General features: G+C 35.7%; 1 protein-coding gene and 2 long non-coding RNA genes across 3 annotated transcripts; 2 read left to right on the top strand and 1 right to left on the bottom strand.

Annotated features, from left to right (window-relative positions):
• Positions 1 to 1179: 1179 nt before the first annotated feature.
• LOC133198586 (probable G-protein coupled receptor 19) lies at positions 1180 to 2458 on the top strand. Its single transcript, XM_061334670.1, has one exon. It carries the CDS (start codon positions 1210 to 1212, stop codon positions 2311 to 2313), a length of 1104 nt encoding a protein of 367 aa, XP_061190654.1. The 5' UTR covers positions 1180 to 1209; the 3' UTR covers positions 2314 to 2458.
• Positions 2459 to 7274: 4816 nt separating this feature from the next.
• LOC133198697 (uncharacterized) lies at positions 7275 to 9232 on the top strand. Its single transcript, XR_009722568.1, has 3 exons — positions 7275 to 7458; positions 8015 to 8100; positions 9150 to 9232. It is a non-coding gene; the product is annotated as an uncharacterized LOC133198697 (long non-coding RNA).
• Positions 9233 to 14247: 5015 nt separating this feature from the next.
• On the bottom strand, positions 14248 to 18019 carry LOC133198773 (uncharacterized). The gene is made up of 3 exons (XR_009722595.1): positions 17713 to 18019; positions 15821 to 15938; positions 14248 to 14794 (listed from the first exon to the last, which is right to left on the bottom strand). It is a non-coding gene; the product is annotated as an uncharacterized LOC133198773 (long non-coding RNA).
• Positions 18020 to 72089: the final 54070 nt, after the last annotated feature.

Raw genomic sequence — 72089 nt, forward strand, 5'->3', positions numbered from 1 at the left:
AGAGAATGTATTGAATTAATTCTACCGTGTTTTTGTCTACAGGGTGTGCATGTTTCACGCCGAGGTGCCTCATTAAATCGCCTTTTCGCAAGGGCATACACTTAATAGATCTTGACCATTTTTTGAATACACATAATGGACATATTCCTTAACTTGAAAAGTGCTGCTGCTTTCTTGAAATCGATAGCATAACTTAATAAATGCATAAAATACTTGGTAAAGGTCATACATATTTCGACATTAGCTAGATAACTTGAAATTTAAACTAATAAAATGCGAATTCTATTTAAAGCAGCAGCACTTTCCATAAACTACAAGTTATGTAGAAACAATCTATTACTTTAATTTTTAATTTTAACTAGGGTATGCCCTTGCGATATTGAAATTTGTTTGTGACCTACATACAATACACATTACATGCATTTATCACGTGACTATCAAATAACGTGACCAAACCAAATTCAGTACACAGCGGGGTATACAATGTTATTTCAAAGAATGTTAAAGTCATAAGATAATATAGTACCTTTACATAATTAAATTAATTTTAAAAAGGTATGTATTTATGTACGTTTATATTGTGTTGATTTCTTCGAAGTACGCCTTAACAATGCTGCGGGGGCCTCGGTTTTTAAGGTCTCATCCGAAGGACCCACAGCTTTCACTTCAAAGTGCCAAGCGCTTGTCCAAGGAACATTTTTAACGACTTAGGTCAGTCGCGGCCATGATTCGAACACACGACCTTCCGATCACAAATTGAATTATGTATGTATAAAGACTTTCTAAGATTTGCTTCAGTGATTAATACTGTTTACAGAATATCATACATATTGCCATTTGTTTCTACAGCCACAAGAGGGAGTTTGATTTTCTCCTAGAAATTCTAATATTAATACCACCACATGTATTCGTTAGAAAACTTTATCTTCAAGGGTCATGGCCAGGAAAAACTTCAATATAAATCCCAGCGTCATATCAATCTTTGTTTAATTGATGGACATGCATATTTTCAAAAAAAAAAACAACAAACATACAAACAAACAAACAAACGAACAAAAATAGTTCAAGTATTATCACTGAAAAATGAACCTATAAAAAGTACTTAGAAACCTTTGCCATTTGAAGAATAGGCAAGACGTAACAACTTCAAAAAAGAGTATATTTTTATTTGCAGATAAAAAGGAATTTCTGATTTCATGAAGTCGAAAAATGAATACCACGTCGGAGTTGAGGTTGGACAACAACATGGGGTCAGTAAATGTAAAAGTCGAAGTCTTCGGATTCATTATCTTAGCAATTTTAAATATTATTTGCAATATCTTAGTCTGCGTTGTGATTCGACGAAGTCGCCGAGTCCAGTCAACAACGAACTATTTTGTTGCCTCGCTTTCAATTTCAGACATTTTGTTTACAATTCTTGTAATGCCTTTCGTTATCGGGCGAGCCCTAGCAGGAAGCTGGGTTTTCTCCAACACCATATGTCGGATTGTTCGCTTTGTGCAATTCACAATTCCTGGACTTATTATTTATCTTCTGCTATCTATCTGCTTAGATAGGTTTTACACCATTATTTACCCGCTTAGCTTTAAAATCAGAAGAGGCACTGCTAAGCGGATGATTCTAGCAAGCTGGATTGCGGTATCGATTCACTGTATTATTTGTTTATACGTTTTTCAAGAGCAACTATATGGCCAAGATATTGTTTGTAGGTTTTACGTGAATATCACGAACGTAAATCTGTTATTTGTTTTATATATTATTTCAATAATTCTTCTACAATATATATTTCCCATGATAATCATTTGTGTTCTGTACTCGAAAGTATTTTCTCATATATGGAAAACAAATGGTTGTTGCACCTTCCAAAGGACAAGTAACATTGTGTCTCGGACAAAGGTAAATATGGTAAAACTTCTCATGTTCATCACAATGATCACATTCCTGTCTTTTTCTCCAATGTACATCACAAACACTATATTTTGCTTTTTAAAAGTTCTACACCAGGACAGTTTTATTTTCCGCATTTGCACCTGGCTAGTTTTTCTTACGGGAATAATCAAACCATTGCTCTATTTTGTTCACAATGCCAACTTTAGAAGAGGATGCCGGGAAGTGTTGTGCTTCTCGGGATCGCGGTGCTACAGAAGCAACACATACGCCATTACTATTGCTCCGTCTTTTGGGAAGAAAAATTTCGTGGGTGTTATGCCACCAGACAATGGGAGGTCCTCGCCGATCCGTGCCTTTGATCGTTCAACACATTGTGATGCGAACCCTTGGGTGAACAATAATACGGTGACTTCATATGTATAGAAAGGATATATGAAGTGTATATCATACTGCACTGTAGTGATCGCTTTTAGGTGCTGATTTGTCTATTTGTAGATTCCAACTTTTTGTTCTTAATGATTATGTTTGCATTTGTTACATGTTTCCGACAAATAAATTGGAAAAAAGACTGTCTTTTGGTAATAATAAACGCATACAATTTAGCAAAAACTTTATTCTTTTTTAATTGAAAAAAAGTAATTCATTCAAAATAAATTAAGAATCAATTGTAATTATATATGTTACTGTAACAGCTTATAAAGTTTTTTTTTAATACCGTAAAATTTGTAATGACTGCAATGTTTAATAACCACAGAAATGTAACTAACGGTGTTCTATCCATAAAAAACTTAAACTACTAAATGTCAACATTTGATATCATATACACGTAAGCATGTAATATTTTGAAAAAAAAATCAACCTATATAGGATTAAAAAAAAAGTCATCAAGAAAAACTCATATGCTTAAGGTTATCCTTATGTTTAAATGGCTGTTAAATGTAACTGGACATATACAGGTGTGCAGACCTGCCTACTCTCCTGATTAAACCCTTACTGCGTGGACCCTAAGGTCCACGCAGAAAATATATAAGCGGGATTAATCCGGATGCCATGGGCTTACGTCAGGCTACGCATGCGCAAAAATGCTAGAGAGTTCGCCTCTAAGACAACTTGCCCTTAGAACAATTCACCCTTTTCGAATTAGAATATACCAATCATTGGATTGATTGATTGTATGTTGTTTAACGTCCCTCTCGAGAATTTTTCACTCATATGGAGACGCCACCACTTGCCGGTGGAGAGCTGCAAATTTTGTCCTATACTCGGCACTTACGGCCTTTGAGCAGTGAGGGATCTTTTTCGTGCCAGCACCTACTGCGACACGGGACCTCGGTTTATACGGTCTCATCCGAAGGACCGGTCTCCACGTCCCACAGTGGGATTCGAACCCGCGACGTAAGGATCAACTCCTTACTTCGCGACTCTAGAGCAGACGCTCTAACCACTGCGCCACGCGGGCGACACCAATCATTGGAAAACCTCGTTCTAGAACTCTCCACTTCGTATTTATGTATTCTTTGGCGTAACCAAAATCTGAATTTCTCTTTTATACATATATCTTTATATACAAACTAAATTCTATAGTACAAGCATTTTAAATAAGTAGGATGAACTTATATAGATAGCATAACAGCTTGAACATGTTGAATTAAAAACAATTCAACTACTAAGTTTTAAAAGGTAGTCTTTACCATGTTTACCAGTTTTGTGCATCAAGGTTCGCAAAATAATTTGATAGACAGCAATCCAAATATAGCTTGATACAGGCCTGTAGCAACGTTTTTTCATGTGGAGGAGAGGGATAAACATCAAAAAAAAATTCTGTGTACTACAGATCTGTCACTGCTTGAAAAAACACCTTTACAAAACTTTACTTGCAAAGTAAATCTCATTAAAGGTGCTCCAAAAAGCAAGGTCATCTTTGTATTAACTTTACAAAAAGTAAAGATGAAAAGGTAACCTTTACTTACACGAAAAGGTAATTAAATTTAACCTTTCACCTTTAATGCTGCATTAAAGTTTATATATATATATATATATATATATATATATATATATATATATATATATATATATATATATAATGAAACTTTTTAAAATCCTTACTTGAATACTGGCTTCTGTTTAATACACTCGTACTTAAGATTTCAACAAATGGTTTTTGACTTTTAATAAATAGGTATCTGATGCGTCTATTGTGTTACCCCCCCCCCCCCCATTTTGTTAAAATCGATCTTACTAAAAATACACAAATTTTCAAGCGTTATATCAATTTCCAGTTGTATTTAGTATTAGAGATTGTCATCTACAAAATGTAAAAATTTATACTATTTTTGTATACTGTAGACGGACAATCAAAAATGTAAAAATGGTATCAGATATCAGAATATAGATATAATAAACTTTCAAATTTCCTATGACTTAACCTTTAAGTTATCTGATTTGCTGGTATCTGATAGATGGAGAGCTCTTTTTTATTTGCTTTTAGTTTAGATATATTGGAACCTTTTCTGTTATAATTTCTGCTTTATAAATATCTACCAAAAACAGTTACAAACATTACAAGATTACATCTTTTACTAGAACAGGCAATAAAATGACAAAGAATAAAATAAAAAAGGTTAAAATACAATACAATATTATTCATCCTTTGTGGTGCATGTACATGTGTCAAAACTTCGCAGTTTAAATGGAACTAAAAATGCCTTACTCAGTTATTACTCAAGATCACTGATGAGAAACTACGCAACATAAATATGGCAAAGTACTAGTATTTCCAATTTAAACTATTAAAGGCTATCTAATGAGTATTTATGTACAGGTTAATAATGTTGACATCTTGTAAGCATAATGGTGTAATTTACATATTCACAAAATAAAGAAACAAAATTGCTTAAACATCTATTAGAATATAGCTTCAGAGGTAGTTTTGCAAGATGCATAAGTAAATGCATGTGTCCAGCTTCACGCAGTGAGCCGGTTTGAGCTTGACTTTATACTTTGGATTAAATGTTATATGTGCATTGTGTCTGTGGTAGGAGATTATGTTTGCATTGTGTCCATCTTCACACGCCTTGGAAAATATGTAACTGGTTGTGGTAGATGCTTGAGTGCTTGCGTATGTGTCCAGCTTCACACATTTTCATGTATGTGCTCGACTTCACACGCCTTGGAAAATATGTAACTGGTGTTGTGGCACATGTTGTATGTTTGCATATGTGTCCAGCTTCACACATTTTCATGTATGTGCTCGACTTCACACGCCTTGGAAAATATGTAATTGGTTGTGGTGGATGCTTGTGTGTTTGCATATGTGTCCAGCTTCACACATTTTCATGTATGTGCTCGACTTCACACGCCTTGGAAAATATGTAATTGGTTGTGGTGGTTGCTTGTGTGTTTGCATATGTTTCCAGCTTCACACATTTTCATGTATGTGCTCGACTTCACACGCCTTGGAAAATATGTAACTGGTGTTGTGGTAGATGTTGTGTGTGCTCGACTTCACATGCCCTGGAAAATATGTAACATTGGTTGTGGTTAATGCTGGAGTGTATGCATATGTGTCTTGCTTCACACAGAGAGAAAAGTTTTGTGTGCTCTTTTCTACAAGATAATGATTATTTAAATATACTCCGAATACATCCTCTAAAGAAATGGATAATCATAATGAGTTACATACTAAGTTCCTCTGTGCACAATATACACAATTTTACTGAAATTAAACTTGTGCAAAAACTCTCTTGCTGAATAACTTTCATTATTATAAATGCTTGAATGTTCGTCTATAAATTTTCAGATATTTTCTAGTCAGTGTGTATATTCTTGATCACGATGGCATCCATATTTGATTCCCCTCTCTGTCATCTTTTCTTGGTCACCAGTTAATTCAACAGTAGGATGGATACTCAGATCTCTCGGGTGTTGGACAAAAGGAGTGCTAATAATAAACATAATCTTCGAAATTAGAGATAATAATATCCATTTCTTTTCCAGCTTTGCATAAATTAGTTATCTTTTTAAATTAAAGCACATCTGCAATATCCCTGAAAACTTGCCAAGATACTTAATATGTTTGTAGCATGCTTTAACTACTTTAATTTTATTTTTGGAATTTTAGAATAATAGAAAAGCAAGTTCATATATAAAAATGAAATGTAAAAGATCTTAATAATGAAGATTCATTTACACAATGTGATAACACATTGAAGTCAATTCCTCACCTGACTTGCTCGTAATTTATCTTCATAATGGAGTTGATTCTGTGATGATCACTTTCAATCATTTAAAAAAACTTCTTTATCTCAAACTATCTGAAGGTCATCCATCTTCCCAACTGCCACTCACCCAGAGTGTACCGAAACTTCTGACCTGTATAATATCCAAATTCAAGATTAAAATAAAAAAAAATCTCTTTACAATATTGGTCTCTTTAAAAAATGTGAGAAAATAATTTTAAATACTTTTCTAAAGATGGAATAATGTGGTGAGTACCTAACAATGTTTAAAAATATTTTGATCTCTGTACAGTGATAACATATGAAAAAGTCATGTCCCTTGTAATTGAAAAAAACTTCCATTCTTAAGGACATTACCCAACATAGAAATAATGTACATTTGTCTCTGGCACAACCAATCCACAAGAGACCTTTCCATACTTCGCACCATGCATTAGCTCTCCACTCTTTGTTTCTACAAAAGATAAATTATGAAAAGGTAATTTTTTGACTGTTAAATCAGATTAATTATTTTCCAACCAGTGATGAATAGAATATTTGATTTCCTTAATAATCAGGGACATATTATTCATGTTTATCTCAAATGAACAAAGTTTGATCCCCCCTCCCCCTATCTCCACTACAAAAGGAAATAAACTGACTCAGAAACTCTTAATTCAGTGAGGTAAAGGAAATAATGGCATCAGACAAGGAAAGATTATTAATCATTTTTTCAGTTGAGATGAGATTATATCTTTTAAACATTTTTGAGGTTAATATATTTTTAACACCCCCCCCCCCGCATCAAACAAAAAAAAGTCGCCCCTTTATTTAGCTGTCCTAAATCTATATAAAAAAAAAAATTAATGATTTTTTTCATTTTAATTTATTATATCTTGACACTATACACAGTGGTAGTAGATGCAATAAATTAAGAGGTGACCCCTCCCCCCCCCCCCCCCCCCCCAGATGTTACGTCTGAAATGTTAAACGACTGTTGTTCAATATCTTGAAAGACAGAAAACAGTTATACACAACAATTAAGCACATTTTCATTACCTTGCAGTCAGTGTCGAGTGACACACGTAAACAACATCCCGCAATTTCTTTGTTTATAGGGTCTGTAAGTCTCGTCACGTGACTCGCGAGATTTTTCGATAATATTAACTTCCGGGTACCTCACTCATGGAGATGTATTGGGTTACACATGTTTATGGTTTACACAAAGCGTACAAGGAAAGATTAAGCAGTTGTACAAAGCCGAAGGGTTCTCCGACGTACGATGGATGAATTGAGTGTCATAAAAGCTTGGATGCGAGCATCCAGGAGGAGAATTTCGATCGAAGTACAGGTAAACAAGTCGGAGAATGTCACCTGTTTCTTGTGTATTCTTGGGGAAAATCGAAGTGTCTTGTATCATACCTGGATGGAATAGTTTTGTAATCATCATTCCAATTAATTTATTAACAGATTTTTCTTGAATTCGAGAACAATGATGTTAATACCATCTGATAAAAGAGGAATAGTGTAAGTGCCCGATGGGTACGAACGTCATCTTGTGACTGCATCACCTTTGTTTCGGTAAATAATTTGTTCAGAATACCCTTCATTTATCGACAGAATTTTAGCTGTTGCGTGCCAGTGAGTCTAGTCTTAAGCATTCAATGTTTGAAAGAACATATTTCCCAAGGATAGATTTTCTTTATATATTCTGCCAATTCTCTCTGTATTTATCATTGAACAAAATTCACATGACTGCAACAATATGACCATATTCTTCAGTTTAGAGAGCATGTTATAGAGGAGATTTTGGTTAAAGTTTCAGTCTGTTAAGGTTTCGGTCTGTTTCAGTGTTTGAAATATTCTTTCATCTTACACAATTGTATACATTAAGATTCATTTTATAGCTAAAGTACAAGAGAACTGCAGCACCGAAGACTACATGTACATCGATTTGATTAATCTGTATCCTCAAAAGGCAAATCAAATACAGGTATGAAATAATGTAACAAAATAAGTTCTTGGACTTACGTTTACTCTGATAATACACATAAAGCATATATCAAAAATAGTAACGAATTATAGGTACGTCAGGTGACAACTCAATCAAGTATGGAATATTATTAATGCTGAGTTTCCAATTGTCAAAAGGGTATTCAATATATTCAATACAAGTTGTCAATCATTTATAAGTGATTTGTCCAGTGGTGCTTAACTTTTCTCCCACAGGTTTTTACACATTCACCCATCATTTATCTATACTGTATTCAAGCATTTCTGGACTTTTTTTGTTGGGAGATGTAAGATTTTTGAAGTCCTTTATGATTTGGACACTTTTTCTTGATCCAGTAGATGCTTTTTTTTCTTAATTAACATGACACTGACAAATATTGGACCCCCATAACTTGAATGAATTGTCATTTCTTGTGAGGGTGATGTAGTTGTAATTAGTATAGATCTATGCTGAGAAGAAAGAAATCTATGAAACCATGCAGTTTTGTGTACTTGTTTGTACTTGTTTTTTTTTATAACTTGTATTTTTTAAAATAAAAAAGCACAGTAGCATAGTGGTTTTCTACTGAGAAATCAAGGTTCATTACACAGTATTGGTGTAATGTTGTTACACCTGAATATGTTATAACCTGATGCATTTGGCTCGGGCAAAAGGGTACTTGTGCATCTAAGGTGTTGATCAATGAGGGTCTAATCAATATTCACAAATGTCACATATGCATATAACCAACATGTCAGCGATGTATATGATATATCTCTCAAGAAACATCAAAGTGTAAAAAAACAAAACTTTTTTTCTATGCATCTGAATCATTTATAACACTAAAATTGTATTTAAAAATTAGGCTAACAATAATGTCAAAGAACAATATAGTCTTTAACACATAAGTACAATTTTGCATTCATTCCTCTATTCACTCTATTGTATTAAATGAGGTTCATTTGCATATAAATGTTGTTTACATTGTTTTACTGTCTTTAATAACTTGTAATACTAAATTTTATAACTTGACAAATTCTTCTTTTTAGAAAATGCATATAATTTGGAAAAGAGACCACCAATCCACTGGGGGGTATCACATGAAAGCAATGGTATTACAGAATATTGTAAAGCTGGATGAGTCATAGTGAAACAGGTAGGCAAGTATTTTGTTCTTGGAATTCTTCGCCCCAGTTAAGTTTTATTTTTCTCATTCGGCCCTCATTACAAGTAGGTGAATTTAAAGCGGGGCAAATTCAAAGAAGGCAGCATATATCTTTTAAACACAAATGTGCTTCGTCAAATTTTAAAAGGGCAAAATTGTTTTCAAGAGTGAAAGAGTGAATATATTAAAAATTAAAATGGGGTGAAAATACCCAATAATACAGGTTATATGTATTTATGTATTAACACAGTATATTCTTTATAATGAAAATAATTTGTTCTGTAAAAGGACAAATTTTGTTCTGATTTGTATTTAATAAAAAAATAAATGCCAGATTTATAACATATTTTGCAGGCACCTAAATTACCATCAGTTGTGTGTCAAGCTGTGCAAAAATTCTATGTCATATTACAGAATCTTTTCTTAAATATAGGTATATGTCTGCTCATCTGGCAATCTTTGGACATCACTGGATGGTACTTCCAGCATGAAGACCAGCTAGTTGCCTCACCTGTCTTGACATTGTTAAAGGTAAGTGACCCTTTCAGAAAAGGATCTGACAATGCAAAGGCTTGCTCATCAATTAAAGATTTCTATTTACCAATAGCTAATTAATTTGAATTTCTGTAGCTTAAAAATTTAATGTTATGAATTAAAAAAAAATATTTTAATCAAAATTATTTTTATTTCAGTACTTTGAGACAGTGAAAAGACATTACTGCATCAGAGATCTATCCAGGTTATAAATCTGAGGAAAACAATAAAGCATCATTTGGAGCTACTTATATCACTGCCTTAACGAGTTGTCTGCAGATGGGGCATCCTTAAAAACTTCAGTCGCACTCGTCACTTAGAATAGAAAACTTCACAATTTTATAACTTTTGTATCAATCCTTTTGCACTTCATCTGACTTGGAATTTCAGTAGCCTTTACATGTAACATCCTTCAAGCATTTCATGAAGTACCAACTTGCAGGTGTAAAATGTTTGTCCCAAATGAAACAAAAAAAAAAAAATTCTCTGGCAGTTAGCAGTGTCCTGAGCAGTTGATTGATGTCACAGTTCCACCGGCATAGTATTTGTAGTTGAATGGTGCCATTTTTAAGAAAACTTTTCACAAAAACCTGGAAAACATCAGATGGAAAGGAGCATCTACAAGAAAAACAGTGAACACTTTCTTGAATATTAACAATGATATGTCATGCCCCATTTACATCCTTTATATAAACTAATTAACCAAATCATAGAGAATTATATACAAATTTGTCCTTTTGTGTATTTATAGTGTATTAAATTGATTTTACTAATTTATAAATATTTATGTTTTTCGCAGTCATAAATATTCACAAATATAAGTACATATAACATAAAAATATGACATGTTTATTAGGATAACATGAAATTGTTATTCCTCAAAAACCATCGCTGACCGAGGCAAACAATGGTTTTCAAGGGGTAACAATTTCACATTACCCAAATTAAACAAATAATATTTTTCTTGTTTTAGAATGCATTTGAAAGAAAACATCAAGGTAAAACGAACGTGCAAACATTCTGCACAGCCAACAATCTTTGTTACTATATATTTACATTTCCAATGTCTTTGTCCGAGATAAAATTTCAAATGGTAAAAATACTTTATTTCTACATCGATCTACTGGTTCATCCATAGGCATGGTGAAAAAAAATATCACGTGTGGAGCGGGACAAATAGAGACAGAAGCGGGGCTTGAAGCACGTGAATTTGCAGGATCAAGAGCATGTATATATAAGGAATAACTGTCATATTTTTTGGTTTCATGACGATGATCAATCGATTGGCTTGCATGATAATTTTATGCATAAACGCCCTCGGCGTTTATGCAAATTATCACGCAAGCCACTCGATTGATCACATCATGAAACCAAAAAATTAGACAGTTATTCCTTAAATATACTGTTACCCTTAGTCATGCATTTTCAACCATTGGGATGTAATGTTTGGCATGCAGTAGGGTAATAGTACTTGTTAACAAATGTTTTTAAACCAAATTTGACTATTTAACAGGAAAGTATATGAAAAATTTAACTAGCATTATGGTGCTGAGAGTAACCATGGTATGTGAGCTTGTGTGAACTTGATCCTGAATTATTATGTTTTGAATATTGTAAAAGAAATGTGCAGCCAAAACTTTGACCTGTACCTGATTTAGATGGAGCCTTCTTGGAAGTTGTCACACTGATTACGAGTATAATAACTGGGATCTGCTTCATTTGCAGATACATGGATAACACATTCACTCAAAGCACTGTCCCTTTTTCAGTACCTTGTGCAGCCCTGTAATATATAATGACATATGGAGAAAAATTCTATTTCAAGAAAAATATATCTGTCATAATTGTAGGAGTATTGGAAAGGGGGGAAGGGTGTCATGAAGCTTGGCAGTTAATATGTGTACATGAAAAAAATACCTTCTTTTTTGTAGAATAAAAAATGATTTTTTTTTTTAGTGTGTGTGACTATTTTTATTTCTGGATAGACCATGTAGACAGGTAGACTACAGAATGAGCTGTCCATTTTTATTCATTGTAGTAATAAAAAAATAGAATGTGTTCTCTACAAGGATCATGTGTTATCGACGTGGTAATCAACTTTGTATTCCCATGGTCGATGCATTCCCGATCTCATGCACACCTGTCCAATACTCCAAAATAGACCCTTGTAAGCTAAATCAATGCAATAAATTTCTGAAACCAATCTGTAGATAAGCTTACCTTTTGAATACAGACTATTTTAGCATTAAAACGATTTAATTTTCCCTTTATGCTTAAGTATGTTGGCTAATCTTGGTCCGCTCAGAATGGCTTGTGTTTACGTCATGTAATGAAAAAATAAAGCAATTAAACGCTATTTACCTGCATCTATCGATCCATTTTCTCCTCTTCTTTGCAACAATCGGGAATCAAAACAAACTACAAGTTTTATAATTCCACTGCGATGCTTACAACTTAAAGCGAAACAGTAATCCATTGTCTCCAAGAACGCTCAGGTACCCGGAAGTTTAAAAACGAAAGTGAAAGTAAACGAGACTTACAGGCCCTATTCTTGGCGGAATTTTGTGGCCTTGTAGACTGGTTCCCATACATTGCAAGTGCCCTGAATAAGTCATACGCTTATTGGTTTTGTTTATAAGAGGTAATATCAGTAATATGTCCCGTTCATTTGACAAACTTTACTTTAAAATACTGAAATATATATTATCATATTATACCGATGTTTTCCACCTCAGTATTGTGTAATCCTCTTCATTCAAGTCTTCTCGAATACAAAACGAACGATTTACTTTTAACAGTAACCCAAATTGTGTATTCGGTTGAATAGCCAATCATTTCAAATCAAGTTGAGCGGGTCTCATCGAATTTTCTGGTATTTTTGACGAAAATATGCAACCAGTGATCAGTTGATTTAATACCTTTTCATCTACCGGTAGATTTAAGGAGGTTATTGCTTGGAAAACTGCTCGAGCTCCCGGGCTGGCAATTGGCATGCACTGCAGTGCAGGTTTGTTTACGTTTTCCATCTGTTTTCAGCATACATTGTGGAACATTGAAACTGACGAAAGTCAGGAAAAACTACGCTAAATATGTATTTTAGATAAGTAACTTGATAAATTGGGGATAATGTTCCATTTTTTTCTGTAAAGGATCATGGGTTAAACAAGACCAAGAAAAAACAATTCTAGGTCACAGTTTTAGAATGTTTATCTGTTTACATTAAGGGTTTGGTTTTGTGTGCAGCCAAGTGAGACTCACTAAAAATAAAAACCTTAAAATCTCAAAAATTAAGCCTTGCTTACACTTGAAAACTGGTCCATGTCATCTTCATAATGAAAACAATCTCTGGGTATATGCAGCTTAATTGACACTTGCAGCAGTTTGCAGCTATGAAGTGCACAATACACCTGCAGGACTGCGCAGCCACAGGTTTTAGTAGTGCACCAAAAAATCCAAAAAAATATGAAATAGTTAAAACAATTAAGTGGCTACAACTATTTGTGAAGAACCTTTGATTTAAATGTAAACTCACTACAATAGGTACATTTCTTTAAATGCATACTTGTTAGTTAAACAAGAAAATGTTAGCCATGAAAGTAGTCCCAACCACATGGCAATGTGTTAAAAATAGAATTAAAGAGACTCACTTTTGATCTAAAAATAGCACTTTATATGAAAGCCCAGATGTATCTAAAATATTACTCTATGGTGTGTACAAAACACAGGGAAATTAATGTTAGAAAAATGATTTTCTCCTTAAAAAGTATGCCAAATAAGATGTTAAAAATCTGCAGGGATAATGGAAGTGGGCAATTTAAATAAGAGGCCTGGCCCACAACATTCACTTGAGTCACCTTGGTGTTCTTCAGATTTCTAAGACATTCTTATCCCCCTTAATTCTCATAAAAACAAATCTGAGCTAATACTGTGGCCCCACCCTGGGCCATAAGGCCATGTCTAATCCAAAACTGATTCCACAACAAGAGGATATTTCATTATCAATATGGCTAACATGGCTTATATGTTTTCTAAAGTTTTTTTTCACATTTATACATGCATTTACCAATTTATATGTAAAATCTGATCTCAGATTTATTTGAAGAAAAAAAATGAAAAAAAAATACAAATAGGGAATATTTTAATATTATTATAATAATAAGTCAGGCAAATGATTTTGACCAACTTGAATCTTCACTTCTTGAGGATGCTTGCATACATTATGAGTAAATCATTACCTTGATGTTCATTAAAGGACAATTTTTTCCTATCTATTCCCATGTCAAACTTTGATACTCCTATTTTAGGGTTTAATTTTTATGGATGACAGATGGACAGACACCAGAGACTCTTTGATCAGAAAAAGTTCAACAGAGCCTCTGCTCAGATGAGCTAAAATGTAAATGTCTTTGATTATTGTAAAAAAAGTCACCAAGAAGAACAAAAGAAAAGGATGATAAATGAACTTTTTTTTTTATTCTTAATCACTTCCAGGATATTATATTTCTTTTAACATGTTAACCAGTATATGCAAGTTTGACTATTTTTTTGTGAAACTTTCTTTAAAGATATAAGGTATAATTTTATAAATAAGCTTCAATTCTAACAATATAACTCTAATATAACTCTCTAAGATATTTGAGACCTGTGTTCTTAGCATGGGTTAGATAAAACACTAAAACACTAAACACAATAATATCCTGTATCAAGATCCCAAAATGTTCTTCATTGTAAACTCGTGGAAAGTTCAAATATGTATTTTTGTTTGGTCATCATATTTTCTTTTTCAATGATGTTTGGAAAGTTCAAAGCATTTGTTCATACAACCATGGAATCAAAAATATTAACTTTCTTTAGTCATATCATATGAAACTAAATCACAGTCTTCACATGTTGCTGATATTTTCTCCAACACTGCTTTCCAAAAGATTAACTGTTGAGACAAACCAAGATGGACCAAAACCTCTGTCATTTGAATGATCTCCTTAACTTTGAAATCTGTAAAATATTAAATATAAATAATTTATAATATACCACTAAAAAAACAATACTGTTGATCACTCTCAAAGAGGGAACTTGAATTGAAAGTTAAATCTTTACATCATGACTAAGTAAAAAGCATGCAAAGACAGACATGTAAATTTCAGGGTCAAAGGCTACACATCCCTCAGCAATGATGGTCACATTGTAAATGTTGGTTAACACTGATTGTTGGACTGAATATATCTTATTTTAATTTACAATTAGTGTAGATCAGAGTAGTTTAATCCATATAGAGATATATGAGTCTAATCTGTATACAAAGAGATCAACCATAAATAAGATCAATTAAGGTAAACCCAAGTGATGGTCATGTCATCTTGCCTTGGGAAGTAGATGAGACAAGCATATAAGATCATAATTAAATAAAGCAAACAAGTACAAAATCTGAAGGTTAAATGACAAGGTAAGGATTTGATGGCAGAATTTTAAAAACCTGATATGATGACATGTGTGTTAGTAAGCTACAAGAAGATGATCAGAAACAGTTCCTTCCAAAAGAGATTGAAGTTTTCAATTATTTAAAAATAACCTCTGATGTGACTTCTTTTTTCAGTCACTGTTTACCTAACATTTGTTTTTTTATCGTTAAAGTCAACTGCAATATAAACAATTACTTTTATTGGGTTATAATGTGACATCACACATAAGGTTTGATTATTCATGATAACGATACTTAATTCGCTCAAGCAGCCTCGGGTAGGAGAGAGCTGTAGGCGGACTCCAACCATGGCTTGAGACAATGTGATGGACACATACACCACATTCACACAGACAAAATCTTTCTTTTCATCCAACCGCATATATATTTCTCATCATAAAAATTGTACATTCTTTCATTCTGTACACATAGAATAACATCTGAATCCAATCATACAAAATGAAATGACTAGTCAGCTCACTGTGATTATAACACCTACCTTATACCCTTATACACATGTCTATTAAATTTACAGAATCATTCCATTGTGATAAAAAACTTACTTTACAGGGGAGGTTTTTGGGAGGGCTCCAACACAGGTATCACATGATTATGAAATGCAGAAATTGACAGTCCAGAGAAAATATCTGAACAGTGTTCTTTTTTGTGAAACAAGGCATTCTGTAAACATGGTAAACATAGTTATAATAAATTTTAGGAAAAAAGTTCAAAAACAATTCTTTTAAGTCTAGATATTAATATTAATCTTTGTTGAACATGTTGAAGGGTGTCAGTGTTTTAACTGAATGGTATTTATTTCCTGAAACTGTGTCCGTTAAAACTTTTGTTCTATGAGACATTATAAGAATAGAGTTTTGCTTCCATCTCTCAAAATTATGTGAATTTGAATTTGATTATTGTTTGTTATCTTCATATTTCATTTAAAGTCTCTTCCATTTTTTTCTTTAAGCATTTTAACCTCAATGTGTCAAACTATACCAGATTTCTTAATTTTTTTTATTGGTCCCATCAGGATAGAAATACAATGTAACAAGGTTTGCCTGTACCATTAAAATGCAGGTCCTCCAAAAAAAAAAATAATAATAACCTTTGAGATAAAGTGGTGGCTACATGTACATTCATTTTTTTTTCAATTTTATACAAAAAATCTTAGAGGTTTCTACAAGAATATTATGGTATTTATGGATCAATACCAAGGTTTACCCCCCACCCCACCCCCAGCACCTTATCTCTTCCTTACAAGTGCAACCAACAACCTAAGTCTAATTGAGCATATGAAAAACTTTCATAAAATGAACATTCAATTAAAAATAAACATGCTTGGTAGCATTTGATTCAGCATGCTCAATGGTAACTTAAGATCAGGTAAGACCCCCTTATTATACTCCCTTTTTGATGAAACCAATGCCGTTGCAGAAATTCAAGTTTTCAATCTTAACCATTTCAACTAGAGAATATTAATTATTAATACTTTATGCAATTTTCATCTTTAAAAAAACCTATTTTTCAATTTTGCTGCAGTCTCTTCATTTGATGAACATTGAACAATTTACATATCAAGCAATAAGCAAATTAAGTTGACATCCTTGAAAATTTTTATCGTTTAATTTACTTTTCCCCATGAGAACTACATATACTGCACTAATCTGCAAATCAGAAGGTCCAAGTCCAAAATGATGGTTTGTATACATAGTACAAACTTATGTGAAAATTATTTATATAAATAATCAATAATACTTGCATCTCTTTTACAAAAAGTAAAACAAAAAAGCAATAAAATTTGAATATCAAAATTTTGATTTACAAATAACACATCTGATTTACCATATATGTGTACTACGTAGAGCCACTTCACTTAGCCGTCATTGGACATTTAACTTGGTGTGTCTGAGGCTCAATGAAGGATCTTACACAAAAATCGCTCATTAATGAAAACAAAATTCAGTTCTTTACTCTACTCATAATATTTGAAACCCTGTTTTTGACTGAACTATATTTTTATACAATGACGAATACTTTTAGTATTTTGAAACATAGTAACATTTATTAGAGGAACCTTAAATATTGCCCGCTACCAAATTGTGGTCTGCAAGAAACACGTGGAAATTCTCAGATCCTTTGTATAACGTTTAACCTTTTTAAAATTGATGTGCATTAGATCGCAGGCGTTGTCATACTCAAAATGTATTACTGATACTAGGAGTTATATCGTATTTCTGAGATAAGGCTCATAAATCACAATAAACACAACAAATCGACTTACCAGCTCCTACTTTCACTTTAGCCGAATATCGCATGACAGACCTCAGAAATAAACTACGCTGAGTGATTATAGTTCTTAATTTTCGTGCAATATTTTTCAATATTATATGACATTGTCCTACATTTGTAGGATTAATGTGCTTATTTGATAAAAGGTAATTAACAGCCTTACCTGCAAAAGAAATAACAGACGTTAAATTCAGTCGGAACTGCTAAAACTGGGCGCGTATTAATTTATCTGTCCATTGTAAAATCGAAGACGGAGCATTCCCTGATATGACGTAAACATCGATGTTACTTTTATAATAAACAATATTAAACATTTAGATCGAAACATTCTAATAGCTGGAGATGTTTAACGAAATATCTCTCTAATTGCTTTGTGTAATCGAGGTACTAGAGACATCAGATTACAGAAATAGTCAGTTGGTTTCAATACCGGAATGGCAGCCCCCCGATTTCGCATGGCGGACATGCCTAGTTGATGAAAAACAGACAGTTATGGAAAAAGTACGCACAGTATTGCTAGGAACGAAACAAATGGTTGTACCCATGACGTTCAACTATCTGCACATATACAACAAATGTCATGTTATTGTTTTGTTAGACCTGTAGCTGTGCAGTCCTGCAAGTGTAATATGCACATTATTGCTGCATGACACTGCAAGTGACAATCAAACTGCATACATATCAAGACAGCTTTCCAATGGAAGGTGTCATAGGTCAGTTTTCAAGAGTAAGCAAGAAGTATTTATTAAAATATTGAGATTTTTATTTCGTACGAGTTTCACTTGGATGAACACAAAACCAAACCCTTAATGCTAGAAAAAAATAGAAGCCAGGGTAGGGGCAATGTTCTTAATAGAGGGCAAGTTAGGTTATATTTTAAAGATATTATTTTGTATTCTAAACCATGTCCATTTTTCAAAAACAGGTTCTAGTGAAATCAATTATGCAGTTTCTTGAAGGAAAAAAGTCATGGATGACAACAATGTATGATTTACCAGACCAAGGGATACCAATGTTTTTTGACGGTACTTGTACGTATTAGTTTTAAAAAAATCAATAAATGGTATCATTAAAATGTTACTTAAACAATTATTTACATTATCAATTGCTTGACTTGTTCGGGAGTCAGTATAATTATACATTTCTGTTTTCAAAAAAAGTGTTACTACTTTTTCCAGGCTCCACCTACTCAGCTTACTGTGAGAGAGTTAACACCTTATTGACAGATCTTTCAAGAAGAAGAAACACTTGAGAAGGGTTCAATAGTTTAATTTTATAGATGGCAAGTATTGCTTAGACCTAAAGTATTCTTTAATTGTGAAGAAAACAAACATAAGGGTGTTTGGCAACTCATAATTATTAACTGTGATTGCATTGTGTATTTTTAAAATCATTCTTTGGTATGCTTCAAACTCCAAAGTATTTATGAAAACATTGACTATATTTATCCAGATGTATGAAATGTTTATCAAAGTATGAATTCCATTTTAGCATGTTATCTTCAAAATGAGGGACCTGTCAACTTTTACAATTCCAAGATCAGGAAATAATTCATGAGCAGCAACATGCTACTTGGAGAAAGGTACATATATCCTAAACCATAACTAGAGTATCATACTATAGCTCGATAAGCAGCAACTATTGGTCCTTTTGTTACCTGATTACTAAGAAGGAAAATGGAGTTAATTATATGTGTTCAGTAATTATCCATAGATACTGATGCCAGTACTTTTTCACAAATTATCTTGCAAGTAAGACAAACATTTTCCAATTCTGCAAAAGTATCTTATCTACAGAAGGTCACAAGAAATCTTATACATGTATTACTCCTACATTAGTATATTTTGTAAATAATCCTTTCAAAAGAAATATTAGGTAATGATAAACAAAGAAATTACAGAGTTATTAAATTTTAATCTTAGGGGTAAGATAAAGGCTAGTGGCCCAGTCCATTTATATTATAAAATAAGTTAACAACAACATGTTCATCTGTTTGTATCTGTCTTATTTAATAAGATTAGCATCGTTTTTTTGGTAAAAATAAAGGCTGACATTAATGGTTCAAAATATTTTCTTTTTGAGGTTAAAGGTCATGTATGAAATTTTTATTTATTAATATGGTTGCATCTTGTTTCAATTTTCATTAGTCATGATACTGTGAATACTGATATCACAGTTTATTTGAATTTATAACACATATGCCTATGAAAATATTCATATTCATGTCACTCATAATATATATATATATTTTTCTTTGAAGGAAAACAATAGAAGACTGCCTGCATGAGAATAAAAGTTTTGGACTCTGAAAAGGAAGGTGTGACACAATATATATCTGGACAGTTGTTGATTTCCACAGAAATGCATGTTCAGTAACAAGAAAGCAGAGCACAGTTTCATGTCAATTCAAATCTTTAAATTCAAGGATGAACAATTGGTTCTTTATACGAAACAAAATGACATGTTTGAAAAGGATTTTGGTGAAATGTACTCTGTCCTGGATACTTATTTATGTGTATTGGATTTGCAGGATAGACTATGAACAACAGATACTGTCAAGAAATTTGATGTTTTTGATTATATGTTTGTATAAAAATGTTTGGTATAGTAATAAAGAAAGTTTAAGTCAATCTGTTGTTACTTTGTATATTAAGTATGATGTCCAGACTTCTTTTGCAGTTTCAATTTGGAAGGAAAAGCTTATTTATTATATGCACAAGCTTTATTCAGAAGAATGGAAAAAGTAATTATTAACTTTTGTGGCTATTAAAGATGGTATTTAATTAAATTTAAGATTTGTAATTATCAGCTTTAATGAACCCCAAATACTGTGTTTAATGTTTGTAAATATTAACTTTACTTTTTTGTAAAGTCAAGAAAAAGTGGGACATTACATCATATTTAAGTGCATGTAAAGTTAATGTAAAGGTTACCTTTTCCAACTTTGACTTTTTTCAGAAAAGCCAATTAAAGGCATTGTAAATAATAAATTTACATTATCTTTACTTGTTTTGTAAAGCCAAATTTTCATGCAGTGTGTGCTGCACGAGTACCATGCATCTATCTTTCCAATGATAGAATATCTTCCGTATAAAACTAGTACAGATGTCAAGTCCCAGCCGTTATGGTTTGCATGTATCGAAATAGCCCGATTTTTTTAATGATAAAACTATAGGTCAATCGGGGATAAAATTTAACAATTTTGCTATGAAAGTGCTATCACTCAAAGTAAGCAGATCATTGCAGTAGAAAATGTTAACGAAAGGTTAACCTGTGCCACCTTTCAGAGTAACCAATGAACTCTTCGATTGGATGCATTGACGGTCGTTGTAACAAGAATAGATATGGGTTACCCCATATCCAAGATATTCGACTTTTAATTTACTCGAATTTCACTAGAAAAAAACTGCACATGTTATGAAACTGATGTATAGTTCTTCATGTCCGTAGCAGATACCATTACCAGTCTAAGCGTCACTAGCAAACAGTGCACACACCTGTGCTTGCAAGACCAAATAGCCTAGGTCTACACACGTGCGATGAGATTGTCAATCGCATCTTCTCCGACCTTTCTGGCGAGCTCGGAAAAACACGTTGTTTTTCCGAAAAGTTACGATTGCAGGCTTTATATATATTAAACATTCCGTTATTTGAAAAGAGACAGAGAGAAAAACCCACAAAATCGATCTTTTTTGTGTTTTTAAATTGATCGAGTTAATCGATAACCTAGCATCGTTTTAGATAACCCTCTAGTGCTCGAGTACAAGGTCGGATCCAGTGGGGGGGGGGGGGGGGAGGGGTCTAGGTCACACCGAAGATACATTCAAGCCCGTAGCAGCGGTTTTCAAAAGGGGCAGCCTCCAAAAAGAGCTGACAAGCAAAATAAATAAATAAAATAAAAATAACAACCTGTGCACCACACTGTAAAATCCTATTTGAGGGGGGGGGGGGGGACTTCGTCTAATTTTTCGGTACATTTTGATTTCTTTAAAGTGTTTGATTTTCTATATTTTGAACCTTCCCGCAACAAAGAGTGCGGGGGAGCTTCCAATGCAAATCAAAACTTGTATATTAAAATTAAATTATAACAAAAGATTATTTTTGTTAGAAAAAGTGAGCCTCCTCCCCCACATACTACGGGGATATTTTGAACCTTTCTCTTCATTGATTAAAATATCCCCATAGTAATAAGGAGAGAAATATTCTCTTACGCATACTCCCTTTCATGACTTTTTAGTTACTTCAGAAGATGGTCCAAAAATGGCATAGCCGTACGTTCACCGGAATCTTCCGATGATATCAAAGTGAAATCTTTCATGTTACGTGTGGGTGGTCGAGGCCGGGGCAGGAAAGCAATAAGCAAAACTCTATCTAGAAAGCAGAAATGGCAAAGACTGAAGTACGTATTTTTTGAAAATACTAGACGTAAAAATATCTATATTACGGAAAAAAACTTTCTCTCTTCCTCTTTCTGCAAAAATAAAGGGGGTTCCAACGTCCGAAAAACACCCCTCCCTGGATCCGCCAATGGAGTTATAATTCAACCATTATGATACCTGCACGCTTAAGCCTCTTTTAATTCTGTTGTTAATTCTAAAGTCTACATTACAATTATGATAGATGCCTGGAAGATCAACATTTCATATTCATATATCATTTCGAGGTCATGATTTTTCTATCATTACAGCCTAATTAAGCAGACTTAAATAACGATGAAAATTAAAAGATATATGTAAAAAAAATAATTTAATTACACTTTTGTTTGTTTGTATGTTGTTTAACGTCCCTCTCGAGAATTTTTCACTCATATGGAGACGCCACCACTTCCGGTGGAGAGCTGCAAATTTTGTCCTATGCTCGGCACTTACGGCCATTGAGCAGTGAGGGATCTTTATCGTGCCAGCACCTACTTCGACACGGGACCTCGGTTTATACGGTCTCATCCGAAGGATCGGTCTCTACGTCCCACAGTGGGATTCGAACCCGCGACGTAAGGATCAAATCCTTACTTCGCGACTCTAGAGCAGACGCTCTAACCACTGCGCCACGAGGGCGACTACTCTTTTGTATAATCACAAAATCTAGAAATTTTCTTTGAATTTCGTTTATAAACACATGCATATGGTCCACGTATTGCAGTCCTTTTTAAAGGACAGTAACTTCTCGTTATATTAACCCCCCTAGAATACGCTGTATGATTTAAATGCCAAGTCTTCCGGTTTTCGGATTTTCTATAATTCTAAGATAAAGCTTAGAATAATAAAGCAGTATGATTGTTTGTTTATTGTTTTATTGTCCCTCTCGATAATTTTTCACTCATATGGAGACGCCACCATTTGCCGGTGGAGAGCTGGAAATTTTGACCTATACTCGGCACTCAGGGCCATTGAGCGTTGATGGATCTTTTTCGTGCCAGCACCTACTGCGATACGGGACCTCGGTTGCGAGAGGATCTGACTTTCACAATCTTACTTTTACACTAGGACAATATACGGGAGCTCTTTTGCGATAAAAATATTTAGCTGAACAGTTAAATAAACGATAATAATTGGGCATTTCAAAGCACACGCAGTACAGTTAAGGCAACGTTGTCTATCAAAAGGCACCACAAACGAGACACTTAAAGTTCAACCGTCTTATTTTTTTTTTTAGCATGAAACTCTATTTGAAATATCTTAATGGCATTTTGAAGAGTATGTTCATCGCTTTACATATTGGTATTTTTTGTCATCATGTGACCCTATACAGTCACGTGGGATCCGATTTTGGGTCAAAATATGAAATGTCAAATTTAACCAAGAAGTGCAAGGGCAAGGCAAACAAAAAATAAACTGCACAATGTTTCAGGGTGTCCCTTGATATCTATCCTATCTCAAAACTGATGCTCATTCATTTAGATTTCTGAGATATTTAAGTTATTCATTGAAAACAAACACCAGTATTCAAAAATAGGGTATTTTCATAATTTCATCGGAAATTATAAATTACCTAATGAATTACAAAGAAATAAGCATCACTTTTTAAAAACTATACAGTAAAATAAGGAATTTAAAATAAAAACCTACCTCTTGGGTTGTCGCCTTGCCCTGGCACTTTTTGATTAAATATTGAAATTTTGACACATTCATTCTAAATATAGTTTTCAAATGCATCATTGACCCAGCATGAAAGATAACTTTCTAGTACTTCACAGAGTTTGTGTACCTCGCAAAGTTTAAACAAATAATACCTACAGACTGTGCTGGGCTTTTTTTTCACTACATCAAACGGTATGCATATAAGATCCTTGACTTTACTATGCATGTGTTGTATGTCTTCGTTCCTTTATACGCTACACCACAGGTACTTGTGGACAGGACCCCCCCCCCCCCCCCAATTCAACCCCGATGTTTGTTGGACTTTTTTTCACAAATTATATTTATTACATTTATTCATCGTGTGTATCATAGGAAAAAACCGTGAAAACCCCAAAATAATCGTTCCACACAAAAATACAAGAGGCCCATGGGCCTTAGCGGTCACCTGAGTATAATACAACAATTTAGAAGTTAAATAAACTGACATATGACGCATTGTTGCCCTAAAGCAAGAGAAGTAGGAAGATCAGGATCAACAAAATAATTAGTCTAGTATTCAGTATCAACTCATAAATTAAGTTCTAATCTGTCCCCCACTTAACACTATCACCATGCAGACTTTTAACAAACTATTAGTGCTTCTGTACTATTTTTAAACCCATATTAAGACCTCTAGCATTGACCTCTCTTATGGTCTTTGAAGAACTTTTAATAAGATAAGTTACTTTTGTCTCATTTTTATTTATCTATTACTTACAGGTCTACCTGATTATTAAAACTAAGAAAGTACTTTTTGAATTATAGGATAAACATTCTTGCATAATTATCTTATTCTATTAACCTTTCAAATACATTATTTACAGTGTTTAATTATCAAAGGTGAATGGAAAAGGGGAATAACTTCTCTCAGTAGAATACAAGTTAATAGAGCCCTGCCCAGGACCAGAATGCTTAGACGAATGGTCCAGATGTTTAAAAATCTGGTAGAAATACACTTACTCATATCATTTAAACTTTTACTCAGTTTGCTTCCGATATGCCCAGAAGCAGAGAAGAATTTCACAGGTACAATGCATTTTCACTACAGATTCAACAAAGCCTTACCCTAACACCAGATCCCAAGACCAAGGGTCAAGAAATTTACAAATTTGGAAGAGTTACCCTCCTCATCATAACTATGGACTTTAAAGAATTAACACTTTTCAACTATATTATCAAAAGCCCCCCCCCCCATTATGCTAGAACCCCTGACCCTAGGACCACAAGATTTAAAAATTCTGTTCGAAGTTCCCAGTTTCATCATAGCTAAGCAATTTATTTATCAGCTCAACACTAAGGAGCAGACAGGATTAACTAATGATTAATTAATAGAATTAATGCTTTTTCACTATATAATCAATAGAGCCCCCACCCCCTCCTCAAGAACCCCCAAAACTGAGGCCATATATTTAAAAATTTTGGAAGAGACATCCTTGTCTATCATAATCATGCACTTAGTTTGTTTAAATGATACCCAGGAGCAGAGAAGAAGATTTTCAAAGAATTAAAGCATTTTCACTATATAATCAATAGAGCCCCACCCTAACACCAGAACCCCTGACCCAGGGGCCATGGCTTTCACAATTCTGGAAGAGGCCCACCTCCTCATCATAACTATGTACTTAGTTTATCACCTTAATGCCCAGGAGCAGAGGAGGAGATTTTCAAAGAATTAATGCATTTTCACTATATAGTTGATAGAGCCCCGCCCTAACACCAGAACCCCTGACCCTGGGGCCATGAAATTCACAATTTTGGAATAGGTACTCTTGCTCATCATAACTATGTACTTAGTTTATTAAATATCCAGAAGCAGAGAAGAAGATTTTCAAAGAAGTAATGCTTTTTCACTATATAATCTATAGAGCCCCGCCCTAACACCAGAACCCCTGACCCTGGGGCCAAGAAATTCACAATTTTTGAAAAGGCACTTTTGCTCATCATAACTATGTACTTAGTTCCTTTATTTAATACCCAGGAGCAAAGACGAAGATTTTCAAAGAATTAATGCATTTTCACTATATAATCAATAGAGCCCCACCCTAACACCAGAACCCCTGACCCTGGGGCCATGAATTTCACAATTTTGGTAGAGGGCTCAATGCTTATTACAATGATGCCAACAGTTTGACTGCTTGATGTCCAGGAGTAAAGAAGAAAATTTTTAAAGATTGCATTATTTTTGGTGGTTTTAGCCCCACCCCTCAGGCCCCGGGGGGCAGGGACCATGAAATTCACAATTTTTGTTCCCCTTCACCCATAGATGCTATATACCAAATTTGGTTGAAATTGGTTGCACGGTTCTTGAGAAGAAGTTAAAAATGTTCATAAGTTAACGGACGACGCACGACGACGGACGAAAACGGATAGCAATAGGTCACCTGAGTGACTCAGGTGACCTAATAAGAGAGAAAGGTATACCACTCCGGTTTGTTTACGTTGAACCTCCACTGGTCTTTCTGGGTTAAAAAACATGTTTATATTTTATTTCAACCTATAATGTCGGTTCACATTGTCGCCACATATATTTCTTTTTTAGTTCATGATATCGGATTGACTCTGCATCTCGTAAAAATCCCACAATTAATCCTTAAACAGCATTGCAGTCAGTGCGTTGAAAAATCCTTAGGTAAACGCAACGGAAGTACACAAGAATGTATCACTTATTACGATAACGTCCGAGAGAGTTTTGGCCTGACGTAATAATCTCTATCGGGTGTTATCATAATAGATAATGTATTCTCTCTGCACTTCCGTTGCGTTTACCTAATTCAAAAGAATTTCTATGAATGAGCAGTTATATGATTGATCGGAGTAATATATATATATATATATATATATATATATATATATATATATATATATATATATATATATTCCCTCTATTATATATAAATACTTATATACACTAATGTATTTATATATAGATGGGTTATATATATCCCTCTGATCAATAATATAATGGCTTATTGATATAAATTCAGAGGCCTGTGCTCCATGATGTATTGTTCACAATAGGCCTAAAAATAAAATTTGCCGCAACATCCATCATGTATGCCCATGGTTAAAAATATTGAAAGATTCAATCATTTCTAATAAACAGTAGACAACCCCTATCAATTAATTAAATATTCATACTCACCTCCCCCAGTACACACACAAATAAAAAAAAATCTCCAACAGAATTAAGTACATGTACTATTCCACGTAAGAATCAGGCAGGGGGCGGCACATGAAGGGTTTCCATTTTTTTTAAACTTTGCATGCTGGTAGAGTATGCTTAGTAACTTCCTAAAATAAAATATTTTTTATCAAACCAGTGTCTGGTTTCCATGGCAACAGAAACACTGTTTACAGCATATTGTGGCTGAAATTTCCTCTAAAAATTTGCAAAATTGCCAATATTCAAGTTTAAATAAAAAGAAAATCAGAAAAGAAATCACAATTATATTTATTGCTTATTCAAATACAGCTCAACTAGTTACTTGTCACAATAAAGTAAAATATTTTTATGTCCAGTAAGATGTTTTAATTTAAAACTGAAAAGGGGAGATAATCCAAATTTGCAAAAACTTGAAAATATCAAATTTTTGAGGATTTTCATCTATTAAAAAATATAAAAACCCAACAGCCAATCAAAAGACTGCTATTTTCCTAGACATAATACCCTGTGGCTAATAAAAGTATAAAAACATTTTTGAGCAAATTATTATTAATATCCGAAAATTATGGATGAGTTTCATACAACAAAAAAAAAAAGAAGCAATTTCACTATTTTTGTCAAAGTCCAGTATATGCCGTAGGTGTATACAAGTGAGATGAATATGACATTTCAAAACAATTTCTTTTTATTTTCAACTCAAAATACAACAACCCAAGTTTTGTTTTGTTTGTATGTTGTTTAACGTCCCTCTCGAGAATTTTTCAGTCATATGGAGACGCCACCACTTGCCGGTGGATTGCTGCAAATTTTGTCCTATACTCGGCACTTACGGTCATTGAGCAGCGAGGGATCTTTTTCGTGCCAGCACCTACTGCGACACGGGATCTCGAGCAGTGAGGGATCTTTTTCGTGCCAGCACCTACTGCGACACGGGACCTCGGTTTATACAGTCTCATCCGAAGGACCGGTCTCCTCGTCCCACAGTGGGATTCGAACCCGCGACGTAAGGATCAACTCCTTACTTCACGACTCTAGGGCAGACGCTCTATCCACTGCGCCACCCGGGCGACCAACAACCCAAGTAACTTTTCACAATTAATCAAAATATTTCCATGTCCAGTAAAACTTTCTAATTTTAAACTGAAAAAGGGAGACAATCCAAATTTGCAAAAACATGAAAATACCAATTTTTCGAGGATTCTCGGTTTAAAAAAAAAATATATATATATATATAAGAACTGAACATCCAACACAAAAGGCTATGCTATTTTCATAGAAATCATACCCTATGGTTTATAAAAGAATAAATATCTAAAAAATATGGATAAGTTTCAAACAAACAAAAAAAAAAAAGCAATTTCACTATTTTTGTCAAAGTCCAGAATATTCCGTAGATGCATGCATGTAAAATGAATTTGATATTTCAAAACAATTTTTTTTTTAATTTGCAATTTCAAATACGTCGCCCGCGTGGCGCAGTGTTTAGAGCGTCTGCTCTAGAGTCGCTAGGTAAGGAGTTGATCCTTACGTCGCAGGTTCGAATCCCAGTGAGGGACGTGGAGACCGGTCCTTCGAATGAGACCGTATAAACCGAGGTCCCGTGTCGCAGTAGGTGTTGGCACGAAAAAAGACCCCTCACTGCTCAATGGCCGTAAGTGCCGAGCATAGGACAAAATTTGCAGCTCTCCACCGGCAAGTGGTGGAGTCTCCATACGAGTGAAAAATTCTCGAGAGGGACGTTAAACATACAAACAATTTTAAATACAGCACAACTATTTGCTTTTTACAATTAATCAATATATTTTGATATCCAGTGTTCGAATTTATAACATATATATTTTATAAATTATGTTCTAATTTAACTTAAAAGGGGAGATCATCCAAAAGTGCTAAAACTTAAAAATATCAAATATCTCTGGCTGTTTTTGAGGTCAGAGAATATTGTACTCTTCAGGTAGATAAATCATTGAACTGACATAAAAAACAGCCTTAATTGTATAAAGTACAACTTGATTTTTATTTATACACAGATGATTATTTTATGTTGTCCTTTTTGTTATACATTTCCATCCAAATCAAAAACACAATAACTAGTAAATATTCAGTTTGAGTGACATTTTTCATACATGATCCTATCATTACCAAGTCACCTGCTTGTTTGTCATTCAAGTTGATCTTATACCCAAATGATATTATATTCAAAAATTCAAAACATCCATGTAGGTGAATTCATGAAAAATAAATCTTTTAGTTTTAAACCTTGGTATTTGGCAATCATGTTAAACAGAATATCACAAGTCAATCCAGCTTTTCCTTTGTAGTCAATGACTGCCCTTTGTTTAGTAGTTTCTTTTACTGAAACATAAAACTGTAATCTTAGCTTATAGATTTTTGAAGATGAAAGTCACTGCCTCATTAATTTTATCCAATGTGTTGAACCCTTTCTCTGAACTTCAGTCTTTGTTTTATGAAAACTGTGATGATTTCATTTCCTGAGATTTCTGAAATTATAAGTCATTAATCAATTATCACCAAAGAATTGATATAAAGGTATAAAAGGTTCAATTTGAATACACATGCAATTTCTTCAATAAAAATTGAAGTTTAAAGTAGTCAGTATTCATTATGGGACTGATATTCAGCTTGCAAAGCTTTGTCACATCTGAATCAATTAAGAACAATGAAAAACTATTTAAAATAAAGAAATGATAAAGCCCGTTTGACTTATCGGGTCACAGCAAATATACATTCAAACATACATATAAACAGACCTGCATGACCAAGTAATGCTTTTCTCTACAATTAAGTACTTCATTACAATCATTAACAACGCAGCACTGTTAAGGCGTACTTCAAAGAAATCAACAGAATATAAATGTGTATAAATACATACCTTTTTAAACTGAATTTATTTTTGTAAAGGTATTATATTATCTTATGACTTTAACATTCTTTGAAATTACATTGTATACCCCACTCTGTACTAAATTCGGTTTGGTCACGTTATTTGATAGTCACGTGATAAATGCATGTAATGTGTACTGTATGTAGGTCACAAACAAATTTCAATATCGCAAGGGCATACCCTAGTTAAAATTAAGAATTAAAGTAATGGATTGTTTCTACATAACTTGTAGTTAATGAAAAGTGCTGCTGCTTTAAATAGAATTCGCATTTTATTAGTTTAAATTTCAAGTTATCTGACTAATGTCGAAATATGTGTGACCTTTACCAAGTATTTTATGTATTCATTAAATTATGCTATCGATTTCAGGAAAGCAGCAGCACTTTTCAAGTTAAGGAATAAGTCCGTTATGTGTATTCAAAAAATGGCCAAGATCTATTAAGTGTATGCCCTTGCGAAAAGGCGATTTAATGAAGCACCTCGGAGTGAAACATGCACACCCTGTAGACAAAAACACGGTAGAATTAATTCAAAACATTCTCTCGATATTTTTTATATAATGGCACTAAACAAACGTTTCAGATTTGTATAAATGGTCTACCTATGATTTGCAAATAATATTCTGTTTAATAATAAAATGCATTTTTCACTGTGAAAAAATTACTTGATCCGCCTCTCACTGCACATAAAATGCGCCAAACTTTACCATGATGACGTCATGTCGACAAGTGCATTGCGATCAGTGACTTGTTTATATCTTGCTGTGTGGGATTTAACTAGCGAAAAAAATGAATGCAGTGGTAAGTTTTGATGTAGTTCATTACTCTTATGCAGTTTAGATTCGCAAATTATTTCATTTTCTGTTATTGTGAGGAATTGCTATATTTGTGTGATGTCACAGTAAACTTTTCCCGTATAAATTAGGCCCCGCCCCCTTTATGCAGCCTTAACAGAGCTGCGAAGAGGCCCATGTGCCACAACACTCACCTGTGTAACTTTGGCCTTGCTGTTTTTCAACTGATTTCCTCCTTGTAGTACTTATTGTGGCCCTGCCCTACCCCCCGGGGTCATGATTTGAACAATTTAGAATCTACACTACCCCCGGATGCTTCCACTTAAGTTTTAGCTTTTCTGGCCCTGTGGTTCTTGAGAAGATTCTAAAGATTTTTTTCTACATACTTCAATGCAAAACATGGATTCCCTATTGGGGCCCCGCCCTACCCCCCGGGGGTCATGATTAGAACAATTTTGAATCTACACTACCCCCAGAATGCTTCCACTTAAGTTTCAGCTTTTCTGACCCATTGGTTCTTGAGAAGAAGATTTTTTCTACATATTTCAATGTAAAAATTGGATTTGTTATTGTGGCCTCGCCCTACCCCCGGGGGTCATGATTTGAACAATTCAGAATCTACACTACCCCAGGATGCTGCCACATAAATTTCAGCTTTTCTGGCCCAGTGGTTCTTAAGAAGATTTTTTAATGACCTCACCCTATTTTTGTCTTTTCTTGATTATCTCCCCTTGGCAGGGGGCTTGGCCCTTCATTTTAACAATATAAACTCCCCTTTTCCCAAGGAGGCTTTGTACCAAGTTTGGTTAAAATTGGCCCAGTGGTTCTTGAGAAGTTGAAAATGTGAAGTTTACAGACGGACAGATGGGCGACAGACAACGGGTGATTAGAAAAGCTCACTAGAGCTTTCAGCTCATGTGAGCTTAAAACTGCTTGAGTTATCGTTTCATATATAGCAAAGGTGTCAATGAATATATATTTGAATGTACATTCAGACAGACTATGCTATGTGACCCTAAACTGCTTAGGTGGTTTTCTCTTACATTAAAGAGCTTCTATATAAATTTTAAAAATGTTATGTTAAAAACTGAGTTATTGCATCAAAACAAAAGTGTCAATGAATATACTTCTGGACATACACACAGACAGACAGACAAAGTGAAATAACCTTCAAATGTGTTTTTGTTTTCCTATAGTAAAGAAATTCTGTACAAATCTGAAAGCATTATGTTGAATCTTGCAACAACAAAAGTGATGACAACTGACAGATGGATGTACAATGCGATATATATGATGCTCTCTCCTTTTTAATTCCCTTCACATATGCCATTTTTGGTGCCCAGTTTATTTAAATTGGTGCAGATGTTCTGGAGAATAATAAGAAATGTGAAAACCTTACAGGGAGATGGGAAGATGGATGGACAACGAATAACAAGTGATTTGATAAGCATGAGCTTTTAGCTCAGGTTGGCTAATGAGAAAAGATTTTTCAGACTTCACCCTATTTTCTTCCCCTTTGAATAGCTCAAGGTCAAAGTAAAGGTTAAGGTAAAAAATGTTGATGAAGTTGAATGGCTTACATCAATTATGTATCAGCATAGGAAGTTCAATTAAAAATGTCTTGAACACATTGAATGGTTTCGCTGAAACTTAAAATAAAATTTAAGAAAATTGAAGTCAAAGGGAAGGAAAGGGCAAGGTAAAAAATATTGATGAAGTTGAATAGCTCTCACCAAAATGCATCAGCATTTAAGCTTTAGTAAAAATATCTTAAGTACTTTTTATGAAACTGAGCTAAACACTAATTAAAGGAATGTGAAGTTAAGGTCAAGGTAAAAATGTGTTGATGCAGTTGAACTGAATACATCTATTAATATGTTTCAGCATATGAAGTTCAATAAAAATATCTTAAATGGTTTCTTTGAAACTGAACTAAACACTTATTTAAGAAGTGAGGTCAATGTCAAAGCAAAGTTCAGGGTCAAAAAATGTTGATAATCAATATTTCTGTATCAGCATATGAAGTTTTATAAAAATATCTTAAATAGTGTTTCTTTCAAACTGAGCTAAAGACAAAATGTGATGGAAGGACAGACTGAAGGATGAAAGATAGACATGACAAACACTATATGCTATATCTAAGCCTATATTCTTTGCTGGGCATAAAACAGGTACATTGTATATGTAAAAGCAAAAATTTAATACATCAATTTAACAACCCTGATTCTAAAGAATAAGATATACAAAACACAGTAGACTGCAGGGATTTATCAATACCTTCTCAGGGACCGAAATTCGGCCCCATTCCCAATTGAAAATGAGTTCAGTTTTTCCCAATTAGGCAGTATTTTTCCCAGTTGGTGAACAATGCTTTTATATTTAATTTTCTTGGTAAAACACAAAGTAAAATTGTCAGATTGTCGGTAATTTTCATCTATTTAACTCATTTAGGAAAGTTACAGTCATAACGCATGTTTAAAAACATCGACAACTTCTAATCCGAATTTCCTCAGTTTTTCTGAAAATGCTGATATTGTGCAATTATATAGATTTATTTAAGTTATTTTCACCTACTCAGTTGATCTACGAGTGAATGGTAAGGACTAAAGGTATTATTTCAGATAGAAAAATATATTTTCAATGCATTAATTCATATTAAAAGATGACAAAGAAAATGTGTACATAGTATAATTTGTTGCAGGAGGTTTATAATCTCCAGAAACAGATTCTATAATGACCTAAATTGGAATCTCATACACACATGTACTACCCAAGTTGTTTAAATACTTTATACTCATTAAAGTCAATTTTACTTTTATTAGTGTATTATTCATAATTGAACTTGTATGCTGAAGTTGGATCATATTTAATTGTCTGTTTAATTGCCCAAATTAGAGTTCATGTTATTAATTACACCTGAATACATGTTTTAAGCAACATTTTTAATTTTTCCCAATTTCATCAAATAGCCGAAATTTTTTTCCCCAATTCCCCAAAATGGCGTTTCCCAAATTAGGCTGATAAATCTCTGGACTGTTTCAAAGAGACTAGCTTGATAAAAACCTTAGTTATGCCAGTAAAATGTAAGTCAGCAATAACCTGTTCAGACTACTGGTAGTAGAATTTTCAGTATACATGTATGTCTATTTATGTTCTATCATTAATGATTGTAATTTAAAAAAAAAAGGAAAAGTTTTTCTGAACAAAATATCTTTATCATGTTTAATTGTTTACAACCTGTTATAATTTCATATCACAGTTGCATATATTTTTTCTGTCCATGCTTAGGTCTGGTATTTATTTGTCATTTTCAAGGGCCATCTTTTAATGGCTAAAGAACACAAAACATTGTGATGATAGTGGCGTGGTGTGTGTGTGTGTGGGGGGGGGGGGGGGGGGGCTAGTTAAATGTGATGCTGGCTAGCCAAATTTTGACATCAGTGCTGATGAAAAATTTTGGTTTGTTGTTATTTTATATACATACTTGTTTTTTTTTTAACCAATTATATCCCACTGACTGTTCATGCTAATGTACAAATGCCACATGTACCGTATGAGTATAATTAAAACAGAGGACCTTATATTTTAGCAGCTTTGGTGTGGACAGTTTAAGCACATGCGCATACAAAACAGACTGACCCTTACCACTGAAATGTTTTGATATCTTCTAGTTCAAGTCAACTGAGACAATGACTATGAGATACAAGCTCCTCTATTTCAGTCATTTGGTTATACATTGCGTACGCCTGGAATTTTAAAAGAGAAAAGTTTAAGACACTAAAGTAAAAAAACAAAAACCTATACAATTTGTTACTTTTAACATATTCAATAAATGATATATGCTTCTTCATTTTTATACTAGATTACCATAACTTATTAAAATGAACTGCATGTACAAATACTAAAAAAACATTCCCCTCAAATCCCTTTAATCTGGCCAAGTTTTACAATGATTATACATAAGAACAATTACTGAGCCTATGATGTCACATTTCAAATTACACATCATGAACTGGCAACCCCAATAAATATAATTTACTTTTTAAACAATTAAAATGTAATCAATAATCATTTATAACTGTCAATTTACCCTGTTTATTAAATATTAAATCTCACCTCTTTCAAAACTACATTACTTCCCCTTTCCAAGTTGAGTAAGCGGACACTTCGGACATGATGTCACATTTCAAATTACACATCATGAACTGGCAACCCCAGTAAATATAATTTACTTTTTAAACAATAAAAATGTAATCAATAATCATTTATAACTGTCAATTTACCCTGTTTATTAAATATTAAATCTCACCTCTTTCAAAACTACATTACTTCCCCTTTCCAAGTTGAGTAAGCGGACACATTCGGACCGTCATCCCTCTCTGGGGGCTCACTATTGGATTCTGTGGATGAACAAATTGGCATTAACTTGATCATCACGTGGACAGTAACTCCATAGTCATGTTATACATAAGTCGCTGATACAAGCTCACCGTCCCTCTTAACAGATTATTCAATTCGTTTACAAGTGCACATATGCATGATTCTGTTCTTGTGCAGTCCTTTAGTGCAATTTATGTCAGTTCACTCAGATATTTGCAATAAATAACGCACGTTGCTCCAAAACAACTTTGCCAAGCAGCCTGCCATGGAGGCTGCCACTGTTCTTTTTAGTAGCGCCACCTATATAAACTTCCTAAGGGAGATAACTCTTACCAAGAATTGTAGCAAATTCCATGATTTAGTTACCCTTTATCTTGCCAATCATTCATTTGCACAAAAATATTTAAGTACTTTTTCTTTCCATATTCCATCATTATTGTAATCATATATTTAGTTTTCCCAAATCCTCTTGGGTTTTAAGGAAATTATTTCATGATATATGCACTATTTACATACAATTTATACACAGCACCCCCCTTGAAAAACTTGTCCCTGGCTGTGTGATGAAAGGAGAATTATAGCAAAATCATTAGTTGTCATTCATTGTAGACCCAAATGAATACATTAAACACAGTTTTAATGAATTCGCAGATATTCACTGTAACGCCTAATTAGTGCTACCTGTCTGATTCTTACGTGAAATTGTAAATATCAAACCTTCTACTGTTCAGGGATTCTAGACTACGTTAAAAGTTTAGTAGAACCAGGAGGAAGGGATTGGAGTGCTTAGTTACACCTGTAATTAAGGAGGAATGCCACACCAAAATTTTATTTTATAGACCTTTAAGACATCCCTGATAAGTAGTGGTTTCAGCATTAAAGGGTCAATATTAGCTCTCAATTATTTAATAAGAATTTTTTTCCTATTTTTCACAGAAAATGAAAAAAAAAATGTTTTATTTGCTAATAAGACGCTTTAGGGTTAAAATTTTGCTGTTAATAAATGCATAATATGAATGTCTAATAAAATATGATGATAAAGGCTGGATAGACATTTTAATTTTTTAATTAAAAAATAGTTTATGAAAATAAAATACATAATTTGTGAATATTTATTAAATCTATGGTTAAAATCTTCATAATACTAGTCACAACTAGGGAGAATATCTTAGGAAATCATATTTTAAAAGGAAATTAAAATGAAATTGCGAAATTTTAGAGAAATTAATTTTTTTAATTTTGGCCAATCCCGATCAAAATTTAAACTGCTCCCAACCAGAATTGTGTAATAATTGGAATTGGATAACATTTTTACAAGAATACTAGTTCGTTTAGGTGTAATACAGGTTAAAAAGTAATTGAACTTGATAATCAAATAGATTTCTCAGTGGTAAATACAAAAAGAAGGAAGTGAATTATTATTTTATTTAATATTTTGTGTTAATTTTGATCGGGATCAGATTAATTTTGATCGGGATTCGTCCAAATATTAAAATAATTATTTTCCCTACAACTTCTCAATTTCATTTCAATTTCTTTTTAAAATATGATTGACTAACATATTCTCCCTAGTTGTGACTAGTTTTGTTAAGATTTTAACCATAGGTTTAAAAAATATTGACAAATTATGTTTTATTTTCATAAATTACCTTTTATTTAAAAAATTAAAATGTCTATCCAGCTTTTATTAACATATTTTCTTAGACATTCATATTATGCATTTATTAATAGCAAATTTGAAACCATAAAACATCTTATCTGCAAATAAAACATTTTTTTTCACTTTCTCTGAAAAAATGCAAAATTATTCGTATAAAATAATTAAAAGTTAATATCGGTCTTTCATTGCTGAAACCATAGTTTAAAAGGGAATTCTTAAAGACCTTTTAAATAAAATTTTGGGTTTGGCATTCCTCCTCAATAACCTTTTTTCCTTTCTATCAATCTACCCCCCCCCCCCCCCCCCGTAACCACCACCGGTTTGCTTCTGGCTCCTTTGATACCATATACCGTACTTGCATGTTAAAAATAAATTATTACACTGTGTTTACATCAGGTTTTACTTCTTTGGGTATTTTCAAATCTTAACAGCCTTCAAAATTTCACACCACTGTACAGTTAAAAAGTCAAAGTATTATTATTCTAGAAAATATATTTAATAAATACAGCTCTTCAAACTCAAAGGCAGGCTGTGAAGGGAATAATGAGCAGGTGCAAAATATTTCCGTTCATGTTCCTTTGGATGAAATCAATTCTGAAAACAAAATGAAATACCACTATGGAAAGTTCATTGGTGCTGAAAAACATAGAAAGGATATACATGTATATATTTTAATTCTACTGTTTTTATTATCAAAGCATTTCAATAATCTTGCCAGGAATTTGTATACTGATTTATACATGTAGCTTATATGGAGCAGGCCTGTAGGAAGCAATTACACTTGGGGGAGGGGGGGGGGGGGTCACCATGCATTTTTAGTTGGGGGCACTATCAACTACAAAATATTCCTTGACAAGCAAAAAATAAATAAATATATTTAAAAAAAAAAAAAAGGTCTTCAGAGTTTATTATTGAAGGTGCACAAGCATATAGGGTTATGCTTTTTATAGTATTCTATATGTCGGCAAAATTATTGCCCTCCCCCCCCCCCCCCCAGGTTCCTACGGCCATGAGGAGCATACCTTTTTACTTGATTGGTGAATACATGTGCTGCCTGAATGAATGATCGAATTGTTCAAATTGTTTGAGAGTAGCTACAACACAATATATATGTAATGAGTGAAATACATTACGATTACTATTGTAGAATGAAATGACATTGCATTGTGCAAAACAAACCATGCTAAACTATATTTTCTGAAATTCATAAAATGAATGGAAACAAAATCTTTTAATACATAACTTTTCTGGGAAATTGAAACCTATAACATTGGCAAGAGCAGATTGGTAGCTACAATTAAAATAAAAATAATAAAATCAATATACTAGAGGTAACATTTAATTCTTTCACCTACACAAAATTGGGAGAAAAAAATATTACACTGGCATACTATAAAATTAATGTGAAATGTTTTTTTATACATGTAATTAGTAGTGATCATACCCAGTGGAGAAATTGGTGCATCTATTTTGATATTTCTGGGTGATGTAAATGCCAGCTTTTTATTCTTTCAGCCTACAACACCTGGCTGCTACAATGATAAAAAAAAAATGTACATAATTATAAAGTTTATAAATACATGTATATTCATATAAGACTGACTTAATTTACATCTACGAATGAAAATTCAAATATTTTATCTTCATTAATATAGAAATTCTACAAATTTACAGCCTAGTGATACAGATATCAGCTAAAAGTTGTAAAAATAAAATTAAAATATGAAGCACTGGTAAAAAACTGGAATCTTAAATTTCATTTATTTTTGATTGGTATTTTTGATTGCCAGAGGTATAAATTAAAATTAATAGGCTCTTGCACTCTTGTATTTACAGTGCACATACATTGTGCGCTGTGCAGTTTGACTTCACATATAATATACACTACAAGTGTAACTGCATCTAAATTATTATTTAAGGATGACGTTTACTCAGGTTTCAGAAGACAAAAGGGAAATTTTATAAAGTACAATATGTTAAATCAAAAATTGTTCTAAATGGATAAAATAACCAAGTTTTAACTCAATATCAATTTAAAAATTTAATATTTTATTATTTGAAGAAAATATGCAAGAACAAAAGTCAATATATGGTAATGCAGAGGAAATTCGGACTAAATTTTTCATTTTTCATTTTTGTCACAAAATTATATTTCTTGCAATATCAATTACAAAGTAAAGGTTACATGTATTTTTAAACATCATTTTGCAAATATTATGTGTGTTAAAGCTCTTGAATTATTTCAAATAATTGAATGCCATGAAATAAAGAAAATCAAAAATATGAACAAAAACCATTCCAGACAACATATCTCAATAATTTGACCATTGACGTCATTTAATTTTAATACCATTAAAATAAGGGCAACAAAAGTAAATTGAGGCTATAAATAATTTAGAGTTCTTATCATTCAGATTTTTGTAATATTAGATTAAAAATGGTGAAAAAATAGAAATCTGACAGAGGAAATTCGGACTGTAATAATTAATAAGTTTATGGCCCAAACTCTAATCATTTATTTATATGAAGTAACGCTGTTCCATTGCTATTATATTTCATTATTTAAAGAGTTTTGTTGCTTGTAATATATTGTGAGTAAAGAAAAAACTGGTCATAGTGTGAAAAATTGAGGTATTTTCCGAGAAATACTCAGGGGCCACTAGCGTGAAAAGTAAGTCATTGACCTAGTTATTTGAAATTGAAATTTAACACAAGAATCATAAGTGTACAATGTGCAATACGTGGTTTTTCGTTCTATCAGTGGAATTTTTTGTCATCTGAGTAAACGTCATCCTTAATATCATGTCATTCTGTGCATTTTATATTATGTAACATGTGTTTGTATGTCTAAAGACATATACTATGTAACATGTTTGTATGTCGAAAGACAACATCATTGTATGTTAAATGAATCAATGATTGAAACTGTACATGTAAGAAATGAATTATTGTAGTAATCCATAGTAATATAGTATTATAAATGAATTAAATTGTTAATGCATTAAACAACTTTTGTATCATTGCAGATTTCAATTAATACACATAAGCTGAATGAAAAAAATTCTCTATATTCAGTGCAAATTAAATTGTTAAAAGCTTGGAACTTTTATAATTTGTGGGGGGGGGGGGGGGGGGCATGTCATACACACAAGGCACTGCATTACAGTTTGTAACGAACTGTAATTATAATACATCTTATTGTATATATATACATATATAGTTATTTTACATTGATGTAAACAATAGCATCTCTTCGTTGATACATTTGCGCATACACCTTAATGAACAGAAAGGGACCTAGGGAGGTGGTGCAGATCGTTCCAGTTTTCCATGATTTCCAGAAATAACGTCATCATCTTCTTATCAAAGAGATAAACAAGGCTTAGGTTTCTTATTTTATCCATATTCTCTTTAAAGATTGCCTGCTTGTTGCATTTATCCACTGCATATCTCAGCTGCTGTCGCCACGTTTTTAGATGTAAACAACATTCCGTGTCACTGAGTGCAAGCGCTTGGCTGAAGCCGAATGCAGCCAAACGACACCAAAAAAGAGAATTATTTCGAAGACGTTATGTTTTTATATAAAAGAAAATCACTAATGTTTGTTTATTTAAACATGAAAATACAGACATTCTTTACAAATTCTCTCAATCATCAATAAATAACTTTTAGAGCTCTCTTTCCGTATATAGATCTATCAGGGCAGAGCAACTGTCATGACGTCAGACCTCATTACCGTATTATCTTCATGTGTAGCCTTAACTGACTGCGCATATTAGGTTGTCTAGGGAGGGGAAGGAAAAACACCCTATACTAACCCCCTCCCTTCCCATTTCACCAACCAACTACTACCAAATTTTCATTCCGGAATGTTTTTTCTTCCGTATTTGATTCCTTCATAACATGAGATTGAAAGGAAATACTATCCCACCGAATAAGGTATTTTAAGTTATGTTATTCTACTTTCCATCATCTCTTGTGTTGATTGCATAAAAGTAAATCAGGTAAGTGCCCCTAACACCGTACTTATGACCACTAGTAAGGTTTTCTAATCTAATATTAAATCTGTACCTCCGTACATAACACATATTTAAAATTTCATAGTAAGCCGTCGAGTGTAAAAGACGGCGCTTCTCGCAAAAGTCCATTAGCAAGTATCACCAAACATCACAATGCATAGTAAGCCCAACACAGTTTCATTTCCTTTGGCCTGTTATGTTTTTGAACAAGATTTAATGTCCAAATAAAAGGTATTTTTCTCCTTTAAAGTTTGAACCTGACTGGGACAAGGGGAAAGAAAATATGCTCTAGACAAGGCTTTTTAAAATTGATTTTTCTGACATTGACATTAGATTCAGAAAACTGCTTCAAGGTCACTGCACATCTTCAACCCACCGGTACTCTACAGGTGAAATCTGAGTCTAACTGGGCCAAGGGAGAGAAAATATGCTCTGCACAAGGTTTTTAATAAGAGATGTTTTTGACCTTGAGTTTAGATCCAGAAAATTGCTTCAAGGTCACTGCGCATCTTCAACCCACAGGTATTTTACAGGTGAAATTTGAGTCTAACTGGGGTCAGGGGGAGAGAAAATATGCCCTGACAAGGATTATAAAGAGCATTCGTAGAGAGTATTAAGAGGAATAACCTATCTCTCAGAGTACAAATTTCCCGTTCATAAAGCTCTGTCCAGCACTATAGAACCCCTGACCTAGTGGTCAAGAATTTCACAAATCTGGTACAAACACCCCTCTTCATTAAAACTTTGTATTCTTATTTGCTTCTTAGATACCCAGAAGCAACGACGCCTATCGGCAGGTCGATTTCAAAATGTTACATTCCATTTTTTTTTTTTTAAATATTTAAATATTTATATCAGTTTTTTAATATAAAATGGGAAGTATTATCAAGAGCGAGCGGGAGAGATAACTATTTTTCAGTAAAACTCATGATTACACTAGAAAAAAAATTAACCCCAACTCCCCATGAGGCAAACACCCATTAATTGACAGGCATTTTGTAGTCCCCCGCTTCCATTGAAATTGGGGGATATTAATTTGGGTCTGTAGTTCGTCGTCTGTATTTCTGTCTGTGTGCATCACTTTCGTTTCCAGACAATATCTCAAGAAACCTTTGAGATTTTGCAATAAAATGTATCACAACTCCCTATGACCTAAAGAAGACTCCTTTTGATTTTAAGGTCAAGATCATAAATTCATCCTTTCTGTCTGTGTGTAAAACTTTCGTTTCCGGGACGATATTTCGAGAAGCCATTGAGCTGTTGCAATGAAATTTAATATATGAGCACTCCCTATGGCCTAAAGAAGACCCCCATTAATTTTGAGGTCAAAAGTAATAAATTCATACACTCTGTTCGTGTGTAACACGTTTGTTTCCAGATGATTTTTAAGAAGCCTTTGAGTTTTTGCAATCTTTGTGTAAAGTTCGAGTTCGCCTGGGCCAAGGGGGGGGGATATGCTACGGACAAGAAATCGGATGGACAGACTGATCACTAAAGGGCATTTGCAGAGGGTATTATGGTAGGTGAAAAACAAAGAGGAATAACCTCTCTTAGACTAAAATTTCCCGTTAATTAAGCTCCTGGTGATATTTCGAGAAGCCTTTGAGCTTTTGCGATGAAATTTAATATCGCTACTACCTATGGCCTAAAGAAGACCCCCATTAATTTTTAGGTCAAAAGTAATAAATTCATACACTCTGTTCGTGTGTAACTTTCGTTTCCAGGTGATTTCTCAAGAAGCCTTTGAGTTTTTGCAATGAATTGAAACATTAAACCCCAACACCCTATGGCCTACAGAAGACCAAAGTCAAGGTCATAAATTCCCTCATTCTATTTTTGTGTAATACTTTCATTTCCGGGAAATATCTCTAAAGTATTACAACTTTTGCAATGATACTTTATATCACAACTCCTTATGCCAACAGACGACTGATTGATGTCAACGTTTTAGAAGAGGCGATTTTGCCCATTATAACCATGCACTCTTTACCCAGGAGCAGAGACGGTTTTCAAAGAATTAATACATTTTCGCTGTACGATTTATTGAGCCTCACCCTAACACAAGAACCGATGACCATGGGACCAAGATTTGCACAATTTTGGATGAAGCACTCACTATTAACACTTAATTTGTCTGCTTAATATACAAGAAGAGAGACTTTTTGAAGAATTCATGTATTATATTTAACCAGTAAAGCCCAACCTTAAAACCTGATCCTGGGGTTTTGAATATCATAGTTTTTGTAGAGAATTCAATGCTTATAACATGAAAAATGCCAACAGTTTGACTTCTTGAAGTCCATGAGTAAAGAAGCAGAGTATTATAAATTACATTAATTTTGATGATTTCCAACCCCTACCCCCCCCCCCGGGGGGGGACAATGAATTTCAATTTTTGTTCCTCCTTTGGATGAGACCTTAAAAACCGAGGCCCCGTGTGACGGCAGGCGTTGGCACGATAAAGATCCCTCACTGCTCAATGGCCCTGAGTGCCGAGTAAAGGTCTAAATGGAACTTTGTTGGCATCGTTCACGCTCAAAATTTTAGAGTCACTCCCCGTTTGTACTTAAAGTCGCTTGGAAGTGTGTTTAGCATAGTGTGGAGAGTTATATATAAAAAAATGTTGGCGGCGGACTTCAAGAAAGAAAAATTGGACGTTATAAGTTTAGTGGAAATCTGTGATATTTTCAGACAAAGCACAAGTATTTGTTGGTCAAACGATAAATATATATTTAGAAAAAAGCGGTGAATAACATATAAAGCACTAATATACAGAAAGAATTAGGATCCGCGCCCAATTTCATACAAGGAGTTATTACGTGTGATGAATACAAAGTTCTCATAAAATCATCATTACAGTATGATAAATATCTTACATAAAAATTTTTTTAAAGAATAAGCAACGAAATCTATATATATACATATAGGCATTTACAGTGTGAAAATTTTGTATTAGATAATTATGTCGCTATTTACAGTAAATTTAACTTTAATTTTATGTGACCTTAAGGCTAAAGGATGAAAGGTAAAAGTTGACCTTTTTTCTTTAAACCATTCCATTTCTTCAACCCTTTTCCAGGCGCGGATCCAGGAATTTTTCCGGGAGGGAGGGAGGGGGGGGGGCACCCAGTCAAAAATTTTCCAACCCAGAAATTCCTTGACAAGCAATAAAGTAAAAAAAAAGTGAACTCCTTTCCCAACCGTGAAAAAAATTATTTCTTAACAGGGGTCCATGTTTTACAAGAAAATGGGGATCCAAAGTCAGACTTTATTTTGCATCGAAATTCAGTAGAAACATTTAATAACTGCAAATCGGGTGGGGGGGGGGAGGGGTCCAGACCCCCAACTATATCCGCGCATGCTCTTTTTTTTCCTTAAGCGGGGGACACAAATTCTCTAAATTAGTTTGTTACACATGTAGTCAATTCCACATACATGTATAGGTACACACTTAGTTTCCCTGCTTACCTGCATACATTTATAATTTTTTTTTTTACAATAATTACTACTGTCAATTAAGTTATTGGCTTTTATCATATGATAATTTCTACATATTATGTAGAAATTATCATAAAACCAATTTAAATAACAAACCTTTTTGCGGAACATTTTTCTTCAAATGTCGTACACCGTTTCGACAGGTCTAATTTTTCTCCATAATAATCGTCATTCTCTGATCTTCAGAAAGTAAAAAAAACTAGAGTGTTCCAAGGAACGCCTGCTTTATAGCTTCATTAAAGGTGTAAATAAGTCTAAGAGTGGAAAGCATTTTATTTACTATCAGCATGATATTTCATCCATTTTCCTGCTAAGATAAAATGGCTTCCATTGATAGTACAAGACTTCGATAAAATCTGACAATCAAAGAAAATATGGTTCCCTAACCCACAAATGAATAATTAAATTGAAATTATTACAAATAACTATTATTCATTTTATTTAAACGTGTTTCCAACAATCCTCCAAAAGAAATTTTAATCTGTCTCTACCGCAATTGTCAGTTTTCACGATCCATTGTGGAACACCGATCCCGATGTATTTTCATGGTATTTAAATATAACTTTGTATGGTAATTGAATATCTTATAGTTTCAAAGTACTTTTTCATGAGCTAAACGTGTTCCAATAATTATTCGAAAGAGATTTCGGTCTGTCTTCACTGCAATTGTCAGTCTACACGATCCATTGTGGAATACCGATCCCGATGTAATTTCAGAGTATTCATATAATTGATTGATTGTATGTTTTACGTCCCATTCGAGAATTTTTCACTCATGTAAAGACGTCACCATATACCGATGAAGGGCTTCAAATTTAGACCTTTACTCGGCACTCTAGGCCATTGAGGGTTCTTTATCGTGCCATCGCCTACCGTGACACGGGACCTCGTTTTTTTTAAGGTCTCATCCGAAGGACCCGCAACTTTCACTTCAAAGTGCCGAGCGCTTGGCGAAGGAACAGTTGCTTCCTATTTTTTATCGACTTAGATCAGTCAAGGCCGCGATTCGAACACACGACCTTCCGATCACGGAGCGAGCGCTCTACCAACTAAGCTACCGTGTCGGTAGTATTCATATAAATTTGTGTGTTAAAATGAATATCATACGGTTTCAAAGTACACTATCATAAGCTCATAAACATGTTAAAATGCTTATTAAGAAAATCTTGTCTCTCAAAATTCAAATTCAAATTTTTTGCGAAGTAGGTCCAAGGTCAAGTGGATTGTAATGCTAGTATTTTTCATATATTTTCTTATGACAAACTGTGCACATGCTAAGCATAGACTTCTTAAATGTGAAAATTATGCTGAATATCAGCACTATGAACCATTTTGAAAAGGTGGTCAAAGGTCGAGGGTTACGAGCTCGGTAACCATTGTTATTTACAAAAGCCGTAGTGCCTAGCAATATGTGTGCAATACATCAAATCCATACCTCTTACCGTTCTCGAGATATATAGTGTGACAGACGGACGGACGGTCAGACAGACACCGGGTAGTGATCTCTTAGTTCCACTCTGCTCTTCAGTCGACTCAAAAAATCGGTCCTCTTTGACTGTTCCCAGATAGGAATAATTAAACCGTATGTCAGCGTCATTCCTTCTTATATTCTATCATTTTGCAGGCACTATCAAGACCTTGAAAGCATTCGCAGGAGTGCACAGGTTTAACGTCTTAGTCAGGACAACGGGGGCTCGTTTCTTAAAAAGCCGTGGATTTGGGCCTTAGGTAGTCCGACTAAGTACATGTAATTTTAGACGGGACTAAATCGCATTTCAGAATGCGGCGTAATTGCCTGACGCCACGTGCGTCAGGCAGTATAAGGATAAATTTTTCCATGGTCCGAAACTAAGCGATCATAGTGAGCTAGATTTTGTGCAAGCTGATTTATATCGGAATTTGTTACCTGCATTTAAACAAATACAGTTTGCAGAAGAAAGAATCATATTACTTATGCAAAATAATATGTTTAATTCCTTCATTTTTTTGCATGCACATGGGCTTCACTCCCGTAAGGTTCTAAGTAAACAATCGGCAAAATGAAGAAGAATATCTGTACTGGTTTTCATTTCATGAAAAAAAAACACATTATAGAAGAAATGAGAAAGGTCCTGAAATCGATTGAAAAGAAAAACTGTAAACGATTTTAAAACTGTACATAAAGATGTATTTAAACTCATTCATAATGCATGTATACTGTAAGACCATCATCGCAAGTGAGTTTTGTCGCGGGAGGGGGGGGGGGTTATAAGTATCTTGTTTTGCTCTAGCTATAAAGTGTACAGACCATCTACTTTGAGTTCTAGAGAAACATTTTTTACTCAAACACTTCAAGACAACTTTCCTAGTTAAAACTGTTCACAATTTACTTCTTAGTCGAGAACGACGGAGTACCGGTCAGTCTATAAAAAGAGGCCGTTTCATCATCAATCTATAGCGTTTCTATCTATATTATTTAACAATACCCAAGTGCGGTGATGGCGAAATAGAGACAACACTATACTAAAACTAATCCGCTGTTTATTAATGCCTGCAATATACTATATATGTACAATAATAACAGAGCTGACAGAGACACGTCTGTACTCTGCAGCAGGTAACATGAAAAGAGAGCGAGGATAGGTACACGTCACAGCAGGTGCGTGTCGTATACCACGTAATCGAAGGTAGCAGGGCAATCCGTGCCCAGCACCTCCAGGACCACTACACTCCTCCCCATTTTGAAAAAGGGCGTCCCAGCCCGTTACAATGGGACAAACTATTAATAACAATAAACCAATTACATCCTAGCAGGGCCTAACACATTTAAAAACAATTATACATAATCAATTACACATAAACATACAATAGTGTCCATAATAAAAATTAATAAAAATTAACAGTTTATAATATCACAGTTCACAGAATACGTCATGTTAGTCTGGTCCTGGGCATCCCTCTTCCGAGTCCGCTCGGGTTCACCACTGGGTCCATCGTTGTCTCCCTCATATGGTGGTGCAACGGCGACACCTACGGTCGGCAATTCCGGATCCGGACATTCGAGCCCAGGACAGACATGATATCTAGCGTGACATCACGTCCACGACTCCGTCGCAAACGCTCTATCCTGGAATTGGTGCACCAATGATGTACATCCTCTCTGGAACGTCCAGGGTAAATAAATCGTCAGGAACATCACAATACTGGATCGATCATAAGATCAGGGCAATATCCCTGTATAATTAAAAAGATCTGCTTCCCTAGCAGTAAGAACAAACATATATACAATCAAGCTAGCAAACAGCTACACTTGATTCCGCATCCTTGCGGGATCCTAACCCCCTAACCTAGGGACTGCTAACACTGATGGGACTGCATTGGGGAAAGTATATTGAGGTACTGATTTAGCATAATCCTCACTTATACCCACGCACCTGGGATGAAACCAGTCCCGGCAAGTGTCGCACTGGATCATCAAACCTTTAGGGTTAGACTGAAGGCACACACAATATTGAAATGTCTAGATTTAGTCCCCTTGGTAGCTTTAGGTCTCTTGGGCGTACTGGGCCTATTTGGCTGATTTGACCTTTCCCTTACCCGTTTCCGGGTACCCGTGTAAGGAACTACTTGTTCCGCTGGCTGCGGTCTACTCTTGTTTTTTCCTTAATCCCAGGACCTACTCCTGAACCCGTGGCCCCCAACGGCTTAGCTTCATCACTCGTAGGAGAACTAACTCGGTCTGCGGATTCTCCAGACAACCTACTTTTATATATACGAGCCATTTCGGGAGTTGTCTAGACTCGCACATTTTCAACTTGTAATGGTGCATGACCTTGACTTCTCTCCGAGACTTAAAAACAAATACTGTGTCGGAGTTGGCTTCAATTATAATTCCTGGACCCTTCCAGATAGACTCAACTTTCTTTCCCGCATTGCGGCGCCAATACACCAGATCCCCGATCTTGAACTTGCGAGTACGGGTCTTAAGGTCATGAGCCCTTTTCATTGCTTTTTTGCGCGGATTTTAATTTCCGACGTGCAATGTCATGCGCGCTCTGGACATTGTTCTAGATCCTGCAGATATCTATCTACCTCACCCTCCTCCCCATTTTGAAAAGAGTCTGAAGGGGGTGGGGGAAACATCAAGGTTACTGGTATGTTAACTTTCCTACCCAGCATTAGACGATTTGGGGTAAATCCGGTGTGGCGATTCACCGCCGACCGAAATGCTCTAGTCAGTGGACCTAAATACTTGTCCCATGTCTTGGGTTGGCCATCAACATAGCAACGGACCGCGTCCATTAAGGTGCGGTTGTACCGTTCTACTTGGCCATTCCCGGAAGTTCTGTCTGGCGTGGTCCGGGCCTTATGAATCCCCAACATGGCACAGATTTTACAGAAAGGCTCACTTTCAAAATTACGGCTCTTTTGATCGGTAAAAATCTCATAAGGATAGCCAAATCGCGAAAAATCGTTTAAAGCTGACCTGGTCGTGACTTCCGCTGTTTGAGACAGAAGCGGAATGCAATCAACCCACTTCGTAAAGTTATCTACCATGATGAGTATATACTCATTTCCGCTATCTGTTCGGGGTAACGGCCCAAAAAAGTCTAAGTGCACTCTCTCCATCGGGCTTCCGGCCTGGTAGCTTTTCAGTTCCGATTTATTCGGCAAAGAACCCCTCTTATTCCGGGCACAAGTGTCGCATGTCCTGACATATAACTTAATGTTCTTGACCATCCGCCACCAATAGAACTTTTTGTTTAAGTCTTTCTTCAGTTCTCTGTACCCCTTGGTGGCCGGAATGTCATGACATAAGTGCATGACCTCGGACCTAAGACTCCTCGGAAATAACAATGTACGAGGCATGTCCGAGTCTTCCGGTTCACGCCAAATAACTCCTGCCTCGTCCAGTGTAAAACAGTCTCTCTCCAGAAGGTAACATTTCTCTTCCGGACTACAGATTATCATGTCGCTTTCTGTAGGTAAACTCCCAGACTCTAAGTACTGTCTCAGGTAAACAATTGCCTCATCTGATTTCTGCTTATGAACCAAATCTGCATGACTGTATGACGATAGGGAAATTCCCGCAGTGTCACCTTAAGATACCTGCCAAATTTGAGGCTTCACTTCCTCAATCTCGGAACTTAAACTCGATACCCCATTGACAGCGATCTCGAAACTCGGAAGTTCAGGGGCACCTGCTGTCAACGGAACATCCTCCCAAGTACCTGTCACAATGGCATGACGGAGAGTAGGATCTAACATCTCATAGTTACCCCCCCCCCCTCAGCGGACTGATTCTCTGCCGTCACAGGCGATTCCTTAAAAAGCTGGCCAGGGATAGTGGAATTGCATCGTCGATTTCGGTGTTAAAGTCATGCCAGCGCTCATATGCTCGGCGGCAGTACCTGCATCTGCCATACGGCAAATCCGACACTCTAATTTTAGTCGAGTAACTCTGGTATGTCCCTGGACAGCGCATCGGCATTCACATGCTTTTTACCTGGGCGTAGACTATCCGCATATTGTACTGGCTAAGCTCTTCTAACCAGCGAGCAATCTGATTCTGCAGCTGCTTAAAGTTCATCAACCAGACCAGGCTATGGTGGTCTGTCCGGACTGTGAACTCCCTGCATGCAGGTTATGGCAGAATTGTCTAGTAAACTTAATAACCGCCAGCAACTCCTTTCTGGTAGTGCAATACCTGCGCTGTTCAGCTGACAGCACTGCGCTGCCATGCCCAATTGTTCTTCCATTCTGAACTTGGCTTAGTTCCACGCCTACGGCATGATCCGAGGCGTCAGTATACAGAATGAAGTGTCCTGTACTTCCGAGGCTTAAACTTGAGACCATATGCTCGGAATCGCTCAAACACTTGTCTCAGGTTATCAAGGTGAGCGTGTGCTGAAGCCCCAATACATCATCGAGAAAAGCTAAGGCAATTTAACAGTTGAGTCTGCGCAATACCAGATTGATGGCCCTAGCGAAGGTCGTAGGGGCATTGCAGAGACCGAACCCCATTCCCGTGAATTCAAATAGTCCGTATTTGGTAATAAAAGCTGTCTTTTTCCATCTTCTGGAGCTATTTTAATTTGCGAATAGGCCGCATTGGCATCCAGTTTGGAAAACCAGCGGTTCCCCGCTAGCGTGTCCATGCACTCTACGATGAGCGGTAGGGGGTACGTGTCCTTGACTGTTACCTTCAGGGCTCTGCAGTCCACGCACCAGCGAACACTACCATCCTTCTTCCTGACCAAGACCGGGGCGGATGCCCAGTCTGAGGAAGATGGCTGGATAACTCCGGCCTTCAACATTTGTCCAGATGACTCTCTTCCTCCCCCTGGAACACAGCTGGAGTGATGCGCATCCGCTGCTTAACGGAAGTGCATCGCAGGTATCTATCCGATGCTCCATCTCGGAAAAATTTCCGAGGTCAAGGTCATCTACAGCAAAACGTCAGCAAACTAGTGGGTATTGTTTTTTTTTTTTCAAAAAAAAAAACACTTGTCTCCCCTTCTTTACCAACATTAACGAGTGCAAATATATGATCAGGGTCAAAAATAATAATGCAGTGCATCTCAACTCAAATTCTGTGTACCAAATTTCAAGTCTTCATGTCAAACGGATCTCAAGTAATGGTCTGGTCGTGTTTTTCTTAATTTGACCTTGAAGAAAGTGGTCAAGGTCAAATATTTTGATGCAGTGCATTTAGTCTCAATGTTGTCTTTCCTTGTTCCAAGTTTGAAATCCTAATGTCAAAAAGTTCTCAAGTTATGACCTAGACTATATTTTCATGTAAACGATTGACCTTGACTTTATTAATATGTCAAGGTGAAAAAATGTTGCCATTCACCCTTACTCTATACCACCTCTCCATGTTCCAAGTTTGAAGTCTTAATGTCAGGGTTTTAAGTTATGGTCTAGTCATGTTTTCTCTATTTGACCTTGAAGAAAGGGGTCAAGGTCAAAATTTTGAAGTGTTGCATCTTGTAACAATGTCTTCTTTCTATGTTACAAGTTTGAAGTCCTAATATCAAAGGGCACTCAAGCTAAGGCCTGGACTCTATTTTGATGTAAAAGATTGACCTTGACATTATAATAATTGGATCAAGGTCAAAATTTTGGTGGCATGCATCCTTCCTTCATACCACTTCTGCATGTTCCATGTCTGAAGTCTTTATAACAAAGGATTCTTAAATAATGGTCTAATCAAGTTTTTTCCCTATTTGACCTTGAGGAAGAAGAGGTCAAGGTCAAAAATTTTGGTGTCTTGAATCCTGTATCAATGTCTTCTTTCTCTGTTACAAGTTTGAAGTCCTAATATCAAAGGGTACTAAAGCTATGGTTTGGACTCTATTTTGATGTAAAAGATTGACCTTGACCTTATAATAATTGGATCAAGGTCAAAAATTTTGGTGGCATGCATCCCTCCTTTATACCACCTCTCCAAGTTTGAAGTCTTAATGTCAAAAGGTTCTCAAGTTATGGTCAGACCGTGTTTTTTCCCTATTTGACCTTGAAGGCAGAAAGGGGTCAAGGTCAAAATTCTAATGCAGTGCATTTTGTCTCAAGGTCTTCTTCCTATGTTACAAGTTTGAAGTCCTAATATCAAAGGGATCTCAAGTTATGGGCTAAACTCTATTTTGATGTAAAAGATTGACCTTGACCTTATAAGGTCAAAAATGTTGGTGGCGTGCACTCATTCTCAATGTCATCTATCTATGTTCCAAGTTTAAAGTCTTAATGTCAAAGGGTATTAAAGTTACGGCCTGGACAAAATTTGGATGAAGAAGAAGAAGAAAATCGACAAAAACAATATGTCTCCCCTGGAAGGGGAGACATAATTCTTTAACTAGCTACACAGCCTGAGACTTCACCTCCCCAGGCGCACTCTTCCTTAACTGATCTAGGAGTGGGGCTATATGTTTATAACTAGTCTCCCTTTCCGCTGACATGCAGCGCACTGTGGAATCGGTACTCTTAACAGACATAGCAGGGGCAACTTCCCCTACTTTAGTACCAGTCTTGATTATATGACTTGTCAGTCAGGTTTAGTATACACAGTTTGGCCTTATTTCCTGCGGCATTGTATGTCCGCGAAGCCACTATGCCATGCGGAAATACAGTGCAGGGAACTAATTTTGTTACATAAACCAGCATCAGCATAAGCATTAGTAGCATCAGGATCGAGCTAGCATCAGCATCAGCATTTAAAAAACAGCATTACCAGGATCAGCATCAGCAAGCAAAGGATAAAACCAGCATTGACCTACATAAAATCACCATTATCCTACTAGCATCAGAAAATCAATGAGTTTAAATTCAGTATAAAATTAAAAAAGATTGATTGATTGTGTGTTGTTTTACGTCCCATTCGAGAATTTTCACTCATATAGAGACGTCACCATATACCGGTGAAGGGCTTCAAATTTTGACCTATACTCGGCATTCAGGGTCATTGAGCAGTGAGGGTTCTTTATCGTGCCAACGCCTACCTTGACACGGGCCTCGGTTTTTAAGGTCTCATCCGAAAGACCCGCAACTTTCACTTCAAAGTACCGAGCGCATGGCGAAGGAATAGTTGCTACCCATTTTTTACCGACTTAGGTCTGTCGCGGCCGAGATTTGAACTCACGACCTCCCGATCACGGAGCGAGCGCTCTACCGACTGAGCTACCGTGAACGGTAATTAAAAAAGAAAGAAAGAATATTGGTTAAAGTATTCACATTATTGATACGTAGTGAGATATTATGATCAAATATTTGTAAAAGGCACTTTTATTGCTTTAAACGGCAATGCTGAAATTCATTATCTACTTCCGGTAGCATGATGCTACTTCCGGTAGCATTGTCCTAATTATGAAACAGCATCAGGATAAGGATTACTAGCATTAAATCAGCAAGCAAAGGAAGCATTCAAATCAGCAAGCAAAGGAAGCATTCAAATAAGCATCGATGTTGTAACAAAATTGGTTTCCTGCACTGTATACTGGCAGGCTCCAGCATAAACTCCGGCATTTCCGCACTAAAGTCGCACTCGAAAACTTGGGCAGCGTGCGGAGGAACATGTACTCTGCGGACTGAAACCGCATCGAGTACTGGCACTGTCTCTTCAGCACTAAGGGCAAAAGTCGTGTCTATGCCCTTGACCCTTAGCGTTCCTGCTTCGCATGAAACCTAATTCTGCACCATGTGCGCGCAGAAAATCGATTCCCAGACGCATTTCGTCTTGTAAGGGGCCAACATAAAACGGGTGAGCAAAATCATAATCCCCAATGCAAAGATTTAAACTTCAGAGGTACCGGGCGGTCATACCAGCCCCCTCGGCAGCTAGTCTAAAATTAGTGTCCCTAACAACCTCGGGTTGCGGCCTCAAAGACTTAAACACCTCCCCCGAGATTATTGTAATGTCGGCTGCCGTATCTATTGTCGCCTTAATTTGTTGGCTTCCTATCTATCTAGGATTCGCCACGCTCCTGAGCCTATACTTTGACTACCTGACCTTATAGAGGGAATAACAAAAATGGCCTTGATATTTAGAGTATCAGTAAAGGTCACCCAATTAGCACTAGACGAACGCTTCTTGGACTTACGCATACTCTCGTCAGATTTTTTCAGACAAGAGCACGGGGACTCTGGGTTGCTCCTACGCGGACAATTCCGCCGTATGTGTCCCGGTTCTTTGCATTCATAATAAACTACTGACCCTGAACTCATTAGCGCCCTGGACTCGCTGACTTCCCCCTCATAGGTTTACGACTTGGGCTGCGTCCCTTACTACTCTCCCTAGAGTCACGAGTGGAACAAGACTTATCTCGGCACTCGCAGTTCGAGAGCTTACACCAGTGAGCAAGGGGCGAGCGAGAAACTCTCCGCCCTTCACGGTCCCGCTCTGAGGAAACGGACCTACGGCACGTGGACGACGAACCACTGCTCGGCGGCTTAACTGGTAAGTTTTTACTCTTTTTACTGCCTCCGCCAGAGTACATAGAGGATTGATGATCAACTGTTGACCCGCCTCACCATCACTGCAGCCAAGAGCAAATCTAACAATGAGCTGCTCCTGGAATATTTCTGGCGAGGTTCCGCCACCACAGGCCTTCTGGGCAGGGTCCATGACTCTATCTGCCCACTATTCCATTGTTTCCTCTGCCTTTTGGGCGATTGGGGTCACCCCACTGATGGCATTCAGCGATTGTAGAGAACTTTGAATAGAATGGTCCTCACTCTACATCCCCATTGTACTTCATTCACTTTATTTCAGCTGGAATATTCCTGCTCACGCTACTCCGAGTACCACTACTCAGAAATTGGGATGTGTCTGCAGTAGTCATTTAAGTGTGACCTTGAGGTACCCAAGACCAACCCCCTATTCCAGGTACAAATGACTGTCCTCCCCCTAGAGCCGCCGACTGCCCAACCAACCCACCATAGTAGTCAGAGCCCTGACTACCCAAGTTAGCTGCACTCGAATACACAGATGCAGTGAATGCTGTCACTGGCATGCCCATACCCCCAGCAACATGACCCGGCAGTACTCGGCAAACCCAAGCCAAGACTACTTCAGGCCTCTAAAATTTAGGCGCCAGCTGGCGCCTTATCAAAAAAGTTTAGTCCGCCAATGCGAATTTTTAGTCGCCAGGCCATTTTTCTAAGGCGCCAACTTTAAGAGTTAATAGAATATAGGGACCCATGACATGCCTAAGAAAACACATGTCCATTGCTAAAAATGATTTCCTCTTCTTTTAAATTTCTTTTGCCTTTTTCAGAAAAATTGTTAAAAATGTGAAAATTTCCGGAATTTGACAATTGCCAAATCAATTTAAAATGGTCGCCAATTTGGCGACCTACAGAAAAATTTTAGGCGCTATGGAGACTAAATTAGTCGCCAATTAGAGCCCTGTATTGTACCCTATTGATGCTCCTGCGGTTTAGCTACCGACTGTGGTTTGTCAGATTTCATCATTCCCGCAAGGATTTGAGTTATTTCACTTAACTGAGTCCCCATATTCTTTTCCATGGAACCCATATCCTTTTCCACAGATCCCATCTGAGAGGACGTATCTGTGCGCAATAAACCAATGTCTCCGTGCAGGGCCCCTACATCTGACCAAGGCTGTCTACCCTGCTGTTAGCCGCACCAAGGTCACCCTGAATTTGACCAATATCCCCTCGAAATTGACCAATTTCCCGTTGAATTCGATCAACGACCCCCTCCAGGATAGTCTGTCGTTTCTGGAGCAGGGAATAAAACTGCTGGAAACAGGCGTCTCCAAAGACCCATCAGAATCAGCCCCCCCTCCCGTCTAAGCGACAGGTCTCCGCCCTCATAACGGGTGACATGATCCGGGGCACCCTCCCCTCCCCCCTGGGGCATCGGTGTGCTACACACAAATCTCACGCTTCCGAAGGCAGACTACCAGCGGACTGCGCCCTCCCTGGGTACTCCTCAGACCCTCTTGGTCATTTCCCCCCAACACGAGCGTCCCAGTCCCCATTAGGCCTCAAAACCCCCCTCCCCAATCCAAAGGAACTGAACTCACGGTCCATCTCGGCACCCTCAAAACGGCAAAAATATAAACTTACATAAAGCGGTTAATCCGCTAAGCAACAAACGCAAGTATAAACGTATATACAAAATAAAATAAAACAAATACTGCTACCTTACATCTCGGAAATTATCTAAGATGGCGACGGGCAGTAACACGTGCAGGCTAGATTTTACCCCGCAGTTAAACTAAAATACCATGGAACGCCGCGCTAATATAGCGTTTCTCTCTATATTATTTAACAATACCCAAGTGTGGTGATGGCGGATTAGAGACAACACTATAGTAAAATTAATCCGCTGTTTATTAGTGCCTGCAATATACTATATATGTACAATAATGACGGGCTGACAGAGACACGTCTGTACTCTGCAGCAGGTAACATGAAAAGAGAGCGAGGACAGGTACACGTCACAGCAGATGCGTGTCGTATACCACGTGATCAGAGGTAGCAGAGCACCTCCGGGACCACTACAAATCTATCAATGACCAGAGAGTTTGCATGAAGATTGATTGTGTGTTGTTTTACGTCCCGTTTTTTCACTCATATAGAGACGTCACCATATACATGTACCGGTGAAGGGCTTCAAATTTAGACCTTTACTCGGCACTCAGGGCCATTGAGCAGTGAGTGTTCTTTATCGTGCCAACGCCTACCTTGACACGGGGCCTTGGTTTTTAAGGTCTCATCCGAAGGACCCGCAACTTTCACTCCAAAATGCCGAGCGCTTGGCGAAGGAACAGTTGCTACCTATTTTTCATCGAACTTAGGTCAGTCGCGGCCGTGATTCGAACACACGACCTCCCTGTTCATAATTTTATTGATAACGTAAAACCATTTGTAGTTTCTAGTTCAAGGTATTAAATTTAATAACTGTTTTTGTATGTTGATACACATGCATATACAAATTTTAAAAATGTATATACATGAAGGTACAAATTTAGATAGAGGAACGCATACGTGTACACGATTGTGATATTTCAATATACATTATAACTCAAACGATGTACATAGTATACGTACTTGTGAAAAAATATATAAATATAAATTAAGCTTTGAGAATTTAAAGTAATTTTTCTTCGAATAATATATTGTCTTTTCAATTAATGTTTCACATTCAAATAATTACACATAAGGTAGTAGCAAAGGGAAGGAAAATTAACAATTATGAAACCGTATTATATATAGGTAAAAGATATTTTTGAAAATTAATCAGTTGTATTGAATTTATAATTTCATAACAGAATTATCAACTTTAATAGAATTAGACTTAATGGCAGTCAAGCTGATACATGTATTATAATAGTACATTTCGTTCATGTTACATTGACATCGATATAATTTACATCCATGCAGAAATACCCAAATATTTTTTAAACCAAAGGTTTGCAAAAGCTTAATTTGTTCTGAATCAATTTCTTTGTAAACCATATAACAGGTAAGCTAGTATTTTTATGGAAATTTTTAAATATTTCCATTTTGAGAATTTTTCACTCATATAGAGACGTCACCATATACCGGTGAAGGGCTTCAAATTTTGACCTTTACTCGGCACTCAGGGCCATTGAGCAGTGAGGGATCTTTATCGTGCCAACGCCTGGCGTGACACGGGGCCTTGGTTTTTAAGGTCTCATCCGAAAGACCCGCAACTTTCACTTCAAAGTGCCGAGCGCATGGCGAAGGAACAGTTGCTACCAATTTTCTATCGACTTAGGTCAGTCGCGGCCGAGATTCGAACTCACGACCTCCCGATCACGAAGCGAGCGCTCTACCGACTGAGCTTCCGTGAAGGGTGACCGTAGAAGAGGAATGACAACAACTTTTACAAGACTCCACTCTCGACATCAAGGGCATGGAACTGTTAGAAAATAAAGACAACCCCGAATCGGACATTATGTTAGTGAATTATCAAGAGAAGCAGGAATTTGTAGAAGAATGCCCTTTCGGAAACGTGGTACTGGCCTGTTTCACCACCGCTCATGCCCGCTTACACCTCTACGAGACTTTACAACCCTTAGGAGAACGTGCCCTTTATTTCGATACAGACAGTATCGTATATCAACATAAGGAGGGACTATTTAACCCCACCCTCGGGAACAGTTTAGGATAATGGACCGATGAATTAGACGGAGACCGCATCATCACATTCATGTTGGTAGGGCCTAAAAATTATGCTTACCTTACATTCAAGGGAAAATGTGTGTGTAAAGTCAAAGGATTGACTCTGAACTATCGGGCTTCTCAGATCGTGTCTCCAGAGACTTTAGAAAAAATTTTAAAGCAAGAAATAGACGAACTCCAAGTCTCCTATCCCTTCAAAATACAGAGGATCCATCAACATGAAGTCAAGACCGTGCCTCTAGAGAAACAATCTAGAACTGTGTATGACAAAAGACAACGGATAGAGAAATATACATGTAACACTTTACCTTATGGTTATTAAAAATATATATTTTTTTAACTTTATGTGTTGTTATTTTTTATGTGGGGGATATAAAAAGTGGATAGCTGCGTTAACTATAAATAGAACCCTGAAACCTCCCTTCATTGATCAACATGTATTCCGAGGAGACCCCCCTCCCCTCTTTTCAACTGAAACACGAATTTACCATGGTGGTCGCAGGGCCTAGAGCTCTAAATCAGACAAAACCGAATTCGTCAAGAAATTAGTGGAAAACTTACACTGGATCACCCCCCTTCCTGAAAAAATCGTCTGGTGTTATCGGGAATGGCAATCTACTTACACTTCTTTAACAGATCGGGTGTCCTTTATCCGAAATATTCCGGAAGATGACGAGAAATTAGTGGCCAATTTAAGTATTCCTCACTTACTCATTTTTGACGACATGATGGGAGGAAAAGCCATCGAATCTATCGTGGATTGGTTTACTCGTAAAGCGCATCATCGGAATACCAGTGTGATTTACATTACTCAGAATTTTATTTGATCGGGCAGCCTCCCATCGCACCATTAGTTTGAATGCTCATTATTTAGTTCTGTTTAAAAATCCCAGAGACAAATCTCAGATCAGTGTCTTAAGTCGTCAGCTAGCCCTACCTCATTTGATGTCCGGCTATCAAAAAGCCACCAATGTTCCTCACGGATATCTCCTAGTCGACCTGAGTCGACATACCCCAGACGAATACAGATTGAGAAGTCGAATGTTTGAATGGTTGACTGTACACATACCCCAAGAGTATAAATAAAAGTGTGTCACCCTCACCTTAGTCATTTCTCATTCAACAATCATCATGGTTCCATCGGCCAAGAGTAAATTAGTGAGAACGTCACGACGTGTACAGCGGGAACGAGATCCCGCCAAGCGAGCCCATTTAATCGAATTAAGGCGTAAAGCCTTATTGAATTGGTTTGCTATGGGGGCTCGAAATTCGATACGTGGGGTCTAACCTATCAAGAAACAGACCCAAAAGTTTATTAATAATCATCGTCAAGATTTAAGTATCAGCCGATAAGTCGGCGAGTGATCAAGACAGGAAAAATGCCATTTTAAAACGCGGAGGAGCCGGATTTTAGGCGGAGTGATCATTCGTCATTTATTCAAGTGGAATAGCCCTAAAAAACGAAGTGTGGTAGTCCGAGTCGATAATAAGAAACAAAGAGTGTTTCCAGATTGGATGGTCCGAGTAGGAGGAGCAGCTCAAAAGAGCAGATAGAAGAGAAAAGCTCCAAAGAAAAAAACAGCTCCAAAGAAAAAGCCGGCTTCAAAGAAAACAGCGGCGAAAAGAAAGGCAATTCTCTAAACTCCCGCTCAACGTAAAGCCATGCCCAAAGTCTGAAAAACGAAATCAATCAGTATTATAAGGATCATAGACAAAAGACTATTAGGGAGTTGTTAAAGAAACAAGCTGAAATGAGAATGAATCGTGCCATGACACCCATAGGCAGTCAAAGAGCGAACGATTTATAAGTGTTTCCTCGGGTTAATGTGGGAATTTCCACACCTGGAATTTAAGTCCCCATGCACACTTCTAAAATAACACGCTTTCAACCCCTGACTGCTTCTACGCCTACACTCCCTGAAGGCATGAGATATAAATACCGATATTGTTCCAAAATCTATGTCACCGAGAAAAATAGAGATAAACACGAGAAGGACAAACATGACATGTATGCTCCTCCTTGATATAAAAAAAGGTATAAAAGTTGGTGACCTTAAAGCACCTGTGTCATTTAACTAAGGAAGGTGATTCTTCAGAACGATACAGAATACATGACCAAATGGATCAACGTTAGTTACTTGGGCAACAATACCATAGATATATATGTATTGTGACTTGATTGAACCCCAGACGGTAGGATCCAATGCTTTGAAATTATTAAGAGTGGTTCCTTGTATACTCAATCTGGAAGATAAAAAACAAACCAAATGGGAACCCGTTAGAGCGGAATATTTGAAACTAAGTAAAAAACATTTCGATACCATTAAGATTCACATCATGATTCCTTTAGGGACTCTCATGCCCTTTGTAAGTGGAAAATCGGTCGTGAAACTTCACTTCAGAAAAGTGTACTGAGATGAGTGTACAACTTTTTTGTTACGTCTTATTGGGAGTGATGGTTTGTCTGGTATGTTGTCTGTATTGTGTTCACCCCTAAAGGGTATAAAAGGAAGTACCCGAGTACAGAAAGGTCAGTTGAACAAGAGACATGAAACATGCAGTATCATCCCGGATTATTGAGACAAAGAGGACACGGACAGTTTGTCTTATCATAGAGGTTTATTACGTCAAAAAGGACACGTTTTTAGGATCCCTGTTTAAAGTAGCAGCTCCCTTAGTCAGCAATCCAGTAGGAGGATTATTTGGAGGGGCTCAACAGCAACCCCCACCACCAGCATATTATCCACTCCAAAACTATCAAAGAGAGGAAGGATTTTTAAAGGATTTACTGAAAACAGGAGCTAAACACGCCTTGACCGCTGCTGCTAGAACGGGGTTAGACGTGTTAGAAAATAAGAGATCTTTAATAAAGAGACGCTGTCAAAACCCACGGAGTACAAGCCCTGAAAAATACTTCGGGAATGGTGAAACAAAGAATGAATCTAGGAGGTACTAAGAAAAGAAGAAAAAAGACACCTGTGTTAGCCCGAAGAGGTCCCAAGAGAAAAAGAAAAAAACAAGGAGGAATTCCTAAGAGAAAACGTCCTTTAGATGTGTTTGACTGAGAGAGTATAAATAGGACAGTCCAGTGAAAAGGAGGTTCATTTGTGAAAACTCAGTCTGACTCAACGCATCATGTTACAGCCCGATTCCTGTGCCTGTGGGATGAACAATTTACAATTGTTCCAAGTCCCTCCGACTAATATTGCTTTAGAAGACTCCAAATGGGAAGAATATTACCCCATTTCCAGTACTTTAGATTCGGATACGGCTCCCATAGAATTAGAAATTAAAGGACAAGGAGATCACTATCTGGATTTATCTCAAACCTATGTTCAAATGGTATGTAAATTTACCAAAGATGATGGGACTGCTCTGACTGGGGCTAACAGTACCTCCAGTCCAGTGAATAATATCTTACATTCCTTGTCTACGGAAATCGATATCAGTGTCAGTGGAAAATAGTGACTCCTGGGACCGATACTTATCCTTACAAAGCTTATCTGGAGAAACTATTGTCTTACAAACCCAGAACCTTAATGATACAGATGAGAGCTTGTAGTCTGTGGGAAAAAGATACGGCAGGACACATGGACGAAGTAGGGTTAGAAGACCTTAGCGTGGCTCAAAATAAGACATTTGATGTAACCAAGGGTCAAAATGGTGCTGCTGATACTGTGGTCGTTAACGAACCTATTGTCCCAGAGTTACCGGCCAATTCTAAAAACGAAGGATTTAGAAAACGTCACCAGGCCGTAAATGATAGTAAGAAAATAAACTTGTTTGATCGTTTACATCAGGATTTATTTCAACAAGACCGATTTCTACCGAGTGGAGTAGACGTCCGTTTGAGATTTAATCGAACTAGACCTGCTTTCTGCATGATGATCAAAGCAGGAAGTACGGGAAAAGTGAAAATAATGAGTATGGTCTTGTGGGTGAGAAAAGTCAAACCCATGGCAGTCATGATGAATGCCATTAATCGAAGTTTGAACACTCACAGAGCTAAACATCCATTGAGAAGAGTAGAAGTGAAAACCTTTACCATACCGACAGGAACGCAGTCTAAGATTACGGATCATCTGTTTCAAGGCCAGATGCCTGAACGTCTCATTTTAGGCTTTGTGGAGAATGCGACTTTTAACGGAGATAAAACTAAAAATCCCTTTCATTTTCCACTCTGTGGGGCTGGGATTTCACCAAAGATCAAGAAGCGCAATCGGATAAATTCCACATCATAGAAACCGGAAATCTGAGAGTAGAAGTCCAGTTTACCAACAATACGATGAACACCTTAAATTGTGTGGTGTATGCAGAATTCGAAAACCTATTAGAAATTAACAAACAGAGAGAAGTGAGTATTGATTACTAATGGATACAGTTGAGAGAAGTCCAGAGAATTAAAGAGTTCTTTTGGTGGAGTGTACCCTGTAGATATATTACCGGATCAATTAAGACCTGGAGAAAAAGCCATTGTGGTGAATACGGATCCTCAAGATCAACCTGGAGAACACTGGGTGTGCCTGTATGTGAGCAGTCCAGTTGCGGAATATTATGACTCTTATGGATTTCCTCCCTTACAGAAAGAAATTCAAGACTTTATTCAGCGTCATGCTCACCAATGGATTTATAATCCGAATACAGATGTGTGTGGACAATATTGCGTGTATTATTTACATCAAAGACACAAGTTGAGCAAAAAAGCAGACGAAAGGTTATTCCCCTTTGACCATAGCACAGCTTTACAAAGAGATCATTATGTAGCTCAATGGTTTAAAGACATTTATCATAAATTACCTACGGGTCATGGACAAACTTGTCAATGTTTCTATCAAAATGTAATGTAATTGATTGTTGTTTGTTGTTATTGTTAATAAAGAATAACAACTTCACTCTGTGTGTTATTGTTGTTTTTTTTTTTTCAGCTGAATACATGACATTTGATTACATGTGATGACGTCACAATAGGCAGCTTGACGGACTTGAATCGGTGCCAAGTCTCACTGTACACACACAGACACACACCTGTAAACCTGGTTTTTCCCAGCCCGTGCTGAGAGGGTACGAGTCCTAGCCCCGTGCTGAGCGCGTGCAGGTTTTTCCACCTAGACTTCATTTAGACTCATCCAAGGTATAAATGCAGGGGTCTGATGAAAAACACCTCATACCTCACGAGTCACTTCTGGAGTAAAAGTCAGTTTGGCAAGAGAATTCCTAGAATAGAGGAAGATATGGAGATGGAGAAATTTGGATTATTAGAAAAGAGAATAACTCAGCCTATGGGGGATTATGAAGGTCCTAAAAGAAGAATAGAGGTGACAACTCTGGAGACAGAACCTTGTAATGTTTACTTGGGTAGACATGAGAAGATTCATGACCCTAAGAACCCCTACAGATGTCACATAGTGGCCATCAATTGGACCTTTGTCATTCCTGATGTCAGAGAAGAAGATCTAGACATGTTCATGAGTAATGAAGATTAATTTCAGTACTTGATCTTACATAAAGAAATGCATCCCTGGACAGGAAAAGTTCATCAAATCAGAGGATTCATTCAAATGAAAGAGCCTATAGGAGGAATGGAAATGTTTGGAATGCATATGGCTGCAGAATTTGCTATGTCTCACAGTACCCCAGAATTGGAAAGCCTGTTTTACAGGCAAGGGGGTCACCATGAAGAATATGGGATTTTGAAACCTGAGGAAAGAAACAAGGAATTAGACCCCAGAGATTGGATACAATGGATAATAGGGAATAGAAAGGAAGTGAGAGATTATAAAGACGCTATGAAGAGACAGGTGTTAAAGTATCTTGAGAAAGATGTACCAAATTCTGAATAAAAAAAAATCTTTAAAACTCATTGGTTGTTCTGTTCTATATAAAACAGGTTTTAAAAAAAAAATAGGCTCATTTAATCATGAGTCTCCAGGAGATATACAGGGTGATTTATTAAACATTCCTGTAGAAGCTATTGTACATCATTGTAACTGTTTAACAGTCAGAGCTCATGGATTGAGTCAAAGTCTAGCAGATAAATATCCTCAAGTGAATTTGTATGCCACCCGCAGACCTTTAGGGTTTAGAAATTTAGCCTTAGAAGAAGACAGGGATAAGCCAGGAACTGTTAGGGTGTTTTTCTCACAAACACCTGTGGTCATTTTTACTAGCTCAATGGGATTAGAACAGAGCAAGTCACAGACCTAAAAGAATCTCCACTTATCAGGACACCTCACAAAATAGAGAGCAATGGTTTCAAGCCTGTTCACAAGAATTGGGAAGTTTACCTAATAAAACTTTTGGTTTTCCTTACAAGATTGGATGTGGCTTTGCTGGAGGAAATTGGACTCATTATAGACATTATATTGAACAATTTGTACACACTTATGACAAACATGTGTACATTCTTCATAAACATTAACTGTGTGTTTTTATGTGATATAAATGAAAAAAATGTTATATTTTATTATTTAAAAAAATCATGTTAAAAAAAATTATGTTTAAAAAAAATTATGATTAAAAATTAAAAAAAAAATTAAATTAAATTTTAAAAAAAATACAGTGACCTGGTGTTCTGACACTTAAGTTTATATATACACCTGTGTAAAAGGCATCTTTTCGAAATATATGGGTGGCCGTGATGATATTGAAAGTACCTTTTATGAATGAAGTATGCTCCAGCCTCCAAAGTATATTTAAACAGGAAAAGGTCCACAGCAGTCTGATGCACTCATAAGCAGATCTTGGGCAGTAAAAACAATAGGAATTTTTAATTCCATGCAATCAGATCATCCTGTTGGCTCACATTACAGTTTTCTTTCCCTGTAATATAATGTCAATATTAAATGAAAATTCAGAATTCATCAGCACTTTGAGATAAAACCTGCTATCTTTACCAACTATGCTATTAATTTACATAATCATATCTTTTACTTTTCCATTTTATCAATTTTAAAATATAAACATGTATAGTAAAAACAGAATTAAAATTGTATCTCATTGAAACTTAAGCTTCAGGTTTGTTTGTTTCTATGTTGGTTGATTAACTGTGTATTTCCAAAGGAAAAGCAGCCAGGCTTAACTTCATAGAGAAATGATTATAGATGGTTAGGAACAAAACATATCTTCCATGTTGAGGACTGTAGAAATAAAACCATTTTGTTATTATGACAAAGTACTATATGAAACAATGCATGTTTAAATGTAATGCAAAAAAAGTAATATCTCTTATATATCACTACCTAACTATACTCTAATCAATTAAATCAAATTTCATTCATAAAATATATTTTTTAAAACAAATACAGACTTATTTACTATCGACTATAAATGATGACATGAATAGCAGGCCACACTTTAAGCACATGGCAAAACATTATCTCGAATCATGCAGAATTGCGTTAATTAGCATAGCTGACATTAGACATATAGGTGAGCGATAACATAATCACAACAATAAACAATGTGTAAAAACTTTAAACTACCTACACCGTGGATTACAAGCATTTAACAGGGGATACAGTACCCGCATCGTTATTCTTTACAGGATACACGATACGATAGGATACACGCACGATACGATAGGATACACACACGATAGGACCGGATACACGCACGATAGGATAAACGCAAAACACGATAAACGCAAAACACGATAAACGCAAAATACGATAAACGCAAAACACGATAGACCTATTAAACGATCTTCACGATAGGATAAACGCAAAACCTGATAGGATTGTTTCAAAATGCGAAACGTATTTTGACAAGACGAATTGTTTTCTTTTAGATACACTGTAGTATGACGATTTTAATCACTTACAAAGCCACAAATCTAAATGCTTAAGTATATTAAATGTATTATGATTAAATATTTGAGTTAACTATGCTTTATACAAGAAACATGTTTATTTTTGCCAATAATGGATCGTCACCAGATTCAAACTGTAATTATTTTAGATAAATTGCACTCTATCGTTGAAATTATGCGATTGTTTGTATAATTATTCAAATGTCGAAATTCCCTCGAATCGTTAAACTTGAATTTTAGTCGTTTAATAACAGAGATTTTAATGATGGTGGCTCAATAATTCCGTAGACAATCGAAGTTTGCAATAATTCATGAAACGCTATAAATACATGTATATTCAGTATTTTAACAAATAAAACCTTATAAATTTATTATCAAATATTGAGTATATATCCGGAAGAACACTTCGTAATAAATGAAATATTTGGATTCAATATCTTCTGCTAGAAGTCTGTGATGTATCCAAAATCGCATTAATTTTAATAATCGGTATTTAATAATTCAGATCTTACGAAAATAATTTACTTGTCAGTTTAGGGGAAAAAATATTATTTAAAAATTATTACATTCTAAAGTTAACGCTGTCTCCTCAAAGGTTATGAATTTGCTTTAATTTATATTATTTTTTTTTTTACGTTTTAAACACATTACTTGCTGAAATATTGCTTTGACACAGACTGTGCACTGGACTGTGATTATATAATCTCTCCTACATAAATATACATGTATATGTCACAAATATATATCCGGTAAACACAGAAAATTAATCATTTACATATTCAAAGTACATACATTGTATATGTATATATGAAGAAGGATAACGGCCGAAAGAAATCGAAATTAACAAAATTAATAAACGTCACTAGATCGTCTAGTATCCGAAAAGAATATCGCATTCCCATTCTTTTGTATTTCCAATGTCATAGGCCTGTATAGGACCCAGAAGGGAGAACGCAGTCGTGTACCTAAAAATGTTACAGTGTACCAACATGTGTAGTATAGAGTAAAAATGTAATGCTTATATAATATCGCCCATCAACAATAATGTCTATGGCCTCATTTGTTTGCTTGTTAAAACATTTCTTTTTAGACCCCCCCCCCCTGCCCCTAAAGAAATGAAAATGCTTTCTACACGAGCCTCGCCCACATGCTTTTCCGCGAATTTACTTTTGTAACCTGTCTGCTTTTCCGCGACAACCCCATACTGCTTTTCCGCGATTGAATTTTACTATAAGTTGTATGTTTTCTCCTTTTTTCGATACTTCCTTTCCGCGATTTTTAAATTGTCACGGTAAGTACTTTACATCAAACTGTTGCCGATATTTACCCGGATTATCTTGTATCTCCCTATAAAGTTCTACTCGGTAGTACCACACTGTGATAAAAATTGAATGAATCACATATTACACTGGTCGGTGATGTTTTAGATGCCATGGAAATTGTTCATAACGAACCAAATCGTGGTAACAAATATATTACAAACAATGGATTTACGTATAGAAAGGTCAATGTTTTAAATAATGACGATGTGTCTTACCGATATAGATAAAATATGCCAAGCCACAATTACAACCGATGCAAAAAATTGCCGAGATAGAAACAAAAAGAATACTGACAACAATCTCAGTAAAGATAAAAAAAAAAAAAATTGACTGAGGCCGGTTGATACATGAGTTTTTACCTGACTAACGGAAGGGATTAGTGCTAAAATAAATCGCAGAAAAGCAAAAAAATATAATCGCGGAAAAGCAGTATAATTTGTCGCGGAAAAGCAGGATTCTTTTCGCGGAAAAGCTGGTTATAAATATTCACATTAACAGAATTTATATCTAGCATACATGTAGCTACGTGTATGCTAAGCTTATTCACACAATTAAATAATAATGTAAAATAAATTTCAACAATATGACAAGAAGATTTCGGACTGAATAATTGTAAATCATTTCTATTAGACTTTGTATTAATTGTTACTAAACTTATCTTATATATGACTATATCGGCAAAATAAAACAAATCTTTCTAAATTATGAAAGTCTTAATCCCACCTGAGGCACAGTCAGCGGGGGGGGGGGGTGGGGGGGGGGACTATCCACTCAAACAAAGATCCGATTCAAAAAGAAAAAGAAAGAAAAGAAAAATATATATTGACTTCTTGAATATAGTCAAGTATTAAATGTAATAGATAAACACTAATAAAATTCAATTCAAAGCATTTACACGTCTTGTGTATCGAAGCAAAACCGGGCGATTTCATATAATTTTTTACATATATCTTTTGAGGCGCTTTTAATAGCGAAAAAAAAAGGCATGCGAGGCAAAGTTCATATTTTTCTATTAGAGTTATTTACCATATTCTTCGATTAATATTTTATTTTAAATATGATCAGATCAATCATGTTTGAGACTGTAAACCAATAAGAAGTATATAAAAGTATACAAATGAATTAAATCATTTGAGTGTTGGGACAAATCTCGCCTATATTTCATTTGATTCATTTATTCAGTTTTTAATTAGTAACTGAAGTGTACATTTTTTTTATTTTCTTAGTACAGTGTATAAAAACTTTAAGTGTTGTTCATACAAATTATGAACATTGCCCAGAAAATGAGTTAAAGCAATATATTGATACCCAGTAGGGTTCTAGGTAAATACTTGACACCAGGTGAGAGAGCAGTTCAGGTATGTTGACGTTGAATACACACGGGCCAAGGTGTCATGTAGGGGGAGGGGGGTTGGGTCTTGACCTGACAGGGGGAGGGGGGTTGGGTCTTGACCTGACAGGGAGACCGTGTACTGATTAGACAGGTACTTATAGGTGTCAGTTCTCTTGGTACGGGAGCGCTTCCGTCTGTCAGTTACAGTATATACTCAGTTCATTTCCACGCCGAAATAGGTAAGATGTATACTGATTTTTTTTTATATTTTCTAAAGACAGTAGTAAGTAAAATGGTTAAACATCTACATTATAATATATATTTATCATAATTATGATGAATTGAATAAAGCATGCTCATGCATTATAAATTGTAATTTATTTTTTAGTTAGACACATCAGAGAAACAAATAAATAGAAAAAAATAAATAGAAACTACATACTTGCACCTACAGACAAAATTTGTAAATGTTATCAAGATCATGTATTACATTGTATATGCCTTTATGCTGTTACGAATCATTTGGAAACAATCTTTTTAAATAATTGATTGTGCATACATTTAGATTAGAGGCATAAAAATATAACTACATGTATGTTACCAGACGATGCTTTTTAAATATTAATAAAAATGTGCTTCTACTAGTGTTTCAGAAAAATGAATTATAACTTGTTATTTATTAATTCCATTATTGATAAAAAAGATAGGCCATGTATAGATGCTGATATTTTTTCAATTTATTTATTTTTGCACATATACCTACTGTGTTATGTTTCTATAATTATCAAAAGAAAGTTAATAAAGGTCTACCTTTTGTGACTCTTACTGTTTAAAGAAATTATGGAAGTACTATTTTTGACAAAAATATTTATTACAAATCGACAATTTGAATTTAAAAAAAAAAAAAACAAAAAACAAAACAAAAACGAATGACTAGTAGACCGATTATTTCATGTGCTAAATAAACTTGTCGTGAGAGTACCATGGCGGCAAAAACACAGAAAATTAAGTCGTACTTAAACACATTCACTAAACATTGAGAAAATCACTGTATAGAGATCAATAAGATTTCTCGGAATCCTCCCTTTTTCTGACTGAAAATTTAAGATGGATAGAATGAAATTCGTATGAAAATCATGTGTATTTACTTAATTGGACATGGGAAAGTCTAGATTTTTTTTGTTATAATTTAATAATTAATAAATAAATAATATGAGTTTACAATATATATATATATATATATATATATATATATATATATATATATATATATATATATATATATATATATATATATATATATATTTTAAGTGTTTATGAGTTTAGCAAAATAAATAAATGAATATATAAATAAAGAAATAAATAAAGAATTTAAGAAAAATTATTAGGTGAGTTTACCAAAAATTATTAAGTTTACCAAAAATTTAATAAATAATAATAATAATTAAAAAATTCTTATTTTAATTTTCTAAAAGAAAATTAATTTAAAATTTAATTTAATTTTAATTCAATTTTAATTAACAGTGACCCCTGGTGTTTATACGTTTCTTTTATAACCAGATGTTATCAGAAGGTATCTTTTCGTAAAATTTGGGTTGGTCCTTAAAAGGACCTTTGTTGTTTTTTTTTCTACAGGGTTTACTCCCTTTTTACTGCCTCTCATCAGGAAAAGGCCCAAAGGCTCTTCATGACTCTCTTCGTTGGGTGAGGGGATCCTCATACCTGCAGAGAGGGCAACCCAGTCCTCTATCTATAAGTCTATAAGCCTGACAGTACATAAATAACACGCTGACCTCTGCCCACATCTCCAGCACATGTAATTGGTCTGTTCATCCTCTGTGAGGCACAAGACACAATAACTTTCCATAATGTCGGCCTGAAAACCCCAGGTGGGGATACAGCCGGCAAAAGTGGCTCTGGTCTGGGGTTGTGTGGCAGTCCCGGGTCTCTGAAGAGAGGGTGGAGGCGATTCGGGTGAATATGCAAGATCAAAATTTCTTCCCTCCTCCTCTGGCGATGGGTGTTGAATGGGTCTGAAAACTCTCTCTCCGATGGTGTTGGTAATGGTGGCCTTGGTGGTGGTGGACTGGAACTGCACCTGCCCTGGGAAACCCTCTCCGATGGTGACGGTAGTGGTGGCTTTGGTGGTGGACTGGAACTGCGCCTGCCCTGGGACGTTGAATAGGGAGTAGGTCTTGACCTGGATATTCTTGGCCTGTTGTTCTTGACTTGTATCCTCATCATGGGGCATCTAGATATTTCTTCTCCGGTGTCGATTCTTCTCATCGCCCAATAACAAACTATCTCAATCCCTGGTATAAGGTAAATATCCTCATGAAAATCCTCTGAAGAGCTAGCCATGGTCGAAGTTGCTGTGAAATCAGCAAGTAACGAATGACAGCTAACAGCTGACACGCGTCGGTATTTATGCACACAGCGCGACCCGAAAAGAGAGCACTCTAAAAAGCCCGGATGACGAACAGCTCGAAAAATCATGGAAAATTCTAAATTGTTTTATTTGTGTTTGTGAATACATATATTGGATTAAATAACATATAATGGAATTATAAATACATTCAAACCTTCTAGTTATAAGATGAAGGTAAGTTTTGAGGATGGTTTCACAGTATTTTTCATACATGACGTTATTCCCTTGTTTAGAACAGGCTAATTCATGCCGAAGCGAAGGGTTAACATTGACTGACCTGAATACATAAAATAAGTAGTTTTAGACTTTTTAGAGTGTGACACAAAGAAAACTTAATGTATACAATAAGATTGAACCTAGGGAAGAGTGTTGATATAGTTTTTAAATCAAAAGAATCGTTACAAGTGTAAAAATAAACCTAGCGTCGGTTTACGGATAAACACAAGAGACGTCAAAGGTCAGCCATGTTCAAAAAATCACTGTATAGACTTGTATAGAGAATATAAGATTCTTTTCAATCCTGACCTTTAAAGATAAAAATTTTGAGATTAATATATGTATTTTGTAATTTGTATACACTTTATTTGCAGTGGGAAAGGTTAGATTTTTAATTCAGAAAAAAACATCTCAGCGTCTAAAACCCATACATATGATGACGTCATATTTGTATAGAAATAATAGCAAAAATGCTTAGTGTCTTTTCATCTTTTTATTTTTTTGTTTAACAATTGTTCCAAATGTCGAATTTTGCTTTGAAATCCGATTCGATCGGCTACTAGAGCCATCCATTCACTTTTCCGATCTTCGGGTGGTAAATAATTAATTTCATTCAAGTCTGTATTAAAAGTCACACATTTCTTAGTATTTCTGAAATTTCCACATATTTCATCCCGTATTGAATGCATATTTTCTCGATTGTTTCTATTTCCTGCCAGAGTAAAATCACTTTCCTTGCTTGGGGATGGCATAAAAAAGTGTAAGGCTTTCCGAGATAGTGGGTCAGGCTTTACCCATACAGCAGAGTTTCTTTCATCCGTCGACATAGAAAATGCAGTGTAGCTAGTCTCCCCACGTTGGGATGATGTAACAGGGCCAGGCATTGTAACCATAAGTCCTGAATGGTTTGTATGATGGTAGTGGCTCTCTGAAACACTTGTTCTGCCTCGGGAGGGAGAGGTTGTTCGTGTTGCTCTATCCATTGCATTAACAAATCATAGCCTTCTAAAATCAAAGAGTGGTATTGCTTCGACATGACAATTGATTATGAACAGAAGCCCTGGGTTTTTTTTAATTTATAAAGACTTTGGAAAAACCAATAGACTTAATTAGAGTAAGAACGTGCTAAGCGCGTGTGGGTTTTTCCAGGTGCGTGCTGAGAACGTGCAGGTAAGAACGCGCTGAGCGCGTGTGGGTTTTTCCAGATCTCATATCTCAGGAATTTCCAGATCTCAGAACGTGCTGAA

This window comes from Saccostrea echinata, unplaced genomic scaffold (genome assembly GCF_033153115.1).
Source record: "Saccostrea echinata isolate AGI-Se365-2 ecotype Australia unplaced genomic scaffold, CSIRO_AGI_Sech_v1 ptg000001l, whole genome shotgun sequence".
In the NCBI taxonomy this organism is placed as follows: domain Eukaryota; kingdom Metazoa; phylum Mollusca; class Bivalvia; order Ostreida; family Ostreidae; genus Saccostrea; species Saccostrea echinata.

What these genes read in the sequence shown, in the direction of transcription:
- LOC133198586 (XM_061334670.1), top strand. Translation starts at nt 1,210, where the DNA reads ATGAATACCACGTCGGAGTTGAGGTTGGACAACAACATGGGGTCAGTA.